This window comes from Rhinolophus sinicus, linkage group LG03 (genome assembly GCF_036562045.2).
Source record: "Rhinolophus sinicus isolate RSC01 linkage group LG03, ASM3656204v1, whole genome shotgun sequence".
NCBI classification, from domain to species: domain Eukaryota; kingdom Metazoa; phylum Chordata; class Mammalia; order Chiroptera; family Rhinolophidae; genus Rhinolophus; species Rhinolophus sinicus.
The window spans coordinates 169,007,995-169,080,083 of NC_133753.1; the positions used below are offsets into that span (position 1 = coordinate 169,007,995).

General features: G+C 36.3%; 1 protein-coding gene across 1 annotated transcript; it reads left to right on the top strand.

Annotated features, from left to right (window-relative positions):
- Positions 1-16,182: 16,182 nt before the first annotated feature.
- EMB (embigin) lies at positions 16,183-59,310 on the top strand. Its single transcript, XM_019736208.2, has 9 exons — positions 16,183-16,605; positions 29,474-29,563; positions 45,270-45,456; positions 45,693-45,781; positions 51,596-51,723; positions 53,874-54,150; positions 54,920-54,953; positions 57,946-58,000; positions 58,534-59,310. Exons 1-9 carry the CDS (start codon positions 16,263-16,265, stop codon positions 58,549-58,551), a joined length of 1,221 nt encoding a protein of 406 aa, XP_019591767.2. The 5' UTR covers positions 16,183-16,262; the 3' UTR covers positions 58,552-59,310.
- The last annotated feature ends 12,779 nt before the right edge of the window (positions 59,311-72,089 follow it).

The following is a 72,089-nucleotide window of genomic DNA, read 5'->3' on the forward strand; positions in this document are numbered from 1 at the left end:
GAGACTGGGTGGGAATGGTAGATTTTGACAGGAAGGATCTCCAAAGGGAAAAGAGATGACTCAAAATTATTAGTTAGTGCAAAAGCAATTGCAGTTTAAAAGGTTAAAAATAACTGCAAAAACCACAATTACTTTTGCACCAACCTAATAGAAGCTCATCTCTTTTAAGCGCTTTCTCACATTAAGAATCACCTACAATATTATTCCACATTATTCAATAACAAAATACTGGAAATTGGAGAAGCCTAAGAAAAACAACTACCCAGAATATAAAGTCATAAAAAATGTACAAGTCCATGCTGATTCGAGTACAATATAGAATCATTAAAAGAGGACATTATATATTCACAGCCCTGATTTTTAAACCAAATAAACTATGATTGATTATAATGTTAAAACTGTGCTTTGCTGCAATGGGTTTATTTTGAGACACCTTTATTTTCAGTGGTTTAAAATTATTTTCTAGTAAAATATCTTTAAAAATCAACCAGTATCAGTGCTCCACTAATGTGTAGTTTTGAAACAACAGTGTATTTTGTGTTTTTTAATATCTAGTTTGATTTGAAAAGATAGGGGTTGAAATAAGTTCAGGTTTCATCCAAGACTGAGCAAGTTGGAGTTTAGATAAAACAGCCACTGCTATTTGACAGGATTGTGTTACTGTTTTAGTACCACTAATCAGTGTATATACAAAAAAATTCTAATAATGTATACATTGTATACTTGTACATAGTTTCATATTTTAGAGTAATACACATTGAATTTTACTTTTTCAAAGACAATTTGGACTTTAGTAAAATATTTGACTTTTCTAACCACATTTCTTAGGGTACAGATTTATTAAACTGAAAATTTTATCAAGTATATTAATTTGAAATAATATATTTGAAGATAGATGGGGGAGAGAGAGAGAGACAGAAACTGAATTTTAAGGCATCTCCTGTGCTTCCATTTCCTGAGGGCACTACTGTTTTGTTATTTGAGAATTTCTTAATATTCTTTTTTTTTTAAAGATTTTATTGGGGAAGGGGAATAGAACTTTATTGGGGAACCGTGTGTACTTCCAGGACTTTTTTCCAAGTCAAGTTGTTGTCCTTTCAATCTTAGTTGTGGAGGGTGCAGCTCAGCTCCAGGTCCAGTTGCCATTTCTAGTTACAGGGGGCGCAGCCCACCATCCCTTGCGGGAGTCGAACCGGCAACCTTGTGGTCGAGAGCCCCCTGGCCCATGTGGGAATCGAACCGGCAGCCTTTAGAGTTAGGAGCATGGAGCGCTAACTGCCTGAGCCACCAGGCCGGCCCCTTAATATTCTTTCTGCAGATAAGTAGAATGGAGGAAAATACTTTCGACAAAGTATTTAACAGGTACTTAAGATGGTTAATTATAATTTAGACCAGTAGAATGTATTAAATAGATTAACTAGAAATAATACTAAAAGCTGATGTCAATGGTATGAAATTATTATAATGTAGTTTAATGTTGATGAAATTCCCAATCAGATGTGAGTATAGAGAAAAATATAATTTTATATTCCAAGTACATTTATATGCAATACAGAATGGAGACGTATATAGCTATCTGATGAATATTTGTAATATTGAAAAGTTAAATATTATGATTTTAGTTAAATAGTTTTGCATTTACTCTCCTTGAACTTGGTGTTAGGTATATAAGGCACACATCCTGCTAACAGGTAGTAATCAGTGTTGACATATATACACACATGTACATATTTTTAGTAAAGGTACATACATACATTATTCACACACACACACACAACTATACATATTTCGGACCAGACTCTATTTGGAACGTTGGGAAATTTAAATTTTAGAGAAAAATGTATCGATTTCTGTCAAATAAACAATAACTCCAATGGTAGAGATGCTAACCCAGTCAAGTACTAATTCTAACAGAAATGTATATAAAGTTAGTGGAATAGCTGAAATCGTGGAAGGAAGCAATTCAAGGAATTTGTTTAGTAACAGACTGGCAAGGGTCTATCTTCTCTTCTGCCTTTCTCTTTCTCTGTATATAGAAGATGTTGTCTATCTTCCCATCTATAAAGTCGAGTCGATTAGAGAAGTGAAACTGAAAGACAAATGTCTAGAATTTCAGTTCCCTGAGGAGTAATGAGTGATACTGATCTCAAACTACTCCACTTCAAAAGGTTTTGCTGAAATAGGAAACATAGGTCGCGTAAGGCCACTGATGGGTACAATGAGTTATTTGAAAATACTACAGAAATTGCAAAATACTGTGGCATTTAATATGAGATAGGGGCTAAAACAAACATTTGCTATATAGTTATAGAGCTATTTCTGACAATGTTTTAAAGTAAAAGTGCTCATTTAAGTTTTTCTTTATAGTTTCTAAAATTTTATTATATTGTATAATCCTTACGAAAAATAAAATATTCTGTATTGAAATGATACTGTTTTATGGATAACACATATAATAGTCATTAACAGAAGATAAAATTTAGCCCTGCCAACCAACCTATGAGGAACTTAGTCTTGCAAAATGCATTTATTTTCAATTTTGGAGAAAAAGTTGAAAAGTAAGTGTGTGTGTGTGTGTGTGTGTGTTTATCCACCTGTATATCCAGAATGTCTGTATTTTTTTTTAGTACTCATTCTCATGTATATGACATGAATGATTCATCAGCATATTATCATCTACCCATGAGTAATTTTTATTAATATGTTCCTTTAAGATCTTTTGAGTCATATATATTCAGGAAAATTAAATATTGACATATAATACATATTTATTGTATGCACATTATAATCTTTTAAAGATTTAATCTGTCAAGTAATCATTAACAAATGCTGAGTGAAACAACATGTAAACTATTAATACATATAAACTGTCAATATATGTAAGTTGTTAATCCTCATCTTATAGTGAAAAATGACAGAAGGAAAGATAGGGCAACCCTTAGTTCCTTTCCCTTTTAGTGCTTCCTTACTCATCACACTAAGCCAGCAGGTAGAGAGTGTTGGGAGAATGCACTGGTGTCAAGAAGCAAAACATAAACCGTTGAGTTACTTTTGTGCAGTATTTCCACTTATTTTGTAAGAACAAAATACATATGTATGTATAAGCTGTGAAATATGAATACAGTAATTTCAGGGATTCTGCATAAAAGTTAAATGCTCTTATATATTTGCATTTAAGCTGGTATTGCACATCATAAAGATGAATGGTAAAATCCTTTCTAATAATTACAATTTTTTTGTTTACTTAGAGCATTATATAGCAAATAAAAAAGACATGACTAGTTGAGAGAGAGAGACCATAGAAGAGAGGTAAAAGCGTTATAGTTTAGTACTTGTAATGGAACTTCTTCCCGCTTTTGGAACAAGGGGCTCTACAATTACATCCTGCACCAGATCCTGCAAATTGTGGAGCTATCTCTGCCTTATTTATTGAGGTCCTGGAGAGGATATCACAGAGGCAGAGAGGTTAGTGACCCTGTCTTCTAGGGGCTGTAGCGGATACTTTGACTACACTTTCTGCCTCCACCGTTGTGGTAACCCTCTCCAGATCCCTTCTGCCAGCTTCTGGGGCCAACTCACTCAGACTCACATCAGGCGCTGGCCTGCCCTTTTGACTTGCTTCGTCAGCAAAGGGGCCAGCCTCTCTAAAATGTTTTTCTCAAAGCATTGCCAAGACAACAGAGCTCTTTTCCTTGGCTATGGAGCCCTGCCCAGCTACAAACAGATGGAGAATGCAATTCATCCCCTCAAAGGTCTGGAAGGCGCTGAGATCCTGCAGCAGTTGCTCTGCACCTGGCTTCCCCACGGACCCCATGGTCTGAATGAACTTGCTGCTTACTTTTCAGGCTGTCTCTGAGTCAACGACTTTGCTGAAGGGTTCTATCCTTTTTATTTCTGGTCCATGTGGGAGCTTATTATAGAAGCCATGATGAACTGAGATTTATGGTGTTTAGAACTTAGCAAGGAAAACTGAGAAACTGTAACAGACTCTACTTTATTACCCAGATTTTAAAGACTAAGCCTAATCCATCTATATGTTACCCCCAATACATTTCATTTCACATTTTTTTCCCCAAGTGGCGACTTTATCTTTTGTACTGATTTACTGGTGCTCTTTTAATATTAAGGTTATTAACCCTTTGTAGATGATACACTGCACATATTTTCTCCTAATCTGTGTTTTTTAAAATGTTGTGGTGTCTTTCATCATGTATAAATTTTAGATTTTATGTAGTCAAAAATTACAGTCTTTTTTTATATTCTGAAATGTTATACATACCAAGCAAGGCCTTTTCTATCCCCAAAATAATTTTCAAATTTTGATATAGCTTTTCAACAATTTTGTAGTTTTATCTTTAACTCAACTTGGAATTTACTGTTTAATATGATGTGTAAAACAGAGCTATAAACTTATTTATAAAAATGAATAACATATTGACCTTAAATTTATTGGATTATCTTTCCCTTTCTCACTATATAAAAATATCATATTTGCTGTATATCAAATATGAAAGTGTCTTCTTTTGTCCATCTATTCTTCTTCATTAGATTATTTGTCTTTTCCTGTACTAATATCACACTATTTAAGTTATTATAGCTTCATATTATATTGTGATAGCTAATAGGACAAATTCTTCAGTTGTCTTAAAATTTTCTTTGGTTATTGTTCTGATTTACGCTTCATGGATACTTCTGAATCAACTATTTATGATCAGTTACTTTTAAAAGCAGAATTTAAACAGAAATGGCATTGAATTTGTAGATTAACTTGGGGAAATGTGGCACCTTTGCTATGCTGAGTCCTCCCCATTTTGTCATACCTCTCCATTGTATTGAGTCTTGGAAAATTTTAACTTTTCCTTCATGCATGTAGGTTTACACAATTTTAGCTGAATATATTCATCAGCACATCATTGTTTTGTTTTCATTTTTGTCTTTGTTAACAGCATTTTCAAATAAATGTTTGTAATTTGTTACCTCTGTAAATTAAAAAGGTAATAACATATATTATCTTATAATTGGCCACTTTACTAAATTATCTATTTAGTCTAATAGTTTTTCTGTTGACTTTCCATGATTTTCTATGTAGAAAAATCATACAAATTGCAACCATGTAATGAGGATTTTTGTTTCTTCTTTTCCAATATTTATTTCTCTTATTTGATTTTTTGTTTCATCACATTTATTAGAACTGCCATAAAATGACTATGGTATTTAATTTCAAACAGCAGAATAAACCAGACAGACTCTGGTTAATTTTGGTTAAAAAAAAAAAAAAGAGTTTTCAAGGGAACACTACAGAATCATATCTGGAAAACAGGTCAGAAAAGCAGCCAGAATCAAATGCAAAATAAATCCATCGGTGGACACACTAGGGCTGTTGCTACTGGACCGTGCAACCACAGCGGACCCTACCAGCCCAGACAGTCCTGGACACTGGGCATTTCCACTGGTACCACTGTCATCTTGTTCCTTGGGAAGCCAGAGTGGCTTCTCATCTGCCTTTGCTTCATTACAGTAATTTCTGACTCAAGGTTTTGTTTGAGTATCTCTGATTCTGATTGGTGAAGCCTGTGTCATGTGCACAGTCTACAGTGGCAAGCAAAGTTGGGAAAGGAATGTTTCTTGACAGTTTCCAGTTCCTCAATTAGTGGGAATTCTCTAAATCATAGAATTGGGGTTTAGATATCAGGCAGGAAAAATCATTACAAAAAAAAAAAAAAAAGTCATATTCATCAAGACATACTGAATAATGGCAATGAAAGTGTGATTTATTTTCTTTCTTACCTTAACTGAAATTCCTACAGTATTTTGCTGTTTAATTCACTTTTTGTTGCTGATAGATACCCATAATTATACAAGAGTTCTTTCTATTTCTAGTTTACTATAAGTTTACTTTTTTAATAAAAAAATTGATGTTGAATTTTTATCAAATACCTTTTGAGCATATATACATATACATATATATATATTTGTATATTTTCCACGAATATAAAATAGTAAATTACATGAGATTTCCTAATGTTGAATTATTCTTATATTTCAAAATATACCCCATTTGACCTTGCAGTATTACTGCTAAATCAATATTCAATATTTATATTATTAGGCCTAGGTAAGTATATTTATTTCACAGCTGATAATTTTAGTGTATGGATTATTTTTTATTTTCTCCTCCTTTTCTCTCTCTCTCTCTCTCTCTCTCTCTTTCTCATGTGTGTGTAACAATTGCTATTTCCCTTGACCATTTATCAATAGCCTAAGTACAATTTTCAACAAGGTCAATCATATCAAGTAATCTTAGATATTTCCATTATTTTCCTGGAAAAAGCTACCCCCTCCCCCCCAAAAAAAAAAAAAAATCCTCTTTTTTGTCTGAGCTGGTTGCACTCTGGGCCTGAAGCACAACTGCCATTCTAGGACTTTCGTTTTTCTTCAGGCTTTGGATTCCCTTTGCCTAACTTCTGGCTTGTATCTGCTTATGGCCCCCGTCTTCCTCTTATTTGATTGATTGCAGCGGCACGCGGATGAGAGCCCTCAACAGGTCACAGTCCAATCTGAGCTGACCATGCTGTATGCTGGTACCTGTTTAGCATCCTAGGATCTTCCTTTAACGTCAGTCTGTTGATTCCAGGTCTCACATTTCCCCCCTTTAATTTGATTTACTCTTGATTTTGAGGAGTACTTTCTTCATTATCTTGTTGAGCAAAACTATGCATTTTTTGAGACAGTGCATTCTTTAACATGTTTTTATTCATCCTCATATTTAATTGACATTTCAACAGGTCATAGAATTCTAGGTTGGAAACATTTTCCTTCAGAATTTTGGAGTCATTTTCTGCTAAGAGTGTCATAGCCATTCTATTTTCTGACCAGTTCCATATCCTTTCCTCCTTCTACGGCATCTGTAGAATTTTCTCTTTGTCCACAGGGTTCTGAAAATTGATGTGCCTCTGTAGGGGGTCTATTTTCATTCATTTGGGGACTTGGTATAATTATTCAGCCTGTATTATCTTCAGTTTTAGTTAATTTTTGAATTATTTCATTATTGATTGCCTTCCTCTGTTTTCTCTGTTCTATCTTTCTGCTATTTGCTTGTTGGGCCTCCTGGACTAATCATTTAATAGTATTATTTTTCTCTTCTTACAGCCATCTCTCTGTCCTTTTGCTCTACTTTCTCTGAGATATTTCTCAACTTTATTTTCTAACACTTCTTTCATATCTTCTATCGTGTTTTTAAATCTGATCTCCTTTTTCTTTCCTAAATGTTCCTTTTCATAATAGTTTGTTCAGTTTTTCATAGATGTGATATCATTTCTTAATCTGAGAATTTTTATGATAAATTTCTATTGAAATTTCTTCTCTTTGTATATTTTTTACTTATAAATTATGTGTCTTCTGTTTTGGTTTCCGTTTCCATGTTAAATATTTTCCTTGGATGCTTGGCTTATACTTGTTTAAGATTGTGGAGATTAAAAGTTTATTTTAATCACTCTGAGCATGTGTATGGGACTTTTGTGACTTTGAGCTTCATTTGACTATTAATTTGAATATGTTTTTGGAGACTCTTGGGCTGGTCATATATATAACTGAAAATATTATTTTAATATCCTATCTGGCGAGTAAAGGTAATAGCCCATTTGCAAAGAGCTCTCAGCATCCAGCATTTAGTATATGTATGGACAGGGATCTTCCTATTTCCTGTAAAGTATTTCCCATAAACTACCCAGGTGGCCAGCTATGCGGGGCCAGAACCAGCTTGTACAGTCACACCAAGCCCCGAGAAAGGCTCCACATTTGGTTTAATTCTCTACTGTAGTCATCTTAAAATCTGTAATTTTTGAACAATGGGCCTGTGTTTTGATTTTGCTCTGGGCCACACAAATTATGTACCCAGTCCTAGTACCCACACCCCCTTGGTCTGTGAATCCAAGACGACAGAATCTCAGTTTGCTCTCTCCACTTTTCTCTGAGAGTGGAAGAGGGGCATTTGACAACAACATACAATTCTAGTGGGGATCTAGGGATCTAACTTTCTAAGTTGGACTTCACACAATTCTCTAGCATTCTCTCTCTCTCTCTCTCTCTCTCTCTCTCTCTCTCTCTCTCTCTCTCTCAGAAAGTAGTTGTGCCTAAATCTAGCTTTCCATGGGCATTAAGGTCCCATGCTTGCAAGCTGGCAGCTGATTTTTCTCTACCATTCCTGCATGTGTCTGGCCACCCAAATCTAGACTGCTTCTTGATAAGCAGTCTTTTATTCCTCCATGAAAAAGGTTGCTCTTTATCAACAGTGGGGTAAGGTCCTTCCTCTGAATGTTAAATCTGCATTGTGTGTCCAGGGGAGCATTCTGGCTCTCGCATGCCTCTGTGATAGGGGGATGTACGGGGTGGGGGTGGGGAGGAACCTGTGCCTTTCTTTCTGGTGACCACACACCTTATAAGTTTCACCAGTAAAATCTGTTTCTTAACCCATTAGAGTGACTTGGTAGCATTCTTTCTGAGCTCCAGTGCACAACAAGGCACAGCTGCAAATGGATGCATTTTGCACAAAAGTGTCTCAAGAAAAACATATTACTTTTGTGAAATCTATACTAATAATGAAAACAACAAAATCACTACAACAGACATTCACATATTCTGTTTTATAGTTTGCAGTACTGCCAAAACTTTTATCTTTATCTTTATAACATTGGCAGATATGCTATTTCCCTATTTCATAGGAAAGGAAACTGAACCTTGGAGTGATTAAGTGATTATTCTCAAGTTCACAAAAAGATTAAGTGGCATTGTTGAAAAACAAAAGCCTTTTTTCTTTTTTTCTTTAAAGAATGGTTAATCTGACTACAGAACAAATAATTTTTGGTGATAACGTCACAAGACAAGAGGCATACTGGACAAAGTTATTACCTAAAACTAAATAGACAGTGACAAATGGTCTAAGCAGGTTTCATTTCTCCTGAGGCCTCTTTTCTTGGCCTGTAGGTGGCTGCCTTCTTTCTGTGTCCTCACATGGCCTTTCCTCTGTATGCCTGCATGCTTGGTGTCTATTTCTCTTCTTGTAAGGACTCCATATTGGATAGGTCTAAGATTAGTCAAATTAGATTTTTGGCCCACCCATATGACTGCATTTAACCTTAATTAGCTCTTTAAAGATAACATCTCAAATACAGTGACATTCTAAGGTGCTGGGGGGTTAGAGCTTCCCAACATACAAATTTTGGGGGAACACAATTCAGTCCACAACACCTTTGATCTATAAAAGGCACCCTATCCCCCCAGTATCAATTTACTTCTAGTGCCAAGTGACAATAGGGTATCAAGATTGGTCTCATACTTGTCATCTTTATGTTGGGATGACCAGAGAGTCAACTCAGTGCTGGGGGAGCCACACAGCAGAAAGTCTGTATGCTTTAAGCCATTTCTAGACTGGGTAGCTAGCAATGATCTGTCTCTGTACCAAGGGTCTACTACAAACACATAGGATCCAAAAAACATTTACAGCATGCCATCTGACATGAGGGAGAGTGTGATGCAAGAGAAATTGGAGTAGAAATGAATGGTCATATTAAGTAGTTCCAGTTAAAAGTAGCTTAATTTAGCAAATTTTACCAAAAAAACTCAGAAAATAAACATGTTACTAGCTCCTGTCTTGGGCTTCAGAATGCATGTGTACAAGTCAGGGGCCCAACTTCCCCTTCTAATGAGACCATCCTCTTTCTGGGATTAGATGGAATGTCTGCCATTTAAATGAATAGAAGCTGTATGAAGCTGGGGGCATCTACTCTCATTCAAAGAATAAGTATGAAGAAAGGCTGCCTGCCAATCACGGGGATGACTGGAGTGGATATGTGACATTGTCAGGACCTCTTGTCGTATCTTGAAAACCCTTCTAGATTTGGGAAAATTTTCTCATGATGAATCCTGCCTTCCCCCATTGAGGCCAGAACTCAAATGCTCAGCCCCTTGTGCAGCGAGCGCTCAAGCACGTGCCCTCGCTTTCGACACACCCAGGTGAATGAGTGATTCAGAGATGAGCAGCGTGGCACTCCCATTTATGCATAGCAGTGCTCCCATTTGGCTGGTGTAGGTGGCAGCAGGATTACAACAATGAGTTCTGATGCACACGCAGCATCAGGCATGGATGTGGGGCATTGTGTCCCGGGCAATTCACGTTTGATGGACGAAGCATCAGTGTTATCCATATCAGGCCAGTTTATCGTGTGCTTTCAGTGTTCCTGGAAGCTAATTCTTGAGTCTGTTTCTTCAACAATCCCAAATCCTGTATTACCTAATAATCTTTAAGAGATTTATTGTTGTTGTTGTTAAACTAGCTAGACTGGATTTTGCTGTTTACAACATTTGTATATCACATTTTAACATATAAAAAATGCTTACCCTGATTTAGAATTAAAAAAAATACAATTAAACTGTAAAAGGACGCCAATTTTTAACTGTCAGATTAACAAAGATCAAGAATTTGACTAGGTGGCATTAATAGGGAAACTGGTCTGCTCACTGCTGGTGAGAAAATAAACTAATACAACTTAAAAGGAAAGCAGTGGGGCAACATCTATCAAAGTTGAAAACACAAATAGCTTTTGATGAAGCAATATTATTTCCCAGATTATAGTCACCATGTATACTTTTTTCTGAACCACTAAAGAAACACACAATAATATTAAGTTTTGAATTGTTTGTAAATGGGAAATGGCCAAACAATATAAATGCAGTCAATTGAGACCTGGTAAATACCTGGTTGAACATCCACAGAAAGGAATAATATTTAGCTGTTTAAAGGGGAAAGCTCTATATGGAAGAAGGAGATATACTATAGAAGAAGAAAAGCTGGGTGTGGGACAATGCACACAGGATGCTGTCTTCTGTGTGGAAGGCACAGGTAACCAGAAACATTTTGCATAGATTTAGAATATCCCTGGAAGAAGGCAGCAATGGATAACCGTCATCCCTGGGAAGGGAGGGTGGGTGGGGGACACTCCAGGAGATGGTTACTTTTCAAAGAATATCCATTTGTAGCTTTTGAGTTTCATTCTTTCATTCTTCAACGGGGTTTCTGGGGCATATAGGACGCAAATGTAAACCAGGCACCGTTTCAGCATTTAGGAAACTAAACGATGGAAATAAAACAGATGATTATAGCATAATCCACAAAAAATTGAGATAAGAGTGTACACAAGATGTGTGGGAGCCTGAGAAGAAGTTCTTAAAGAGGGATAATCAGAGAATTTTCTGGAGAAAAGGGCACACAGAAATTCAAGTGAGGATTAGGCAGCAGAGCTATAGGCAATACTATTCCAAAAGTCAACAGAAAAAAAGGGCAGGGCAGGGCAGAGGAGGGGAGGGGAGAGAAAAGAGGTTGCCAAATTGGAGAGGGGTTGGTAGGTAGGTGAAAAAGGTGAAAGGATTAAGAAGTACAAATTAGTAATTACAAAATAATCATGGAGATGTAAAGTACAGCATAGGGAATTTAGTCAATAATACTGTAGTAACTACATATGATGCCAGGTGGGTACTAGACTTATCAGGGGGTCACTTTTTAAATTATATAAATGTCTAACCACTATGCTGTACACATGAAACTAATATAAAATAATTGAATTTCATTTGTAATTGAAAAATAAAAAAAAATAAAAAAAATAATGAGAGGTAAAGTCAATGATGCACACAGGACAGCTGACTTTGGGCGTATTTCAAGTACTTATCATGAATAGAGTTCGGGTGAGGGGAGATGTTGAAAGGTAGAGTTCAATAAGGGCCAGATCATAAAAAGTCTTAGATATTGCATATTATCCCCAAAGCAAAAGTGAGTTATTAAATTAGGACGTAGAAGGAGAATCTCATGTGGAGACAGTGTAAGGCTTTTATTTAAATTAAGGCAGGGTACAGAAAGTTCTGGAAGACAGGAATGCCGTCAGGTGCCATTTAACTGAAAATCCAAACAATAGTGCTGTAACTAATAGTTCTTGTTTTACACAGGTCTGGAGGTAGGCATCTCAGGGCTGGTGCAGCAGCTCAGTGATATCACCAAGAACCCAGGTTTCTTTTTTCTTTCCTCTGCAACTTTTGGAAAAGTTAGCTGGTCACCACTCAATTGCAGAGTTACCACTGCCAATCCTGGCATCAAGGCTGTATTCAAGGTTGAAAGAAGGTTTCAAAAGGATGTGGCAAAAAATCTTTCTCTGTTTAAGGATTTTGATCTCTTTGATGAGAGAAGGTCTCCATAGATTTGCTATTTTTATCTCATTAGCTATGCTTCCCCTTAGACATACCATTGCTAAGGGGAGTGAGATTATACTCATTGCTTCAGACCAATTATGATTTATCTCCTGGGATGAGGTGGAGGACTTACATCCCTGAGATCAACGGATCTCCCTATGTTGCTTAAATAATTTAATTAAAATATGTGCATGTATATGTACACACTATGTATGTATGCATATACATGTACATGCATGTAAATACACAAATACACATGCATACACACACATATATATATTTTTTCCCTTCCTTCCAGAGGAGAGAAAATGACTATCAGTTGGTCACAGGTTCCAATTTAGAAATGTTACAACCTTCTGAGTAGCTCTGGAACTTTTCATTTATTCTTTTTAGTATACAGAGGTGAGTAGAGTACTTTCTTCTTTTTCCTTCCATATCCACATCTTATCTTGTTCAAATATATAATTATTTTCTTGTAGTGTGACTAGAATCAAATCTGATGTGCCCCCCGTATTAGTTTTCTATTGCTACATAACAAATTCCCTACACAACAAACTTAGTTGTTTAACACACATTTATTATTTCACAGATTCCGTGGGTCAGAAGTCATGGGTACTCTATTCAGGTCTCACCAGGCTGCAGTCAAGGTGTTGGCTGGGGCAGCAATCTCCTGTAAGGTTTTGGAGCATTTTCCAAGCTTACTGGTTGTTGGTAGAATTCAATTCCTTGGGGTTGTAGGACTGACGTGCTCAGCTCCTGGAGGTCGTTCCTCTCAACAGGCAGGTAGTTCACAACGTGACTGTTTCTTCCGGATAAGCATGAAGGCATCTTTCTCACTAGGAATATTTCAGCCTGCTATAGTGTCATCTAATCAAGGCAGTGACTACTCCCTCATATTCACAAGCCTGCCCACGTGCAAGGGCAGCCAGGGCATGCAACCGGGGGGGCAGGAATCTTGGGGGCATTGCAGAATTTTAGCTACCATAACCTATGACTTGTGTTTGTATTTTTGGGTTTTTGTTTATTTTCTACTAATCATCAGTAGCAAATATTTGTCCTCATTTTTAGTACTTTACATATTACTGTTTGATATAATGCTTTTCTCCAATATTATTTAAGTAAAATATTACTTTTTCAATAAGCAGTAACCGACATCCACATTCTCATTCTCACTTTCACACCTTCCCAGGACCCTGTCACACACTTTTCACTCAATGACAGCTTATATTTTAAAAGAAAAAAAAAATTATAGCATTATTTTATAAACATGAGTTTATAAAAAAATAAATGTTTTTCCTATACTAATTTTCTAATAAGTAAAAACAGAGAACACTAAAAGTACTATTTTAAGACACTGTAGAAAATATAAAAATTATAGAATCATTTCCAGGTACTGAAAAGTTATAATGTAGCCAGGAAAGAAGATGGAATCACGTAACAAGTTGAATACCAATGAAATATTTAAATGGAAATTCAAGCCAAGAATGAAGGCCAAGTCACAAGTCTGTAAATTATTAATTGTCAAATTAATCCTAGGGACAGTATGAGTTCAGAGGAGAGTGTTTGGGTTATTTCTTGTGGTGACTCAAACTACCCCAACATTTAGTGGCTTCAAACAACAGTGTTATTATACCTCACAACTGAGTGGGCCAAGAGTTCAAGCAGGGCTCAGCCAGGCAATTCTTCTGCTCCAAGGAGCATCACCGGGGATCATTAAGAGGTACTTGGCTGGCCTTGTCTAAAGGCTCCAAGGAGCAGTAGGTGCTACAAATCTAGCACCTACTGCTCCTTGGCTGGCTGCTCTCTTTCCACATGGCATCTCATTGTTCTGGGTGCTCCATGTGGTTTGGGCTTCTCACAGAAATATGGTAGTCATATTTCTTTCCTGGCAGCTGTCTTGTAAGAGTGAGGAAAAGGAAGTGGGTGCTGTTGTGGTTTGGATTTGGAAACTCAGTGTTACTTCAGCAATATTCAATAGGTCACAGAGTCCACCCATCCTGAGGGGAGGAAACACAGGACTCTCCTTCCTCAACACACCTCATGATGAGGAGAATGTCAAAGCATTTGTGACCATATTTAATTCACCATGAAGGGAAAGTTCAGTTTGGAAAGGTCAGAAAAAGCCATACAGGGAAGTTTTATGTAAACTGGTTTGAAAGGATATGGAGCATTTGAAATGAGTGGGGATAAAGCTAAAAATATCAATATCTAAGTATAAATTGTATCGATGGGAAAAAGACTTTCAAGATGCTTAGCAAAACAAGAATTATATTTCTCAACTTGTTCTGCTCTAACAACAAAAGTGATAGAGGGAATTAGCCTCAACTTGGGCAAGTCATTTTTTCCAGTTCATACGCAGGCAAATTCAACTGGAAAGATAAATGAGGTCCTTTAAATGAGGTCAGCTTATTTGAAGAAAGATGAATTTGAGAGTCAAGATTATACAGGACTAAATGGGGGAGATCCGTTACAGTTCAGTTTGTTTTGAGAAGTGCGTCCCATTAAAACTCTCTGCAGGCATTGGCAAATGTTTGTAGTTTGTTCTGTGACAGGATGCAGGGCAGCAAACAGGTATGACTTAGCAACCAATGATTAGGCAATTTGGGTTTAGCAAGTTGGGCCAAGGTCCTGAGAGGGCCTGTAAAATGTTTAGTTCTTCAAGGTCTCATAAGGTAAAATGTTTAGTTCTTCAAGGTCTCATAAGGCTTTGTTCAGAAAGGCTTAATCACTATCACCATAATTTTCTGACTGAGAAGAGGAGGCTTTTCTTAGATTTGCAGTTATAGGTAAATAACTCTCTAGATTAATTACTATGTGTGCATGTGTGCACGTGTTTGTGTGTGTGTGTGTTTCTTGCAGTACATGCAGCCTATTTTGAACATAGTGCCTGCAACTTGGTACTTTATATTGGTTAATGAGTTGTATTACTCATAGTCTCTCAACACTGATTGAAAGAATCTACACTCTTTTCCACAGTTTTGCCCATGTAACGTTGAACCAGAAACAGTAGAGTATCTTAGTAACACATACCAAACAAAAATTAAATACTCCTGCCTGAACTAAGTGTACCTCTCGTGCAGCACTTCAATTTTTAAAATTTGTATGTAACATTTGTTTTCAACCCTCTTTTTCTGGACACAGATATATTTTGAATTTATGAATATCAAACCTGATGTCCAAAAAACAAAGAGAAAGAAAACAAAGCTCAGGATAAATACTCAGAAACAAAACAAACACCTTTTCAAGTGTTATAACTTCCTGGGGAATCATCAGATCTTACTCTTTTGTTATAATGGAGATTCTTTCTCCCTGCTCTGACAAAACAATAGCTTTTAGTTGTTTTATTTTATTTGGTCAAGAGCACTGAAAACTCCAAGCTACAGCCTCACTGGGTAAGGAATAGCATTGTAAACAGTCTTCAAGTTCGACTCAGGTCCACAGGTTTGTGCAGTTTACAAAGTAGTTGTATCTGGTAGTTTTTGTTTGTTGAGCTCTAGGGGTTCCTCAAAACCTGATAGGCCAAGAAACAGAAGGAAAAGAAAACACACACACTGTAGGGCCTTGGGACTCTGAAACCTTCATCTGGAGAGAACCGGTTAAGCCTTCAGAGGCTGGAGGGGAGGGTGTGTGCAATTGGTACTTGGTACACAGAGCAAAGAAAGATTAGACTAGGATGTAATGCAAACTTGTCTCCTTAATAACCCAGGGATGTCGGGGGAGGGGGTTGAGAAGAGTGTTCTCCTCTCATTTGTCCCATCAAAGTAAATAAGTGAACCCTGCTTCAAATAAACTGCAAAGGATAGTCTGCAGACATATAAACATTTTATATATATATAAATGTTTATATGTATAATATAGTTTCAACCCCTCCCCCAGGAGATCAATTAGACAGCAACTGCCCCGCATCTTTAGCAGGCTCGGTCTCAGACCTGCCAGAGTCCAGATGACAGAGGCTGGAGAGCATGCCGCTCGGATGTGGCCACAGTACATCCGGGCGCGCCTGCAGCGGACAGCGCGCTGCATAATTGATGGGAGGCCGGGCGCAGTTCTGGGTCGGCCTTGGATGCGGTGAGAGTGTCTCCAGGGAGCAGGGCAGGGCAGCCGGGCCCCTCCTACTTCGCCTTTTCTCGCGTGTCGCGTCCCTGGAACTGGCATCTGGCGCCGGGCCACCAGCGAGTATGCGCAGGGACTCCAGGCACCGACACTGGTTTGCCGAGGGACCCGCCTTGGTGAGAACAGCGGCGGACTCACCGACAACCATGCGCACCTTCCCTTGCCTGCGGGGACCCCCGGCGCGTCCGCCCCTGCCCCTGGTCCTCCTGTGCTTCCTGGCCGCAGCGCGCACGAGCTTGGCGGACGGCCATCCCCCAGGTGTGATGGGTGCAGGACGGAGGAAGGGACTGAGGGGCGGGAAGGAAGGGGCTCGGGAGGTGCGTCCCCGCTAGCGGAGGGCTGGCCCGCGCACCCAGGCGGGGGGTGTTGGGGAGAGGCGCGAGGATGCTGGCGGCCGCAGGTGGACCCGGGCGGCCGCCTCCTCCCATTGGCCACGCATCGGTTACCTAAGCTGGAAGAGGGGACTGGGAGGCTCTTGTTCCTCCGCAACGGCTCCTGAATTTGGAAACAACAGTGCCCGGGAGTTGGTAGTAGGGCAGTGTCAGGGTGTTCCTAAGGAGAGGATGGTAGTGTGGGTGCCGGCGGGCGCTGGCAGCGAGTGGCCTGGGCGAAAGGGGCGGTATTCTGAAAGCCATAGTCTCCGAGGCCGAGGCTCTTCGTTTGAATTGATAGTAAGACTTAAATATCACCTACTCTTCTTCCTGGCGGGTAGATTGGCTTTGAGAATGTGAAACAACAACTTAACAATAACCAAGCAACCAAACAAAGCCCACAACTCATTGGATTGCGTATCTTTTTTTACACCATGCTCTTTGACAATGAAGTTTTCCGTGGTGGTGGTTTTGTTAAAGACACTTTGAAAGTAGTATTTATGTGCAGAACATTATCAAAATCAACACCGAATTTGCCATTTTAGCTTCATGTGTTTATAATTTCTTTTTATGATGAAAGTATTCCATCTAATCTACTTTCTAATACGCATTCCTGCGTTATGAATTTCAGTGTTAGCAGCCAGGTAGGATAATACACCGCCTCACAAGTTGGTAAACATTGCCCATCAGTTAACCAAAATTGGGATATTGTTCTACACAATGCTTTCAACTTTTCACAAGAATTCATTTTTATGAGTTTATAGCATGTGGATTTTTAGCATGTGGATTTTTCATAATCTATAAAAGATGGAAAGATAATCAAAGGATATGATTATTTGTGTTTTTTTTTTAAAAATAAATGTCCTTTAAAAGGCCTCGTTCACAACTTGGACAAAACACTTTTGGGTTGCTTAAGTTTCTAAATTTCCTTGCCCCACGTCTCTTCTTTATTCGTACCACTTAAAAGAATTGTCCAGCACATTTTTCCCCTTCAAGCTATCCTTAATTCTTCTATCCCTGACTCACCACCCATCCTTCACCTCAAAATATTGCAGTTGTGTGGACCAATGCATTCTGGGTTAGCCCTAGAACGTTGATTCTCTATTTGGCTGTATGTTAGAATTACCAGGGAGTTTAAAAATACTACCTGGATCCTGCCTTCAAAAATTCTGATTCAGTTGGCCTGGGATTCAGCCTGGACATCAAGAGTTTTTTAATTGCCTTGTTATTTTAATCATGTGACCCTATGCAGGTTGAAAACCAGTACTTTAAAATGATATGGCCTAGAGAATGCACTGTTGGGTGGATATTTATTCTGTTGGCATCAGAGAGTCAGGTTCAATTTGACATTCAGAGTAGACTTCTAGAGAGAAAGTAGGAAACAAGTGAAAGTGGACTAAATTAACAAAGTTGTAATTAAATGGGATGGTGTATGTATGTATGGCAAATGTCTCTGTGTGTGTGTGTGTGTGTGTTGTGTATATATATATGTGTGTATATATATATATGTGTGTGTATATATATATATATATATATATATATAGTGTAAGTCCTGTCCTATTAGCTTCACTTAATATGGAATAATATGCCATATAAAAGGCATGAAGTTAGCATCCAATTTTAAGAGAGAATTAAAAATTGTCAGGCAACTTCATCTTGTTTTATAGATTCTATATTGATCTCTGTGAGACTCAGTTTTTTCTTTGCTAAAGGACATTGTGAAGTTTACTGCTATTTTTTATCTAGATGCTTCGAACTTAGATATAGATGTTCTACAAACCTAAGACTTTTGGCCAAATTTTCATAAAAATGGTTATAATTCTTCATATTTACTATATAATTATGTGCATTGCCTACACACTGCATTATGCAGTTTATAGCCCTATGGGTTAGCTCTTATTGGCCCTGACTTTGAGATGAGGAAATTGGAATTTAGGGAGGTTAAATGATCGCCCAAGTACACATAATTAATTAAGCAGTAGAGCAGGAAATTTAGCATTGTTCAATCCAACTCCTAAGCCTGTCTTCTTAAACACAATACTCAGTTGTCTCTGAGATAATTGGATGTCTATGAAAGTTTGGAACCACTGACAAAGAGCGCAGTTGTGAAGCTAAATGCTTGATTTGAGCTGAAGGACATGCTGACACAGTGTGAGTCCTGCAATACAGTGAGGCACAGGACTCACCTTAACTCTTTCAGGCTGTTTCAGTTAAATAAGAAAAGTAAAATATCTTTGTAAGGAGAAATATGACTTAAGTGGGAATATTCAAACATCTTTGTTTTTACTATTACGTGGAACAAATTGAGAGACTGGCTTGTGTTTATCTTTTGAAAAATGTTTGCAGGGGAGTCATTTGAAATGATCATTTTTAACTTCTAGAGTAACATGGCCTATATGCTCCCTTTATCAACCCCCATCCTTTCTATATGCCTCACCTCCCCCACCCTCAGAGCAACTGCCTAATAAGAAATATTTATTGGAATAAATATTATTTGAGCACCTAGATGTGCCTGATATTGTGTCAGTCTATATCTAAGTAGAACTTTAGCCGTTTTTAGCTTTCAATGTGTTTAATCTGTCTAAAGGAACAGGTTGAGAGAAGCCCATATTTAATAGGGTTGTATCTGATACATTAAAATATTGATCCTAAGTTTATCATATTTAAAATTACATTATGTAAACATTTTTAAAGATTTGGTTCAACTGTCTCTTCCTTTTCCTGGTCTTCTGTCCCCGCCTCTTGTCCCTTTTCTTTTCCTTCCCAGAATGAGGCCTATAGCCAGGAAGTGGGTATCCTCCTGTGTGGGAGCCAGAGGGGCCCAGATCAGGGAACTAGAAGCTGTGCCGGGTCAGGATGGTGTCCAGGAGGAGAGTAGCCCTGTTGCAGTGTTTGAGCCTGAGCACAGGAAGGTGGGCGCTCCTGCAGAGGACTGGCCTGGTGCTGGGCTTCAGGGCTCAGCAGAGTGACTAGGCCTTCTGTGCAGGGCCTGCCAGACATGTGGTGTCTAATGCTGATCAGGGGATGGAGGTAAAGCATGCAGGAGAGCAGACAGTGCAGGGTGTTGGAGCCTGAGTGAGCAAGACATCCTTGGGGTCAGGTGTGGCAGCGGCAATGGGAGATGAGTTATATATAGGGTGCTTGAGCAATTCAATAAAGCTAGTAAGGATAATAGCATACAGGTTTTTCAGTAGAAAAGAAGAAAATAAAGGCGGACAACTAGAATGAACTTTGTGGTATTAGATTGTAATTTGCAGCCTTAGTGTGAATTCATGACTTTAAATATCTATCTATTCCACTCTTATATTTACATCTGTATAAATAGATATATAGATATAAATGTGTATATGTGTAACTATATGTATGATGCATATGGCATATATTTATATACATATGTACTATACCCATTATATATACCTAATGGGTATAGTACTTATGTATATAAATATATGTATGTATATGTATATATAGTGTGATCAAACAATATGGTAAATGTTTAAATAAAACATTTATTGCAGTAAAAGACATATTGCCATTAATCCCCCTCAAAATACTCCCCTCGCTTTGGACACACTTATCCCATCATTCTTGCCACTTTCTGAAGCAGTTCTGGAAGTCCTCTTTCATGCGTTTCCTTACTTTATCCTCCATCATAACAATGCTCTCTGTCACACATTGCTTCTGGTTTTTACTATTTCTGTCAAATAAAAACATTACAGTGAGTATTCATCCACCGGATCTGGTACCATGTGACTTCTGGTTCTTCCCTAAAGTCAAAATGACCATGAAAGGTAAATGTTTTGAATCAATTCAGGACATCAAGGCAGCCACGACAGCACAACTAAAGACACTCGTGAAAGAGGACTTCCAGAACTGCTTCAGAAAGAGGCAAGAACGATGGGATAAGTGTGTTCAGAGCAAGGGGGAGTATTTTGAGGGGGATTAATGGCAATGCGTCTTTTACTGTAATAACTTGTTTAAAACACTTGCTGTATTTTGTGGTCACACCTTGTATGTATGTTGTGTGTGTGTGTATGAATATGCATGCATGTATTCTTAACTCTCTCCACGGAGATGGAGCAGTGATTTCCCAATAATGATAAGTATGCTTAGCACCCAAATCTTAATTCAAAACACTATTCTTTACTAATAATGACTAGGACTTGTTGGAAAAATGGCTGATTTTGGGCCTGGGATGGTGAAAGTATAAGATAAGCCGGGAATATCTTGTGTCAGAAAGTAATGAAGTACTCAAAGAATGATGGGTAATTTCAAAAGGATACAGGAGCCCAGAGTGAAAGGGCTCCCAGTAGACAAATCTGGGACAGAATAAATAATAATACTAATGGACTAGTATTCATTAGTATCCACTGAATAATATCCATTGGATAACATTGGTATTTATGAGTACATACTGTATAAATTAATTAAATGAATCAATTAAAAGTTTGATAAGGCACAGAATATTACATAGTTTTAAAGTAACTTCACACAAAATTTTTACTAATGAAAACAGAAAAAGAATAACTTTGTGGTGGAGAAGCCTGCCAGATAGCACTTTAATCAAATGATCCAAGTGAAAATTATCAGTAAAGACAGAAATAAAAATTGTATGCCATCTGATAGGATGCAATGAGAAGAACACAATCACCTCTGATATTCCTGCCAAAGATGTCTACTCTGAGTCTAAACATATTACAACATATCTCTCCTGGGACTTTCACAAGTATCAGTGTCATAAAAGTCAGGAGAAACTAAAGTTTTTCAGAGTGAAGGAGAAGAGAGGGATATGGCAGCTAATGGCAACATGGGATTCTGAGCTAGAACCTTTTGCTGAAAAAAGTACATTTCAACAAAAGGACTTTTGTCGAAACTCTGATGAAGTGTAGGATGAGATGGTGATGCATAAATGCTTAGTTCCCTATTGTAACGTCAGTATTGGGGTGATGTGGGGTTATGTCCTTTGTAGTAAATACACAGTAGTGTTTTAGAGGGAAATGAGTCATCAGGTCATTATCTTATTCTCAAATGGTTCAGGGGAAAATTCTTTATTCTGTACTTGAAACTTTTCTGTTAGTTCTAGATTGTTTGTAAAGAAACAAAAAGAATTTCAATGGAGAAAGTCTGAGTTAACATAGACATTGAACCACAAGGAATAGTTGAGAAATGGTCATGAGTGTATGTATAATAATTAGGTACCATTTTCGAAGGGAATATTTGTTCTCAAATAGTAACATTATGTATCAAGGTTGTTTGTCCTAACCTGTAATCTTTTGAAGTTACTTTTGTATAGCTGGCCTCCCATATTTCACAATAATACATGAACCATAGAAATAAACAACTTAGGACCTACACACATTGAAGGAAAAAAAAACAACCCTCACATTTTATTAAAAATAAACTCTCTGTTCCTAATGAGACATAGTCACTATTCATGCATAACAAAACATCTCAAATAATATATTATTAGTACAGAAATAATAGATGTTATCTTTAAAAATTGTGTTATTCTTTTAATTGAAAAATTATATTTTTCTAGCACTTTTAAAGTTATTGTGGTTATGTCGTCACTAATGTATCCCTACGCCCAAGACAGAATCTTTTTTTTTTACACTCTTATAATTACATAGTTCTGAGATCCTGACAGGGAATTGAGATGTAATATTTGATTGATCTTGAAGCCTAAAGTGCTTCTGTGATGTAGTCAAGAGCCTGGAGCTAGCTAATAGCTATAACTTGTTTCCTGGTTAGCGTTTCAAAACCCATCCAGTAACTGGTGCTTCTTCGTAAAAGGTCCGCGAGGTCGGCTCCTGGCAGAAGGGTGCGGTTAGCAGGGAAAGGATGCAAGAAATTTCCATGTTGTAAAATACCTGCACCTAAGCTATGGAAGAACAGGACCTCAGGGTGATGGGGCCATGGAAGATTATTAAAAATCACATTGAAGAATCAGAGTTGAGGATGTACCTGTTTTGAAATTAGGGTTTCTCAATCTTGGCATTATCGACATGTGGGGCTGGATAATTCTCTCTTGTTGGGGGCTGTCATGGGAAGATGCTTAGCAGCATCCCTGGCCTTTGCTTATGTAGTGGGTGAGTTGTGGCCCATAAAAAGCAACGGTCCAGTCCTCACCCTTGGTATCTGTGAGAGGGACGTTATTTGAGAGTAGGGTCTTTGTAGATGTAATCAAAATAAAATGAGGTCATGCTAAATTAGGATAGGCCCTTAACTCAATTACTGTGGTCTTCAGGAAAGAAAGGAGAAGGAGATTTGGATACAGAGACACACAGAGGAAAGATGACCCTGTAAAGACAGAGGTAGAAATTGGATGATGTAGTGGAGAGTCAAGGAACACCAAGGATTTCTGGCAACCAATAGAAGCTAGGAAGAGGCAAGGAAGATTCTTCCCTAGAGCCTTCAGAGGGAGCAAGGCCCTGAACCTTGATTTCAGGCTTTTAGCCTCCAGACGAGGAGAAAATAAACTTCGGTTGTTTTACATAAGCCACCATATGCATGGCAGCCCCAGGAAACCAATATAACCTTCTAGATACAAGTAATAATCTTCCCCAAGTTTGACAACTAAAATATCTCCAGGCATTGCCCCCTGAGGTGGAGGGTGGGGGGTGGGGCAAGAACACCCCCAGGTGAGAAGTGAATACAATTTAAATCTTACCAAAGAATAATTTACTGGGTGAAACAATTAAAAAACCTACTGTCTAGAAAGAGCAGAAATCCTAGACAAACTTTTGGGTTTTTATTTTTTAAGAGTTTTATTGGCATAGTTTTCACTGTTAAAATATCTTCATGACCCATGCAGAGGTAGTTTGAAACATGTTTCCATACTGTACTTCAACATATACTTTACTGCAAAAGTCACTTTTTTAAAAAAAGATCAATTTATTTATAGTCCTATATGACCAAGTTTTAAAAATATTTTTACAACGCTGAGTGAAAGCACACATTGCTTTTGCCATTAGGCTTTTTGATTGTTTATTTTTTTTAACTATTCTAAAAATGGCCTTCTTGTCCAATAGTTACCATGTTATGTAAAAAACAAAACAGATAAACACACACACACACACACACACACACACACGATTTCCCCGTCTGGACTGTTTTCTGTCCCTGACTTAATCTGACTTATAAATGTCCCCGTCAGGAATTTATTTTCTTGCCAGACCTTCTTTTCTCTTATTTTTTGGACACCTCTCTCCCGAGTATAGTGTCTGGGAATCAGGGTAGCCTTATTGCCCCTGTTCTTCTTTCTACTACTGCAGTTATCGATGGGACGGGAAAACTAATATTCCCAGAGCCCAGGAGGAGAACTCTAAATGTATTCTTTATAGGAAATAGTGATAATTCGATATTTTAATGCTTTAGTTCAGCCATATCACGACTTAAATGGCTTTTACAATTTGGGAAGATTATATATATAGTTGCTTCCATGAGGAAATATATTTTGATTTCCAAAACTATGTTTTATAAATAGTATCCATTCCTATGTTACAGTGTTCCTGTAATTGGGTTGCATATTTATGATGCTATATATCAGAATGCTAAAATTAAGATTTATTAAAATAATTTTAATTATGCATATTGATAGCAATTGATACGTTGTGTGAATGAAAGAGAGAATGATATCCGAATAATAGCTTTTTTCTTACACTTTTCTCTAAATGAGGTCTAGACTCTTCCAAGATTTTAAAATATTTAAAAATTTAGGGGCAGGGGAAATGGCAAGTTAGAGAAAATTTTTGATTCTTAAACAGAGGTATAGTTGGACTTATTTTCTGATTTAAATAAAAGCAAATCTTAAAATGCAATGCAATTTTCCAGTGTTACTCATCCTCTTTCTTTCCTACCCAATTTACTTCAATGAAATGGGGACCCAAAGTTAAATATGTGAAAATGTTACCTTAAGTAGAAATTACAGCATGTTCGTTTCATTTGAAAATATCAGTAGCATAAATAATAAGTCGCTCTAACAATGTCTATTTTTAAATGTAATATATGAAAATATTTAAGTAGATATTTCACATGAAATAATAATAGGTGACAATTAGGATGTTATTCAGTTCTTTGATACAACATCCTCGTGCCCTGTCTACCCTGCAGAGGGAGAAAAGCTAATCTTTTAAGCTCTGGAACAACTATGAGATGTTACTCCTCTATGCTGGCATTTATTCCACTACCTGTAAAAGAATACCACATGGAAAATTTTCAGCAATGATTAAGAAAGGGGCGAGTGTGATAATTTGAGGCTGTGTATTCTGGTCATTGCACCCTCACTCAGTATTATATCCCTTTTCTTACCCTCCCTTCTTTCTCCATGAAATGAAACCCCAAGCAACAAGTCAGTGGCAGAACTTGGATTAGGATACAAAACTCCTGCCTCTCCATTTTGTGTTTCTTTTTGTGATTCAGCCTAATCCTTTCAGGGAAGTATTTAAACCACATCTGCCTGAATTTCCTGCCAATTTCCTTTAAACACCAACATCAGCTGAATCAGCCTCCTGCCAGCCGTCCTACAGAAAGCAATAAGGTTTACAGTCTCACTTTTTTGATTAAAAAATATCTTGGCTAAAGAAAGAACTTCTCACTTTTACTATTCTAACACCTTCTCTAGACTGCCCTGCTTTGACACTCAGGATGTTTGTATATATTTGCCTCTTAAAGGGATTTTTCCGAAGGCAATGATCACAACAGATATATATATATATATATGTTCTTTTGCAGTCAGGCCTTGTTCAGTAGAATCTGGAGCCTGATCAAGATGAATGCTTTAAAGGGAATACGAAGTTAGGAAACGGGTCATAGCTGCTTTATGGATGTCTGATTGTATTTCTAATATATGAACTGGCAATTGGACGTGGTCACAACAGCAAGAATATTCTGGAACCACCTATACTTCCTACTCCTGAAGCTTGTTTTTTTTCCTCTTCCTCCTAGTCCTTCAACTTCCATAAGTTTAGATTTTGCCCAAGCCAAGTCTAGACCTCTGTTCTCTCCTTGTTCTAATGCAGGACCTGTGAGCCTTTCCAGATCCTGATAATGCATAATGGGAAAGTAACCCCAGCCTCAGAGCTCATCTCTTTGGCATTTTGTCCCGCTCTATTACAGAGTCCCTCAAAGATGCAGAGCAGGCTTCATACTCTAGCTCACACGCCAACTCGTATAAAATACACAGGCTAGTTAGAGTGCATACTATGAATGGGCGCTACTCTAAATTCTAATGACTCTCAATCACAGATTTTTGTGGGCCCAAACTGATACTATGATGATTCATGTAGCCCTCTAGGGACTGAGTTTACTCTGCTTCAAACTCCTCATCAGCATCAAGCAAGTGCCAGGTGATCTGTATATTACATGACTCTCTTATTGTTCTGGATAGGGTGAATATAATAATAATAATAATAATAATAATAATAATAATAAATGATGTCAGACCATCTCAGAAAGATTATGCGCTTGTTTCAAAGGTAAGAACCCTCAAGATTGCATTCTATGTTTCCGTAGGCTAGGCCAAGAAAGGAGAACTCCCTAGCAAGGAAGCAAAGCTGGCGAAGAACAGATGATAGAACAGCTCCCTCCCTACCTCCCTCCTTTCCTTCCTTCCTTTTTTCCTCTCCATTTGCACCCTCCTGGCTTCCTATCCACAAGTGAACAGCAGCTGCCTTGACTTCCTGAGATAGCTTCTTTTTAATAAAACCTCTGAGGGAACTATGCCCAAGAATGGGAAAAAAGAATTTTCATTAGGAGAAGAATGTTGATAAGAGCCTTTTGGCAGTGGTGTGTGAGTGTGTGTGTGTGTGTGTGTGTGTGTGTGTGTGTGTGTGTGTTTTAGAAGCAGAGAGAATGAATGAATATTAGATGTGGGTGGAACAGTTTTGTATTCCTTAATAACCTCGTAAGAAACTCAGGCATATTTTCCTACATACGGTCAGAGGGTACTATGAATTAGTTATTGAATTTGTTAAAGGATTATTTTATGGGAAAGTGCATTCATTCTACCTTCCAAAGCTGAATTAGAAGTGATCAAGCCTTGGGAACACAACTTCCTGGAGAATTAGATTCTGCTAGGTAGATTTCATTTATTAGGCAAAATTGTAAAAGCTATGTGTAAGCTAAAGCAACAAAAGCAATCACTACCTTTTGATAACATTTTTCATACAAAAAGAAGTGGAAATAACTGGAAATCTCATCTTGCACTAGTGTAGGGAAGATGTTGAGGAAAATTTGCCTTCATTGGTTGATGTGAGCTTTTGTCTGTTAGCTTTTGTCTGTTATTGCATGTGAGGTTATGGTTAGCTTAGGGTTAAAAGAATTCTGTGCTGTGATTAGGGGTTGAGTAAATTCCCCGTTTGGTCTCATTCTCCCGAGCAGAGGAGATATGAGATGATGTTGCTTTCTGTTAGATGAGGTTGCTGTTCTGTCTGTGCTGTGATTATGGGTTGAGTAAATTCCCCCATAATGTTGCTTTCTGTCTGTTTCCCCCGCATCAGCAGATGAAGTGAAGAAGTAGCTAGGTTATATCAGGACGTTATGACAGGTGTGTTGCCAGGCTTTGGAAGACCTTGTGCTGATGGTCCCAAGTAGGAATAGTAGATGTGGCTCGTCCGGATGAACTAGCCCTTCAGCCGGATAAACAATATTTTTATCATTGACTGCAGGACCTTCCTGGAACTGGCTATTCCCTGAGGGGGAGGCAGGAACAAGAAACTTGGCTTTAAGGTACATCTGAGAAAATATATAAGACAGACCTCAGTTGGCAGTGTAAAGTTCGTCATTTGGTCCTTTGTCATTGGTGATTCTTCATCATTTTAACATTTTGGAGACTTTCAGCAACATGCAACTTATAACACCGGGAGATGTCCTGACTTCCAGCCGTGGACGTGGTGAGGTCTGGCTGGTTCCCGACCTCTCCAGTGTTGTTCCCCATGGTTAGCCTTCTTGAGAACTTGTTAGCATTTTATAAGCTTGTATGCAGCTTGCAACATCAGAAGATGTCCTAACTTCCAGCAACAACAGCAAAGGCAACAGCAGCAACATTCTTGGGAACTAGCAAGCAGTGGTGTGGGAGCCGCCTGAGTTTCTCTCAGCTACAGACCTGGCAAGGTTTTGACTTATGACTTTTCCAGTGCTGTTCTCCCCTGGTTTTGTGAGATTTTGGCATCTACTGTAATAGTTACTATCCTATAAAGCTTATTACTGCTTTTGGATACTCCTTACTGATGTTATTTGTGTATTTAGCCAAGTGATTTTTGATCAATACCGTTTCCCCCCGAAAATAAGACCTAACCAGACAATCAGCTCTAATGTGTCTTTTGGAACAAAAATTAATATAAGACCTGGTCTTATTTTACTATAATATAAGATCGGGTCTTATATAATATAAGGCCAGGTATAGTATAATATAATGTAATATAATATAATGTAATTAATATAATATAATATAATATAATATAATATAAAATGTAAAATATAATACCGGGTCTTATATTAATTTTTGCTCCAAAAGACGCATTAGAGCTGACTGTCTGGCTAGGTCTTATCTTCAGGGAAACAATGGTAGTAAACATATATTGAGATCTCTTAAACTTAGGTGTATGTATACTCCTTTGACATGACATTGTTATCAATGTATATAGTTTAGTCTTAACCACCTTTACTTTCTGTCATTAGCACATTCTTTTAAGTACCTTGGTCTTTTTCTATTGCACAATGATAAATAAATTGACTAGATATTGCTAAATAAATTAATTAATCCCACTCTAGTGTGTGTTCTCCCCTTTTTTTTCTCCACTTGTCATTACAGCTAAGAATAGCTTTTTGAGTGGAATATAAAAAATGTGAAATAAGGCCAGGTTTAATTTAAATTGAATGAAGTTTAAGGAATTCAGCCAAACTGACAATAATCTTTTTTTTTTTTCTTCTCTCACTTGTTTGATAGAGTTGCGGTATTTTTTGTGGGAGATAAGGTTTGGGGCCCTAAAGTCAGAGAAATAGTAGCCAGTGTAACAAAATGAAGCTTTGAGGAGAGTGAGAAAGGTGGAAATGCAGACCTTGTTTCTTTGATAAAAGTTTTCAAACGAAGATATAAATGACAGAGGAAAATCAAAAGTCAGTTTGGGAGAGGACACACTGCACTGTCACCAGAGCTGGAAAAGGAGTAGCAGCCCCAAAATTCTTACTGTGCGTCCATTTTATCGTCTCTGTCTTCTAGTGTTCAGTGCTCTCTATTTTGTTCCCTTTTTATGCCCCTTATTATGGTGTCTCTGTCTCTCTTTATTCTCTCATCTTCTGTCTTCCTCTTTATGCCTTTCTTTTTTTCTACCACTGTTTAATTCCTTAATGTTTTCATTTGTGTTTTATAAAGAAACCACAAATTGTAGGATAAGAAAATAAGTTTTCTGCTCTGGACTCTGCCCCTGGCAACTCCTCTCCCAGTGTTTCTCTTAAATAAACTTTCTAATTTCTTTTAAAAAAAAGGATTTAAAAAGCCACTTAATGTAAATCAATAGGGACTTTTCAGTAGAAAAACAACATAGGAAAAATTGGAAATTGGGTCACAATTTTTGTTTTTTAGCCCAATATATTTCTGAATATCTGTGAAGCATATCAGACCTAGTTACTCAGATCTTCCTGAAAACATTACTTTTCATTAATAGCATACAATAACATTTTAGCTGTTGTAAACCAGCATTTAGAGTCATTGAATCTTGGTAAGAGTGTGTAATCACATGTTCTTTTTCTTACAGCTTTAACTTTTACAAGTCTACCTGCCCAAGAAGAAATGCTGGCAAAATATTCTAACATTTCCTTGGAGAGTCATAACATATCACTGACTGGTAAACATATCATATTGCAATTAATACTATGCCAACATAAGTTTTTATTTTTAATTAAGCCACTGCATTTTACCTCATGAAGTACTAATCCCTGCTCATGGTCTTGTGGGAGAAACACACCAGTCCCTTATGCAATTTTAGTATATGAGGTCTGACAATTAAGTTCGCGAACTCATCCTAGAAAAAGTGCTCCATACCTCATTGCTGAATATCACTATGGTCACCTTCGAAGTACTCCCCTTGGGAAGCTATGCACTGACGCCAGCACCTAATCCCCCCTTCAAAGCAATTTTGGAACTCTTTTTCTGGAATGGCCTTCAGAGCTGTCGTCATATTACCCTTGATGTCCTGAATGTCATCAAAATGTCTTCCTTTCAACATTTCCTTCATTTTCCGATAAAGAAAGAAGTCACTGGGGGCCAGATCAGGTGAGTAGGGAGGGTGTTCCAATCCAGTTATTTGTTTACTGGCTGAAAACTCCCTCACAGACAGTGCCGTGTATTGTCGTGACGCAAGAGCCATGAACTGTTGATGAAAAGTTCAGGTCGTCTAACTTTTTCATGTAGCCTTTTCAGCACTTCCAAATAGTAAACTTGGTGAACTGTTTGTCCAGTTGGTACAAATTCATAATGAATAATCTCTCTGATATAAAAAAAATGTTAGCAACATCATTTCAACAAGTTCACGAACATAATTATCAGACCTCATATGTATGTTATATATAGTACCTTATACTATATAATGTAGAACATGGAAGTATAATGCCATGAGGATGGTGTATTCTGTATGTATGGAGGAAGCAGCTAGTCTAGATATGGGAGGGCTAAAAAAGGCTCTCTAGAAAAGGGATACCTGGAGGGGAGGAGTGTTTATTTTGATTTGTAGATACTCTTATTTCTTTTTTTATCAGTTCTTACTGGTCATCCATTCAAATCACTCTGCATTGAAAGGACAATTCATGTATCTAGTGGAAGACACTTAGGCAGAGAAATTGAAGATGCTATCAATGCATCAATGACAGTGCTATAGAAACACAAGTAAAGAATTCTGAAATTCAGTTCTGCTGTCTCTCTTCACAGTTTTGGATTCCAGTGTTTCAAAAGTAAGCTCAGAGATCTTTAAATAAGGAAGAGTAGTTATCTGTTTTAGTAACCATAATTCAAGGCTTAATTAGCATTCAAAATATTTTAAACCTGTTTATTAAATCAATAACAAGTTTTATCCAATGATATGTCCAGTCTTTAAATGTCTTTTTGTCTGGTGAACTGCTTCTGTATTTGTGTGTAGTAGGAACAAAAGGTGTGCTTTTCCTTCCCCAACCTGATACCAATGAAATGTTTGCATTGAGCTTGTTGGTAGAACATTTTTATGACATTGTGCAACTCCAAATTGTCCCCAACTGTCCCCAGGCTAATAGTTGGAATTTATTCTTCCTTATAAAAATTAATTATAATGCTCCTGTGTTATTTTTTCTTTTGTTTTCTGCATGTTCTAGCTGTCGGTTTTCCCTGTTAGGATGCAATATGGAAGAAGGATTCGTGTGATAACACAAGTTGACAAATCCTTTGACCAGCCTGCTGTTGGCAGCAGCACACCCCTCATTTCCCCAGTCCAGTTGGAGCCTGGGGCGAAAAAAGGGTTAGAGCAAGACAGGCCTAGAGCAAGACACGGACTTTTTAGTTGATGTTAGGCTGGTTATTTATTATACTTACTTAGCCTGTTTGGAGAGTTTAACTCCTAACTATGCTTTTAGTCTATGACTGCTATTAAAGCCAGTATTTCTACTGTTATGAAGAGATCAAGTGTTCACAACTGTTCACTGCTTTCTTGTCTTTGCCTTGGCCTCATCCAACTTTAGTCAGGCTCTTCTCTTCCTCCCAAGCCCCTGAACTTCCGCTTGTCACAGGTCTGACCACTCAAGCTGTCTATTTCCATCCACTAGTTTGCCCGATTTCTTCTCAAAAGTTCCTGCCAGACTGCTTACCCTTCCCTATAAAAGGCCTATGTCTGTTTGATTTTGAGTTGCTTGCAGATCCAAAGTTTGGAATATCTTCTCTATTGTAATAAACTTTTTGAATGAAGTTTCTCCTATTTAAGGCTGGATTTGTTTTTAGTTGACGAAAGATTTGACATTAATTTTGAAATATTGGATTCCTGATCTGTCACCTAGATGGTTGCATTTTCATGTAGGTGGTTGTTCTGCTTCCCTTCTCATGAAAAAATTTGGTTTTAGGAACTGCCTTTACTAAAATATAGAAGTTAAATCTGAAGATGTATTTATGATTATTAGGAACCACAGGCTTTCATCTCATTGCTATCCCTAGGATTTTTAACCCAATTTATGAATGGAATGTTTTCTTGTCATATCATTGTTTATTTGGTTTGTGCCAATATTAATTATATCATCACTCAAGTTCATCTGTAAATGACGCTTACAACATTTCTGTGGTGTCACTTAATTTATTTTCTCTCTCTCTCGGGCCATTTTAGAAGTGGATCTCTCTTTTAGGATAAAACTTTTCTTGTCAAGAAATTCAAATGTAATGCATTAGTGGCAAATTTTGGACCAACATGACAACATTGTCCCAGTTCTTAGCATATACTTAACTTACCTAAAGATGCTTGAGACTGGGAAACACAGGATCCTGTGCCTGGGAGAATGAAATACATGACCTTTGAGTCATGAATTCCTGGTTGTTTATTATAGTTATGTTTTTAAAATGTTGCTGATTATTTACTGAATAGACACATGGTGTTGACGATGTACTATGTAGAGTCTTGTATGACAACGACTGGGATACGTTCTGAGAAATCCCTGGTTGGGAGATTTCATCATTGTATGAACATTATAGTGTGCACTGACACAAACTTAAGATGGTACCCTACTCCAAACCCAGGCTATGTGGCATACCACCATTGTACATGCAGTCTATCATTGACCGAAAACTCATTATGTGGTACGTGACTATGTCTTTCTAAATAAAAGTTAATTTAATCCTCATAACCACCCTGTGCAGTGGGTATTATTATTATTTTAATTTGTAGATGAGGGAAAAGAGGCACAAAAAGAGTTAAGAGAACCAATAAAGGTCACAGGTGGTAAGGAGTTCAGTTTTGAACCCAGGTAGTCTGGCACTGGGGGCCATGTTATTAACCCTTATGTTATGCAGCCTTTCTTAATGCCCAATTACTAATTTCTTTCAACATCATCATTAAAACAATTATACCTATTTTAAGGAAAGTTACATTAGTTTGAAACTATGTAAGTTTCAAAAAAACAATGAAAACAAAGCTATTTTAACCGCCTTATTTCTAAATAGGTTTGTGTTAGAAATTGCATTTGCTGAGAGAATGCATATATTGTGAAGGTATAATTGATTTAACTAAAATTATTTTTTCCTTTCTGATATCACTGAATTTTTAAACCTGATCTTTTGATAATGGACTATTTTTATATCACTGTACTAAGTTTCCCATTGTCAATATTTGGAATTCATTTTATGTGTTATAGCAGTAGAGTGTTTTGTTATTGTTACCTTTTTTTTTTTTTTGCACTTCCTCTGCGTATTATACTGTTTGGTATCTCGTTCAGTGTGTTATAATTTAACCAAAGAAATTAAAATCAAAACATCTGCTGGCAGTTTTCTTGACAACCCAGGCAGTGCCAGTGTAGGCTTTCCCCAATGGAACATTTTATTTATCATGTTGACATGTGAGCAGCTGGCCTGACATGGTCCTGGTGAGAGATAGAGGTAGATAAAGCAGTCACTAGATGTACAGATATGTAGACTAAGGTACAGAGTAAACTTTGGGAAGACAAGTCGGGATCAGGAAAGGTAGCCATGTTGCCTTGGAGCCAGCCAGGCCACAGGCCTGAGTGATGATCGCTCAGACTCCAGGGCTAGATGCCTGACCAATGAGATTGAGAAAAACAAAAAGCGAGAGTCCCCTACATTTGGCTGCTCAGATATTTTGCTGCAGAGAAGGTCCTAGAATGATTCAAACAGAGCGCAAATGTTTATGATGTTTTTCAGAAGCAGACTAAAAAATAAGTGCTAACACTCACAGAGAGTGAGAGAGAGAAAAGATAGAAGATGGATCCATTGTAGGAACACAAGTGGCAATAGTTGCAATGAACTTTTGTTTTACACCAAGGTTTCTCATTAGCAGGAATATTGAAATTTTGGGCTGGATAAATCTTTGTTCTGGGGGGATTGTTTGGGGGGATTGTAGGTGTTCAGCAGCATCCCTGGCCTCTACCCACTAGGTTTAAGTAGCACCCACAAAACTGTGACAACTAAACACATTTCCAGATATTGCCACATGTCCTCTGGGGGGCAAAAATAACCCCACTTGAGAACCACTGCTCTACAAATAAAAAAGAAGAGCTGTGTAACTGCCCCATCCCCTCAACATGGGAAGACAAATGATTTAATAATCACATGGTTGTTAACATTTAATGAAGACTCTCACCAAAAAGTTAGATGATGGTGCTGAGTAGGAGACATGGGACCTCCTAGCGTAAGTGGGACACGGAACCTGGTGGGTTATAATCCCATCTTTTTCCTCCCCTCCTACTGATGTTCAAACCTTTCCAATCTTTGATAGTTAAGTCAAAAGCTACATCTTCAATAAAGTACATATAGAGAAGTACTGTTTCTGTTCCTCTGATATGTATTTAGCATATTTTATTAATTTTGAGTTGCATAAGTAAAAATGAGTTCATTAAAAATACTGAAATATTATTTTATTTTCAGCAATACAGTAAATCAGAGAATCCTAAAATCCTTCTGCCTTACCTAGAAAATCTAAAATGCAGCAAATCTCTTTTAAATATATAGCTAAATATACAAAAAAGTAAAGACAATTTCCACTAACCAAAACTGGTAACCAACACATCAGGTCTGTGAACTGATGTCCTGTTAGGTTCCCTTGTGTTTGTTGCCAAGGCACTTGAGTTTCAAGACCAACAGAGGTAAGGACAAAGCCTTGAATGTAGGCAAGGAGGGGAGATGGAACCAGAAACTCCCAGAAAGCTGATCCTTCCTAGGCTATAAATACAGTGAAAGGTTTGACCTAGGGGTAAAAAATTAGCTGAACAGCTCAAGGCGATGAGAAGTTGGATGCTCAGTTTCAGCCTTCCTCTGCATCAAAAACAAAAACTCCAGAGTGTTCAATGACAAGGGCCTGCCCTGAAGGAGGTTTGGATCACAAATTCACATTACCTGCATTATACAGGAGCTTCCAAGCTGATAACAAAAATGACCATAGGAGGAGATGCGTCCGCAGGAAAGTAAATGAAAAAACATCTACGGAAGGATGCATTGTGCACCCTGGCAATGCAATCTCTACTGCGGACCGGCTTACAAGACAGACATACAGAAAGCAGTGAAGCCGCCCCCAACACTGAGAGTGAGCTAAGGAGCAGTAGGATTAGACAGTCTAGAGTTTCAGACTGCAGAAATACTAGATAGGGACATAAAAATGAAATAGTGAAACATGAGAAAAGAATATTCTCCTATTAAAAAAAAAAAGGATAAAACACGTTTGAAAAATAGCCAAATAGAACTTCTGGGGATAAAAACTAAACTTGTCAGAGGAAGTCAAAGCTCCTTGGACCACCCACCATTTCTGTCTCCGCGTGCTCTCTCTCTCGTCCAGCTCTCTCTTTTACTGTGTTCAATGTGTGTATGTATCCTTAGAAACTATATAGTACTACATAGTGTTGTTTTGTATTCTTTAATATGAGTGGTATCAACCCATATTGTTCTGAAAATTGTTTTTTGTTATCATCTGACGTTAGTTCTTGGAGCTCTAGCCAAATTACACAGAACTCGTATGTTTCCTTTACTTGTGTACACAGTATATCAGCTTACTTAGATAATTTTCTCTGCATGGACTCTAGTTTGTTTAATTTTTTTCTATTGTAAACCATGCAGCAATGAACACTTGTACATATCTCTCTCTGGGCATGATTGTGTATTTTCCTGGATAAATACCACAAAGTAAAATTGCTGAATTAGAAATTCTGTGCATAAAATAGATACTTGGAAATGCCCCTCCAAAGTATCTTATTAACAATTTAGCCCTTCCTCCCACCTGCATATTTGAGTATAATTTTTTCTAGATCTTGACCAGCACTTGATATTATTAAAATTTTTTCTCCTTGCCAGCATGAGTGTGAAAAGCTATATCATGGTTGGTTTAATTTGCATTTTGGAATTGGACATACTTATATATGTGTGCATGTGTGTTAATATCCTTTATCCATTTTCCTATTGGGTTTATATATTTTTAAATTGATATAAGTAAATTAGAGAGCTATAAATTTTGAACACTAATCTGTACTTTTTAGAGAAGTTGCAAATATTGTCTCCCACTTGTCTTTAAACTGTTTGGTGTTCTTTATTGTGAAGAAGTTTCATTTACTCTTTTTCTTCTATTATTTTCATAGTTCTTTACCTTTTAGTTTTTAACCCATTTGAAATACTATTATGTATTGTGTGTGATAGGGCACTAACTTTATTACTATTTTGAGATACATAGCTAACTAATGTCTCCACACCCTTTACTGAATGGTTCTCCTTTTTCCTACAGCTTTGAAATACTAACCTAATCATATTCCAGATTTTCATATGCTATTCTGTTTCTCTATTGTTTGAGTGTTTTTCAAACGTTTTATAATGCTAGCCAAAGAATTTATCCTGTAACCTGATGCACCACCCATGCATGCATGCACGCAAAATAAAATGTTCATCAAGCAACACCCACCCCTAATAGGTGTGTTAACACTCTGATAATTTCTCTTCTCTTCCAATACATTTAAAAAATCTGGTGGCAACTATTAAATTGACTTCCTGACTCACAAATAGTTTCTGACTTGAAATCTGAAAAATTTTGCCTGTTTTATTCTATTCGTTCCCTGGAGTTTTCTAGCATCATTAATATAAATATTAACTTTTTGAAACATTTGATATAGCTTTATATCTTTGTACTTTTTTAAAAAAATAGGTTTCCCTGTTTCCTGGACTTTTACTCTTTCATATAGATTTTTTTGGAATCAGGTTCCACAAAATTATTTTTTCCTTTTAAAAATATATTTTTAAAATTAAAATTGTACATACTTAAGGTGTAAATGCTTAACATGATTATATATATATATATATATATATATATATATATATATATATATATATATCAATGTTACTATAGAACCAAACTAATTAACATACTCTATTCACTCATAGTTATTTTTGTGTGTGATGAGTGCACCTGAAATCTACTCTCTGAGTATATTTCCAGTGTTCAACAGAATATTAGGCATGGTCTTCATGCTTGTACATTAGCGCTCTATTTTTCATCCTATAACTGAAACTTTGTACCTTTGACAAACATTGCCCCTTTCCTCCCACTCCCCCAGTCACTGGTAACCTACACTTCTACTCTCTGTTTCGCTGAGTTCAACTTTTTTTTTTTTTTCAGATTTCACATGTAAGTGAAATACAGTATTTGTCTTTCTCTGTCTGGCTTATTTCACTCAGCATAATGGCCTCCAGTTTCATCCATGTTACTGTAAAAAGCAGGATTTCCTTCTTTGTCATGGATGAGTAATATTCCTCTGTGTGTGTGTGTGTGTGTGTGTGACATCTTCTTTATTCATTCTTCTATTGATAGACACAGGTTGTCTCCATATCTTGGCTATTGTGACTATGCTGCAGTGAGCATGGAAGTGCTGACATCTCTTTGAGATTCTGATTTCATTCCCTTTAGGTAAGTACCCAGAAATGGGATTGCTGGATCATATGGAAGTTTTATTTTTCATTTTTTGAGGAATCTCTGTACTTCCATGATGGCTGTACCACTTTACATTCCCACCAACAGTGTTCAGGAATTCCCTTTTCTCCACATCCTCACCAACACTTGTTATCTTGTGTCTTTTTTATAACAGCCATTTTAACAGGTGGGAGGTGATATCTCACTGTGGTTTTGATTTGCATTTCCCTGATGATTAGTGACATTAAGCACCTTTTCACATTATCTGTTGTCCATTTGTATTTCTTCTTCAGAGAAATGTCTATTCAGGTCATTTGCCCATTTTTAAAAATTATTTGTTTTGTTGCTATTGAGTTGTCTGGATATTAACCCCTTATCAGATTATAGATTGCAAATATTTTCTCCCATTCCATAGGTTCTCTCTTCACGGTGTTGCTTCCTTTGCTGTGCGCAAACTTTTTAGTTTGAAGTAGTCCCACACTTGTTAATTTTTGTGTTTGTTGCCTGTGCTTTTTGGGTCATATCAAAAAAATAATTGCCCAGACCAATGTCAAGAAACTTTTCCCGTTTTCTTCTAATAGTTTTATGGTTAGGATGGAAACCAAGTTCTGGAATATACCGAAGATCTAAGGAGGACAGAGAGCAAGGAACCCTGAAATAGTCTGGTTAAGATATTGATACTAGCATTGTACTCTTAATATCAGTGCCTAGAATAAAAGCACATAGTAAATTTTTAGTAAAACGGAATGAATGTTTGAATGAAAGGCATGCAGTAGGTGTTTAGTAAATAAATGTTGAATGAATGGGTAAATAATAAATGATGTCCTATCATTGCTAGACATATGCCATTGCTATGGTGATTAATTTCTCAATACTGCCTAAAGCACTCCCTCCTACTTTAAAGTCCTGGGTGAGAGGATATGATTAGTCAAGTGGCCATGCTCTCAGTCTCAGATGGGGAAAGAGAAGGAATATCTGGCTTTTCGGTGTCCACAGTGAGTGAGGGGGCTTTGCCTCTCACCAAAATTTACAGAGGGGAAGGGTGTTCAGATTCTGGCTACCGAAAATATAAAAACCCACTGCTACAGTGTTGGATTAACTTTGTGTTAATTATTTGAAAGTAATAGTAACCTATTTGATTACTAAAACAGTTTTACCATTTGTTATAGTTTCTCGATAACTGATGTAAACAGTAGTTGCACTACTGTCCTGTTCTTTATGCTGTGGAAAAATGGGTTTAATCATTGCATTATTACTCAATCCTGTATCTATATTACATTGTTGAAGATGAGAAGAAATATGCCTTCCTTAAATTCAAATGGAACCATGTACCTTTTAAATTTTTTCTTTGCAATGATCTTAAAACAGTTTAGAAAGTAGAGAAATAACCATTATATCTGGTACTGATCGAAGTGGAGGGAAACAGTGACCATATGAACTTTGTCTAATAAAATTCAGCCAGCATCTTTTGCTGGCTAATTTTAGTACATTTTCCATAATTTTTCTGAATCTTTGATGAATTATGTTTGGTAAACCTGGCCTCATTTGTGTAGAAGCCATCCACATTTTCTAGTATTTCCCTTTATTTTTGAGGATGCCAGCATAAAATTCCCAAAAGTTTGAGAATAAGCTGTGCTTATATAATACCAGCCACATAGTCCATGGGTCTTGAGGGCTTCCAAAGACAGAACTTGGAGGCGGCGGGGGGAGTATATTTATATATATATAAAATAATTTCTTAATCATATACTTTTCTATTCAAGTTGTACTTAACATCCTTCTGAGTTTCTCTGCACGTTGGTAGTTTTACTTTTTAAGCTTATGGTATAGAATTCAGGAGCCACATACATTTTAGATTGTATCACATGAGTATTGCACTGATTAGATGGCTGATATAAATAACTTGTTGACAGATTCAGTGAAAAGAAATGATCATGATTCTTGCTTCAATATGAGATTTAATTTGGGAGGTGGTACCAAATGACAATAATCAAGGAGTGATGTTCCTGTGTTATTTTACAAAAATTAAATATAAAGTTTAAGATACTGTGTTTTATTCTTACTTAGAGGAGTTATTTTATAAAGTCAGTGCAACTCCATATGGTAAGAAACATCACATAAATGGAGCCACAGCATGTTACAAATGGGATTGATTGCTTCAATTTTTAAAAGGGTGTTGGCCCCACGTTAGAATGGCCTTCTGACTGTTTCTGTAAGCATTCTGGATGTTCCATCTATATTTTAGGATGTAATATGGGACCTCATTGACTTTCATGGTAAAATGAAGAAAATTATTAAATAAATTATTAAAATTATTTCCTGTCTCTTCTGCTTAGAGTCGTCCCATTTTACGAGCTCTGTATGTTGTAATGCACTTAACTCTTTTAAATAAAACTTTCTGCTTTTAAAGCATGTTTAGAAACACTGTCCTATGGAAGAAATTTTAATTGGCTTTTTCCATTTTTAAAACTTTTTTATAAAACAACAAATTAGACTTTTATTACACGTGATATGATTCCTAAATGGAACCATTAAGGTCTAACTATTGTCATTTCTCTGAAAATAACAAACTGCTTAAAAATTTAATTATAAAAATAAGAGAATATTTAGACATGTAAATTACTGTATGATTTTAAGAACAGTCTTTTAAAAATATAGTTCAGTAACTGAGCAAATATGTATAGTCTTGGAAATGTAGATGTCATGGATATTCTTGCAACACTCTGAAAAAGCAGAAATGCCCTGCAGTTGTGAAGTTTTGTGGAAGTTGAAACATTGTACACTGAGTTCAACTGACATACTAATTTGTTGGCTAACCATAAAATATTTTAAAGTTCTAGGTAAAACATTTACATATTTTGATGCTTGTGATTTCTTGATAGGAAAGAAAGCAAGCTGTAGAAACACCTGCAAAGTATTATAAGAAACAGTGAGATAACAATCAGGACTTGGAGAAGGCCCGTCACAAAGAAAGGCCCCATTGCAGTTCTAATAGAAGCATCTAGGTGCAAGTGTGAATGTTTAAAATATGTTGATCATACCATTCATCTATCATCACATTGCTATATTGCTGTATATACATTCATTTCATTTGCTGTATTATACATTCATTTCATCTTCTATTAATATTTTCTTTCATTTAAAATCTTGATTCAATAGTTTGAAAGTGATGAAGTTAATTCCATTGTCAGGAGAATTTCACATCTTTGAGCGTTGGTATATACTGTTGGTTATGAGAATCTGGGCTCAGCCTCACCTAAATTTGAGATTCACCTCTGTCATTATCTTGATATATGATCTGGCACAAGATAGTCAACCTCTCTGTCTCAGCTTCCTCATATGTGAAGTAGGAATGATAATAATGGTACTTACAGAACTGCTGTGAAGAATAAGTGATATAATCACTACATAACTATTAGCAATATATGTGATATCTTTTGTTACATTCGCTGGTGAGAAGAAATAAGTGGTAATTATTCAGCAATTAATATATTACTAAAACTTCCCTTATGATAGCTCATCTAACCCTTTCTACAGCCTCATGAATATGTATTGTCCCATTTTACAAATGAAAAGAATGAGGTGTCCAACATAAAGATACGTTGTTTTGCCCTGTGAATAGCCTCAGGTAAAGAACCTCAGCTATTGGGCTGCTCCCTTGTGAAATAGGGGTAATATTAATAATTCATATCTTCCTGCTATGTTAGGAGGCTTCAATGAGCTACATTAACCAAAAAGAGCATGGTGCCCTGGTATCACCTTCTGGAATGTAAATATGTCTATAATGCCTCCTGCTAAGAGTGATAGTGCTGCCACGTCTCCTTGCCAGTCCTCCCCCAAGTAAGATGGTTTGTCATCAGCTCTAGAAAGTGCCAGATAATCAAAACTAGAGTCAAAGTAGTCTTCTCTGGGTGCTCCAGCCTCCACAGCCTCCTACACGTCCACGGCCTGCAGTGAGGCCCGATTCTCCTCATTCTGGTAGAATAGACTCCGGCTGAGCAGAGACCAGCAATAATGAGTGACGATCAGACAGGACCTGGGGAAAAGACTCACAGAAGTCTCCAAAGACTTTGTCCTGAAACAGTGTTCGTGCAGAGCTTTGCAGGATGTCAAAGAGTTTCCTGGAGACTTTGGTGGATGGTCTATCTACCACATGTCTTAGACATTTTGAGCTCCTGAGACCCCTTTCTTCCCTGTAAGTTAAGATTTCCCTTTACATACCATCAAGGTGATAAATCGAACAGTTCAGCCTTCTAAGGATCCATGCAGTACCAACAAAGACAGGAACTATTATGAGCAGAGACTGCAGTAAAGCAGACCTCTCCATATGAGTGGAATTGTGTGGTTGTCCTTCTCTGGCTGGCTTATTTCCCTTGTAATGGTGTCCTCACAGTTCATCCATGTTGTTCCATGTTGCCAGACTTCCTTATTTTTTAAGGCTGAATGATGTTCCATTGTGTGTATGTTACCACATTTTTGCAGGCCATTCATCCATCAGTGGTCATTTGCATTGTTTCCACGTCTTCGCTATTGTCATATGAGGTATCTATAATAGTCAAACTCATAGAAGCAAAGAGTAGAATGGTGGTTACCAGGAACTGTAGGGGTGAGGTGGGGGAGGTGATGGAATGGGGAGATGTTAGTCAAAGGTACTAAGGCGCAATTGTGCAAGATGAATAAGTTCTAGAGATCTGTACAACATGTGTTCACTGATAAGAACACTGTATTGTACACTTAAAAATATGTCAAGATCATAGAACTCATGTTAAGTGTTCTTACCACAATTAAAAAAAAAAAAAAGAACAAAGATACTTTATTTCTAAATGAAAAGTATGTAATCAGGACAGCGAAATAACCTAACCTGAGTTTTGCTTTAGAAGGACAACTTTGGTGTTGTTGTAGAAAATATGAAGAGGAGGAAAAACTGTAGCCGAGAGAAGCTAGGAGGTCGTTGTCTGGTCCTGGTGAAAGATAGTGAAGGTGAGGGTGGAACAAGTTATCCTAGATCCTCTTAGGGTCCCTGCCTGGGTCTGAAAATTAAACTGATAAAGACAGATTAATAGGAGAAAAACAACAAATTTATTTAATATGTTTTACATAACACAGGATCCTTCATAAGGAAATGAAGACCCAAATAAACAGAGTCTTTTATGGTAGGTTTGATGAAGAGTGGACAGCTGTGGAGGCACATGATAGGTCAGAGAAGATGAGATTAGTGTAATAAACTGGGGGAAACTTAGCAAGGCCTGTTTGTTAGGATTCTACTCTGTGTCTCTTTGTCTTCTGAGATAAGGATGCTTCTTTCCTCCAAATATAGGGAAGCACCTCTCACCTGAGGGTTTTATGACCTGTTTCAGGGGAGAAGGATGAAGGGGGTCAGATGGACCTTTCTGCTTTTGCTGTTTTCTCAAATTCCTTCAGTTTAAAATATTCAGTATGCCAAGGTGACATATTTTGGGGGTAGTGTGACCTGAAACTGGGTGAATTGGTTTGACATTTCAGAGGTAAAATCAACAATTCTACTGCATGTGACTAGGGGAAGAGAAGTCTAATGCATCTCCCTTGGATATATTGAGTTTGAAGTACCTGTGGGATATCTAGGTTTAGATACTCAGTAGACATCTGGAGCTCTAGACCTGGGGATCAAGAAGGAAGGAAGTCTTGAATGGAGCCAAGAGGTTTACAAACAAAGGATATCAGAGATAACCACTGAATCCAACATGGGAGTGTGAAATTGGAAAGTAAAAGGGGGGGGGAGGGAGGGGGAGAGAGAGAGAGAGAGAGAGAGAGAGAGAGAGAGAGAGAGAGAGAGAGAGTCCAAAGAGACATCAACATTTACAGGTAGTTGGAAGAGTTAGTGTAGCTAACAAAATGTTAGACATGACACAGAAGCAAAGTAAAGGGTATTTCAAGGGGTAGATAGTCTGTGGCAATGTCTGGGAAAAGCACTTTCTGTAACATGGTAAGATACCAAAATATGCTATATTGAAATGAGAACGTGGGTGAAGACAGATACTGTGTAGAGAACTCCTTCATGAAATTGACTAAGGAAGTACATTTCTTTGACAGAGAGACAGCACTACCTTTTTAAGGGTACTCCCGAGCTAAAGGTAAAGTGAGGAAAATTGACAGAAAATAAACTCAGGACTAAATATAGTAAATCTTGAGACATTTTCTCCTATAACTAGTACCTAGTATAATTTCTGACATGTAGTAGATGCTCAGAAAATATACTGACATGTGTATATCCTTTTAGTTTTATTGACTCAATTTTTTCCCTATATAATTGTATCTTGCTATACGTAAGGTGTTTCTTTTTTCTTTTTGTGCATAAAATCAATTCAGCAATTTTGGAGTTACATGAACAGTTATTTCAAGCATGTGCTCACAAAGCACTTCACACTTAGCTGTACTTAACTGTCTGCAAACTTTGCACCTGGTCATTGCTTAAGGAAGCATTTTTGTAAAATTTTGAATGCAATCAAAAGTGGTATTATTTTATTTAAGTTCTGTTTTTTTTTTTTCCTTTGTACATTTTGGCTCTGCATTCTACTTTTCATGATACCATACTATTGTGCACAAGGTTGAGAAATGCGTTATACAATGAAGTCCTTCTTCCCAGAACAACTCTTTCCTTCCCCTTCAGAGTAACCATCGCTATGCTGATTTCTGTATAGTCACGTCTTTGCTTTTTGAAATTGTTTTATTACACTCAGGTGTGCATTCTAAATATTATAATTTGGTTTTAACTTTTTTTTAAAAGGCATGTTTTAAAAGTATCTTAATATTTTTAGGCTTATCTCTCTCCCTTTTCTAATTTATCTGTTGAAAAACCAGATCATTTATCTTACAGTTTTCTCATAATCTGGATTTTGCTGATTGCTTTCATGGGATATAGTTTCATATGTTTCCCCATCCTCTGTATTTCCTGTAAACTAGCAATTGGATCTAGAGACTTAGTAGTTTCAGGCACCCCTGCCCTTTACTGCCAGATTACTTCCTAGGTAGTGAGGTGTTCCTCCTCAAAAAACACATGATTCTGTTTCCGAGATGTTTGTAGCACTTGATGCAAAATGTCTAGATCCATGATTCATTAGAGGTTATAACATCATTGTACTACATTTCTTCACTTATTTGCTGAAATTCTATAAAAATTTTCCTTCTCTATTATTTGGTTACCAGTGGTACATTTAGTATAAGAAGAGCATGTACTTGCTTGATTTTTCTTTTTTTTTATGTACCACTGTTTGGAAAAAAAAATGTTGGGTCTATGCTTCCTTCATAAGTGGGATGTTTATATCTATATACTTATATATAGATATATCACCTCATGGCTTTACACTGATATTTCAATTTTAGTGAAAATTCAAAACTACAGGATGTTTATTTAAATTCTTCTTACATCTGTATCTTTACCCAAGTCCTTCAAGTTCTTAAGGAGTTAAGAAAACTGGGAATGACAGAATTAGTGTGTATCACACAAACCTACCATATACACAAAACATTCTTGTACTAACTACCAATAACATGATTACTGAAAGGAGTTAAAATAGTCATTCCATTCTCTCCCCATTAGCTTTTGTTTGTTTGTTTTTATAGTTGCCCTGTTTCTATACTGTCAGCGCATATGGCATTATTTCTATACTGCTCTCTTTCCCCTATATCCGTGTCAACTAGAGATTTTAAGAGACTAAAGTTAGGCTTTTGTGATTCTGTTAATGTTTTAATAAAACTTTTCTTTAGCTGTGTTTGTGAAAGAATAAAGGGAACCAAATCTATGTTGACAGAAAAATCACTCTTGAAAGGAATGTTACATTAAGAAACTGTCAGTAGAGTGCTATTGTTGATGATTTAAACTGTTTTTATATATTGGATTTCCCCTAAATGTAACTTTTACATCTTTTCCGTTGCTGTTTTCTTTTGTGGCTAATAGAACATTCTGATGTTCCAGTAGAAAAAAATATCACTTTACAAAGACCTTCTAATATAGAACTCACATGCCAGTTCACAACATCTGGGGATGTGCATTCAGTAAATGTGACTTGGAAAAAAGGTGATGAACAACTTGAGAATAATTATCTCATCAATGCAACAGGAAGCATCCTGTATACCCGGTACATGTGAGTATACCAAATTTTAACCTGTGTGGCTAGATGAAATTACTAGTGAAATTCTAAATATTTTTGCTGACGGCCATTCTTCCCTTTGCTGTCACATGAATGTTATGCTAATATTCTAATTTGCATATTTCAAGAATTTTTTTTTTCCATTTTAAAATTTTGATTAATGGCTAAGTCTTCATTTTCATTAATGAGTGTTTTGAGAACTACACCTATATTAATAACATTATCTTTAGGTTCACCATCATTAATAGTGAACAAATGGGAAGTTACTCTTGTTTCTTTCAAGAGGAAAAGGAACAAAGGGGCACATTTAATTTTAAAGGTCAGTACTAATAATTGGTAGACTAATAACTTCAGCATTATATTCTTAGAATTCTAAATCCCCCAAATTTAAAAGTGTTATCATAATACTAAACATAATGCAGTTGAAAGAAAATCATATGCTTCCAATTGAATCATAAGTGGCAACCTTGAAAATAATGCTTCCTAATGTCTTCCCCATGATAGAATTTGTATTTCCCAATCCATGCCCACTCTTGCCTTCCTTCCCTAGTTTAAAACACAGGTTTTAGTTTCAAAGACCAGGCACCCAGGTTATTTGTAGATCATAGCAACCTCTTTTATCTCTCTGTCTATCATCTATCATCTATCATCTGTCTCTCTCTCTCTCTCTGTAAACTCAGAGCTATCATAATAGTCCTCTAGGTGTCTGAGTTATTACACTCCTAGACTGTGAGAATATGCTTTGTGTTCTGTGTCAGTGGCTCCAGGATTTGGGATTTTAGGGATACATCAAATTTAAACATAATATGGAGAAACAAAGAGTTGCCTGCTTTTGATCTCATCAAGTAAGGACAAAACACCAGAATATAATCCATAGCTCTCCCTTGTGGAAACAAACTAATCAAAGTATTTTACTCATACCATCATTAAATCAAAACATTAAAGGTCTCACTCTCATAGTAAAGACTAATCATTCGAGTTGGATAATTATCTTCATGGAAAAACTCACATTCTGCGATAGATTACTGAACCACAAGGTTTGTAATGCTCTTTGAGAAATGAGGTCGGTTGCCATATGAACTATTTTGGGCTTTGCTTCACATCAGTTTCACAGGGTACATGAGAAATGGTGCTCTTCTTTTCCTGAAAATTGTGAACTCTGGCTAGCTGCTCTGACAAAATATGAATACTGCCCCAAAGTCCCATCAACAGCAGAATTGCCATGATTTAAGATTGTTAGCTCCTATATCTCTCCCATACTCCCTCTACACAGACTTGTTTCCTTCATGTGGTTTTACAAATGTTCTTCTTGGTAAATATAATAAATCCTTGTGTTTATGCAATTTGGTCTCTGAAAAGGCAGAAATTATTATCATTCTTTGATTATTTTGATCATGTACATTTTCTCTTAACCTTCTGTCCTCCATTTGCCTAATTTAACTTAGTGAAGTATACACCATATACAATTCCTTTCTTTATTGCTTTCCTTCCATTTCTTTTTTTTTTTCTTTTCCTTCTCTTGTCTTTTTCTCTTTCTTCCTCCAACCCTGCTTAACATTATTGTAACTTTTAAGTATGTATTATATTGGGAAGATATAATAAATTGGGCCCTTCCAGATCTTTTTTAGTAAAACAATTCTTTGTAATTCATCGAAATTGAATATTGTTTCGAGAAATAATTTTGTTTGATTACAGTTTAAAGATGTTTGGCATCTGCAGAACAACTCATATTATAGTTATATGATTAGATCTGTAGGGCTTATAGAATGGTATATATTTTTTTCAATATCCTTTTATACTTTTTCTCCATATAGGTTGCTTATGGTTTTTCCGAAAGAGAAGGATTATCTTTCCTTAGCAGCACTATAACTGAGTGTGGATGAAAAGCCAGTTTTATCCTCTATTTTAAATTGAGCAAAAAGAAAAAAAAAGTCTGCTATTGACTATATGAGTCAATTATAGTGCATGAGCCCGAGTTCTTAGAACAATTCATCAGCAAAGTTCCTGCTTTTGCCTTTGTGGAAGCTGGTTGATTTATTACTACAAGATTGTAAAAGGGCCTCCACATCACTGATTAATACGATGCAAAGAAACCTGCTGACTGTGTGTTTGGCTATTGATGCCAGTAACAGAGGAGATAGCAAAAGTCACACTGGAAGCTTGCGACTGAGCAATGTGTTGGTGAATACTTTTCATCCAAGAAAGACAAGTGATAGTCTACAGTATTTCTCGGTAGTGAGGTAGTTGCTAAAAACTACACTATTCATCAGTGTTAAAATAGCTTAGCAGAAATGTGGTTAGTAAAGCACAAGTAATAGGACATAGGACTTTTGGGAAATCATGGTGAGATTTTCGTAGTACCAAGTCTATAAAATCTGTTTGGCCCAGCCATCTGTCTTCATTGGGACGTATACCTAAGGAGTCAAAGTGTGGAAGTGCCACATAATAGAATCAGTTGGAACTTCAGCTTCAAACCCGGGTGTTGAAGTTAGCTGTCTTTGACCATATGGAAGAATCTTTTCTTTAATTTGAAAACACATAAATATTCTTGAACCAAAAATGACACAGGTTGATTTTTTTCTAGTCCCTGGATATGCAGACAGAAATCTCCAATCTTACCTACAAAGGACTTTCACTTTCATTGGGTAGATCCTAGGCCCCACTTTCCTAGACACTAGTCTGAATCAGCAATTTCACCATCTTCAAATATGGATTCTTCCAGTCCCAAGACTCTCATGTGTCCTGCTTTATCCAAAGTTCCAAAAGGTCAGCAGGACACATTATAATATTGTATCACTGTCCTCCTAGTCATAAATACTTCCAAACATAAGCAGCAGCCCAGAACCAATGATGACCTCTGGAGCAGTTCAAACAAATTGATCTTCCCTGAGCATAGTGCATTTTATAATTTATCAGCCATATAAAGCATAACAGAGCAGTGGTTCATGTCATCTTGGCCATTAATCTAGGAGATAGTAAAAAAAAACAACACCAAAAACAAAACAAAAAACAAGAAAACAGAAGAGATGAAAGGAAAATAGAATTGGGTTTTATTTCCCTGTGGCATCACTGTCACTGTCAGCTACCTGCAATCTATACCCTGATATTAACATTTAACTGAGATGGTTTAATAGCATAGATATGTGTTCCCCACCCAAACCTCAAAAAATAGCCATGATTTTCTTGAAAAGTCCCTTTCAGGGAGCAGTTATGCTTCTCATGCCTGTGCCTCCTAGAGGCTTACTGAGAAACAGTGTGTCTGTCTTCTGCCATGTTTTCCCACAAATGTTGCTTTTCATCCACTTTTGATTCTTAGTCTCTTTGAGTAAATTTCAAAATTTGGACATATTTCAACACATATTTTCCAGCTAACACATGACCTAATTTATTTCCAGAAAGAAGTATGCTGCGATTGAGAAGTAGGGTTGGTATCTGGGAGATCAGCAAAATGAGAAAGCAGAAACTGTGCCCTTGACTAGTGCCCAACACAACCAGTTTCAAAGTCTGCCTCCAAAGCAGTGTTTGTTTTATGGTGAGCCTAGCCTGGCTCTAGAAGTAACTGCATCACAGCTGCATTATTAAAGAGCAGTGCCAAGTATGTACATATTGTACCTCTCCAAGTGGTACGCCGGTGTGGCTCTGCTCCATCTGAGGTTTAGAAGGAACCTTGTGGTTTTGGAAAAGAATTCCTATTTTAGCCAAGCTCAGCTCTCTGCTGATTCTGCAGGTCTTTAATTGAGGCCTCTCCTAAAGTGTGGCTGATCTTTCCAAGTGGGCCTTTATCTTTCAGGTGCTTCTATGTTCTCATACTTAATATAATAATAAAACTATACCCAACATATACTTCACTTAATAATAAAACTATACCAGGTGTTGGGTGTATCAGAATGAAATGTGATTAGAAAGCGATACTGAGCTGGTCTTATTTCTTCTCTGTTTCACATGGACAGCTGGCCTAGTCGTTCTTGCATATGATGATAATCCGCCCAATAAAGCTGGCTAACGACCACTATGCAGAAAGACCATGTGCATTACAAATGGCTCAGTCAAAAAAAGCAGGATCATTACATAATCACAACAAAAGTTTGAACTTTGTGATGTTTACTCTGCACCAAGCATTTTATGTGTTATGTTCTTGTACTTAGTTCTTTACAGCAACACTGTAGGATGGGCATAACCTGCCTTTGTCCTCAGTATCAGTAACACTGAAGCTATAATTCTAATCCAAATATTTCTTGGACCCAAATCTTATCTTTGTTACATCATTGTCACACTGTGCTGTCTCTTTCAAACACCTATGACCTGGCCTTTGAAATGGACACATACTAACTACATGTTCCTTAATGTCCCTCAGCCTAATGGTGACCAATAGAAGGTGGGGTACAAATAGCCTCTCAAAAGGAGTGCTCAGAACACCTCTGGCAAAGTCAGCTCACCAGTTTCTTTGGCTGGATGACTTCAGTCAAGCTTGTCACATGTACTCATCTCTCTCTTCCCTCAGGAGCACCCTCGTGGTACCTTACCAGGTTTTCATAAACTATTAGTGGGGTGGTTATAAATTCTGCTTGGCAATTAACATCTTTGGTTGATGTAAAATTGTAGACCATTCAATTTTATCAAAACATGTTTCCTTGGTTATGAAAAGTGTGAGAACCATTGACTTACAGATTGCTCTGTCATTTTATGATCACTTGAAGCATTAATGCTTTCATGGGTGACATACTTTCCTCTTACTTGCATCTGTTTATTATTAGCAGTGCCTCATTCAACACTCTGTTGCTCTGAAGTCCTGATGACGGACAGGGTGATATGTGTAATTATATGTAAGCCTACTTTAAACAATAAGGAGAAAAGAAGACTTCCCACGCTCTTCATTGTAATAATCACCTAAGGACAGAACCCATAAAGAAATATTCTCCAACTCTATTTTTTCCTCTTCTCTGGTAGTTATACAATTATTCTAGTTATTTACCAATTCTAGTTATTACCAATTATTTCCCCCTTCCTCATCTTTAAATTCATATGTTCAGCAAATGCCTAATTATCTTTGGGTGGTAGAAAGCCAAGAACATTTAGAAAATGCATTTAATCTAGAAACCTAGTTTTAGTAATAAAAATGGATCTTTTCATTTCCCAATCTGACCCTCCCAAAAATAAAATCTGAAAATAGGATAAGTGAATATCAAATAATGTCTATAAAATTTGTCAACACAGTATTAAAAATTATTTCATACATCCTCTCTGTTGGGAAATAAAACAACAAAAAAATACAAAACCAAAAACCTGCTAAAGTTAGTAAAAGAAACAAAATCAACAAAAGTAATCTTTGCTGATCAGTCTGTATCTTGAATGTAAAAGTAACTACATATGTCCTTTGAGGTCAATCAGAAGAAACTGATTTCACCATGGAAGCTTTTGATTGGCTTTTTATTACTTTGCTTATGTTCTTTATGTTTTAATTTATTGACCAAATTATTCACATCCCTAAAACTTAATTTTTCTAAATTCAGTGCTCATTTTAATTTTGTTACTAATGGTACCTACTTCAAACTTTCTAAATAAATTTATTGTAATGATTATTAATATGACTTTTTACAAAACCACATGAAGTTTTTTTTTATCTCATTTTCTTTCCTGCTCTGTTTTCCTCCTCTTAATTTTTGTATATTCCTTTCTCATGTTCCTACCTTCTCCAACTCTTTGATGGCTTTTCATAAATCTGTATCGACTAAAGAATTTATATCCTTAAAATATGTCTCCTCACTCAAATGCCATCTAAGGGCAAAAGTTTGGGAAAAAGAGTTCTAAAGTAACTTACTAGGTGGGAAGAAATAGTCCTAAAATGTAAATTATCTTATCTAAAGTATGTAACAATTTATTACAATCCTTGTAATTGCTATTATATTAGGCTCAATAACAGAACATCATTTATCTATTTCTACATTACAATTATATTGAGCTATGTACTACTATTATTGTTACTGCTATGCATCCTACTATAAATTGTATAGAACTAAATTAAAACTACTTAAAATCATGTTAATGAGAAACTGAAAGAAAATATTATCAACTTGAATACATCCCCCCCATTCAAACTCCTTCATTAATATACATTTCTCTAAATTTTTCTTAGTCCCTGAACTTCATGGAAAAAACAAACCATTGATCACTTATGTGGGGGATTCAACTGTCTTGATATGTAAATGTGAAGAGTGTTTTCCTTTAAATTGGACCTGGTACAGTAGTAATGAGAGTGTACAGGTAAGATTGTATTTGATTTGAAGAAAACAAAATTCATAAATAATAAGATTATAACAGACTCACAATTCCTAGCACTATTTGTACTTCTGTTATTTTGTTCTTTAGTATGTCTTCATGAAGAAAGAACAGTAATAAATGAAGTTGTCATTTGATGATTTTAGCATATTATACATCTGAAGATACTCTTAATGTTTCATTAGCTGGTACTTCATTTTTTTAGATTTAGCAATTTATTTAAATTCTTTGAAAAGAAGTTACAATTCATTTTTAGTGGGGAAGTTTAGAAATAACCCCAACAAAAAAAAGACTATTCTTTTCCTATAATTGCATGAAAGTAACTGGAAAAAAAGGGAGTCTTCTTTTTTTGCTTCTGTCTCTGGAAACATTTTGATAGAATGCAATACAATGGCACCATTTGAGAGAAGAGTGAAAATTTGATAATTTAAACTGAGGTCTTATGTTCTTTTAGTAAGTGTCATTGGCCTCTTTTGGCCTTCCAGAGACTTAAGGAACGCCAAATACTTAACATTCTTATTAAGGATTTAATAACTATTTAAAGAGCTGATATTGAGAAAAACATGAGTATTCAAGAAATCATTTCTGGCTCTCTGTCCTCCTCCCAAACAGCCTCTAATAGCAGGGAAATTTAGGAAATTGCCCTTTAGGGTAACCTTTCCATTGCCCTGGTGCTAATCATCTTTGTAGTTAAAGTCCCGTAAAGGCAAGCTGTAATTCTAGAAGGAACAGAGATGAGACAGTGTAGATCTTACAATGAAATATTAAATTACTTCTTAGACAAAATTGATGCTATCATAGACTGTTGAAAGAAATAGACGAAGGACTTAAAAGGGAGAGTGACTGATTCTGTGATTGTTTTCAAAGAAGTAGCTCAAAATCATTTAGGAGTAGACTTAAACCATTAATATTTCTGCTTATCTTCTTACTGATTAGGAAAGGCGATAATGTTATATATGTAAATATTCTTTAACACACATTAATTTGGAGAAATATATCAACTGTAGCATTTGAAATAATTTATTTATGCATATGTGAGACTAGAGAAAAAAATAGCCTAAATCTAATTTATAGTAAACTTTTTAGAATGTAGTCTATGCTTCTCTCCATTTGCTACCAATTTTCTCTTACTTTCGCCCTAAGCATGGGTAATATTAAGATGTGAGAAAAGGGCAGGGAAGGGGGTGCAGGTCAAAACTTTAGGTCAAGTGTTTTTTCAAACTGTAGACCAACCATCTGCATGAGAATCACCGGGGATGCCTACTAACCGTGCGGGACTTCAATTGATCAGCTCTTGAGTTAGAAAGGCTACATTTGTAATAGGCATTCTTCTTTATCAGATAGCCTCTGAGAATATCTGTATGCAGATTGGCATTTATTGAGCATCGCAGTTGAGTGATAGAGCAGTGAAGGCAAAAAGTGGCCTGAGAATAAAATTTAATTTAAATGGATTAAATAAATAAGCGACCCAATAGCTTAGTATGGTTCCTGAGAACCACACTCAATGAATCTCAGAAGCCCGCTTGCCGAGAGAGAGAAATTCAGATATGAGAAGACAGAAGGTGGGCAGACGACCACGTACATGAGGCTCACTGGGGATTTCTGCCGTTCCTTTGACATCAGCTTCAAAGGCCTGAAGATTTCATCTTCAGTTCCAGTCAAAGAAACTTGCAATGTCAGGCTTTAGTGATCTTCCTTTATAGGAATGATCAGATTTAATAGTGTCATTAATTTAATAGTTGATTTAATGTAGGCCTGTGCTTGTGAACAAGGAAGTTCTTGAACAGCTAATAAGGAATTATGAAACACAGATGGCTGGTTTTTTGTTTTTTTTTGGATGTTTAATTCTCATATAATATTTATCCACAATTACCTACATGCTATAGTTTCAAACATTCAGTGTAAAGTACTGAAAGCAAAGTACACTTTTCCTCTGTTTGCTACCTCTGGGAGATCAAACTCTTACAAGACTTGAGCTCTGTTATGTATAAGCCTTCACAAATTTTAAGATGCTTTTCCTGGTAAGCAGTTTTCTCGGCACTATCTTTTTTATAGCTTTCACTCAAAACTGTAGCTCCTTTATGACATGTATCTTTTATGCACTATGACAGGATTTTCATGTCTCCTTATATAAGGTTCCTCTCGATGTTCAAATGAAGGATAAGTACGTGATCAGTGGAAAACACGCTAATGAAACAAGGCTGAAGATAATGCATCTTTCAGAGGAAGATCAGGGCTCTTACTGGTGCCATGCGATATTCCAGTTAGGCGAGAGTGAAGATCACGTTGAACTGGTTGTGCTGAGCTATTTGGTGCCTCTCAAACCATTTCTTGCAATTGCTGCTGAGGTTGTTCTTTTAGTGACTATTATTCTGCTTTGTGAAATGTACTTCCAGAAGAAGAAGCACACAGGTATCATTTATTTTTTTAGATAACATTCTCATGTGATGATTCTACATTACAGGGACTTTAGAGTTGTGGGGGAAAATCTAGTCTTTGCTATTTGGAGTGGTATTTATGTTAATTTCAATGGTTACAGTGAGCTATGAGTTTGTATTGATGGTCTTTCTATTGCAACTTACTAAACTAGATCTCCCCTCCCCCCTTCTTCTGTGTTACTGGTACGGATACACCAATTAATATATGCTTTGTATTAGAATATTGGAAAATTCTGTTACAGCTTAATATAAAAGATTTTAAAGACAAACAGTTATTATTTCACTCTGATAACTCATTTAAAAAATATTTTATAAAACATTCTGGAGTTCTCGTAAAAGAGACATTGTCCTGTCAGTTTCCTGTTTTTATATTAATAGCTTGTACCTGATGGATTATGGGTTAAGAAACCAATGGTTCCCTTAAGAAAACTTATCTTAAATTCTGTATTCTCTTCTCACTTTGGTTACTTATAACTTAAGTAATTTTGTAACCAATAAGTCAATCCTGTTTTTGAAAATTCCAGGCACTAGACTATGCTTGATTGAAATTGTAGGTAAGGTCTGGAGAGCAGGAAAAAATGTGATGGAGGGTGCAGCTGTCTAATGTAGCACGTCTCTCTTTCATTTAAAAAAGGGGAAACAACACAGTGAATTCTGAACTCGGGGAAAATTGAACTGAACATATGTGCTCTGTAAGAATCATAAACCAATCTTAATATTTATATTCTTCTTTTGTTACACAGATGATGGGAAAGAGTTTGAACAAATTGAACAGCTGTAAGTATTAGTTTTTACAAATTAATTTTCATTTGAGTAAAATACAGATAAAAATAAAATAGAATAAAATGTTTACAGTTAGGGAAAACAATCACAAGAGTATATTATGCGTGTTATTTTCTGTACATGTCCATGTTGTGGTGAAAGCATCTGGAGTTTGCCTGCCTGCGTGGGAGTCTCCCACCATCACGTACTACTTTCACTTCTCTGTGCTTCAGTTTTCTCAAAAAATGGGATAGTACGTATGACATAAGGCTTTTGGATTAAATGATATTACATATGGAAAAATGCATAGCATGGGCTTTGATGCACAGAAAGTGTTCAGTAACCATAAGGAAGTATAATTTGTGTAAAGCACTGATTCTCAATCCTGGCTATGTTTTTGATCACTTAGGATGCTCCTTAAAAATACAGTTACTCAGACCTTACTGGATCTCTGGGTTAGAACCTCTGGGACTAGTGCGTGGGCATCTGTATTTCTTCAAAATGTCTATCACTGATTCTGATTCTGTGTTATGTTGAAAATCACTGGCCCAGAATTCGTTTTAGTCATTATTTTTGAAAGCACATAAATTGTGTCACTAGTTCTCTTATAGCTCCCTCCTCACCTTTGTTTAGAGTTGAGCATGAGGAGGGCTGGGAAGGAAATTACCGGGGATGTAATTTATTTTGGTGAAGCTGGGAGATGCTAGTTCTTTCAAACCAGAAAACTGAGTGTGGAGTCCAGTGGTGGAGGTGGCCAAGACTGGGATTAACATCTGAGTAACATTTACTTTATAACCGGAAGTTTGTACTTACTCCCCTTCATTGTTTTCATCCACCCTTCTGGGCAACCATCTGTTTGTTCTCTGTATCTATGAATCTGTTTCTGTTTTGTTTGTTCATTTGTTTTGTTTCATTTTTTGTGTTGTTGTTTTTTTTTTTTAGATTCCCATATAAATGAAATAATTTGGTATTTGTCTTTCTCCGTCTGACTTACTTTATTTAACATAATACCCATAAATAAGCCATGGGATGTAATGTGTAGCGTAGGGAAAATAGTCAGCAATATAACTTTGTATGATGACAGATGGTTACTAGACCATGGTTACTAGACTTATTGTGATTACATTGTAAGGTATACAAATGTTGAATCACTATGTTGTACACCTGAGACTAATATAATATTCTATGTCAGTGATACTTCAAAAAAACAAGTATCTGAATAACAGAGCCAAGGGTTGGGGACCAGGAATGTGAGGACAGATGAAAGCAGCCAGGAGAAACCTAGGAAATTGGAGGCCTGAGCAAAACTGCTCCAATGAAACATGGCAATTAAGTTGATCTTTATCCGCCAACAGGAGTTGTGAAGTGTGAATGCTATAGCCACGGTTAGAACAGGACTGGGGTGCACAGGTGTCATTTAGATGTTTGTAGACATTATTCAAAATAATTAGTTTACTCAAGTCACATATGGCATGTAAAATAAATCAACACGATAAGACCTTCCACAGGAGTTCCATAACCCCAGACAGGAAAAACACAGCGCTGTCTCAGAGTCACAGACTATCACAGTTGCACCTCTTTCTGGACAGCTTGGACACCTTATTTATATTGATTTGAATTTTTTATCTGTCTGGTTCCCATGTATGGAGTCCCCATAAAATACATGACAGTCATTCCAATAGTTGAAACAATGACAACCTTGCCTGATTCTCCTATTCTCCCAGCTCCACCTCCCCAGTGTTTCTAACCATTTTCTTGCTGTCACATTTGGTTGGGGGTTGGTCTGATCTCAACCCTGGCTTGTTAAAAACACACTCTGAAAGGATGGTGCCAGAACAATATGGAGCAGACTATCAATTCTTAATAATTTAATTCTCATTTATGTAGCTTACCTTATTTAAAAAATATATTTTTAAAATATTTTTTTCTAGAATACCTTAGGAACAATGTCAAACAGATTCAATCTCTAGTATAATGAATTACCTTTTTTTATTTTTGGAAAATTTGGATATTGTACATCATTTTCTCCATCCTATACTACTCTGCAGAGATCACTGAGAGTGTTTCAGTTTTCTCATCTTTAGTTATTCATCAATATTTTTAGATTTCATAGAAGTATCCAGGGCACTTGGATGCATTTACACAAACCTTTTACCAATGCTACTTTAGATTTGTTAGTTAGGAGATGAATTTTTCTTGACAGAGAATAAATGCTATTTATTAATACAGTTTATATATAATGTTTATATATATGTGTGTTTAGATATCAGCAATTCACAGTTTCTTGGTGAAAATGATTCTTAAAAATAGTATTAAATGTATAACATCAAAACAAGCTACTTACTTCAAATTGTTCAACACGAAGCTCACTCATTATCTCATCCACTCAAATATTTAATCCATAAAATCTCACCTACCTGCTCTCCTCCCCCAAATTTTGACTTAACTGATAGTTGAATAGGTGGTTGAATTTATCCTCTGGGGATAATAGCTTAATGGCCTTAAGCTGCCCCTAACCTAGAAGGTCGTTAGTTATGCACCTGTTACCTACTTTAGTCACTCTTGTCTTAAGAATCTGAAGGCCAGCTTTGTATTTTTGCGTTGATGCATATTAGGTAGATAAAAAACATGTTTAGCCTCTAATTCAATGTAATAACATGTCAAATTACAGCACTTGTTATCTCGCATATTGGCTGAGCTCCTGATTGGCTATTGTCTTGCATGTGTCAAAACAACACACAAGTACAGCCATAGACCCAAACCCCCACACGTGCTTAGGGAGAAGCTACTCTCCCTCTGCATTAAATAAATAGGTCTTTGTCATTGTCATCTGCGGTAATAGTTCCTCTCCAAGCAATGGCGTGTGCGCGCGCGCACACTTAGGAAGAGTGAATTCTGCCTATGTTGCCCTTTCACATTAACCTGAGAGCCGTGATGTAGATGGTATACTGACTTAATTTTATGCAATGTAAACATCTAGTGATTTTCCTTTTTATTTTCCATATAGGAAATCAGACGACAGCAATGGTATAGAAAACAATGCCTCCAGGCACAGAAAAAATGTAAGTTACTTCCAAATGTTATTCCAGATAAACAGTGAAGTCCAACACACATAGGCTGTCTATTAATCCAGCTACTTTTTTTGTTTCATAAAAGACCTAGTTCATCACTATGTACTTGAATATGCTTGTTTACAATATTACAGGAGAAAACATAAAACAGGTAGCAACCAATCTACAAGTAAATCCATTGCACTGCCTATGTATTTTTTCCTTTTGTCACCACGGGTTAGTTTCTTTTATAACTTTTCAAGTGGTCTTACTATTCCCCTCTCTCAATTTTTCTGGATTCTCCTATTTTATTCTCATATATTCCCACATATTTGGTCCATATTGGCTTATTTTCTTTACTGATTAGAATCAACATTTTCATAGTTCATCGGCATATTTTTCCTGAGTATTTAGAATAAGATTGGTTTTAGCAGTAGTTTGGATCATGCCTACTCAGCAATTTTTGCTTTGCTAAATTGATCATAAGTCATTACAGAATAACCAGGAGACACTAATTATGTTTCACTATGTTTCATTTAACTCAGGAATCTGCGGGTCAATGAATGAGAAACATCATGTCAAGAGTCATGGGAAGATGTACAAAGAGTTTCTATTTCTGCTCTGTTATGCTTCCTATTAAGAACATCTGAGTTTTTATTTTTAGAAGAATAAAAAGTTGATGCAACATGCTCAGCAGTAGCTTTGTAAATAATATATGAGATCTTCAGATCTAAAGATGTATTTTCATTTTGTAATTACTTTACACGAAAGCAAGGTAAACTGCATTAACTATGTTCTGTGGGCAATAACCCAGGATAATTAATTTCATCCTGGTCCTCAAGAGGCACACAGAACAGACACCAGCAAAACCAGTTAATAGTTCATAGAGCTAATGTCTCTCAAGACCTGTTTAAAACCAAAGAATTCAAAGAATTCAAAGGAAGCCTTTGCCATTTGTCTTTAAAAGTTTTTTTTCCCAATCATATTTACTATATATAGAAATATGTGTAATAATTTTCGTGTGAAGTTCATTCTTCTGTCATCTTGAAAAAAATGTGTGGCTTTACTAGGAAATGAACACTTGCTTTCTGCCTTTGATATCGATGGTCACGCTCTACAATCTCTACAAGAAAAACAGTTTTCCGTTTTCCTGTAAAAGTACTGGCTTAAGGAAATAAAACCATGCAACTTGCCCCATAGTTCCATCACCACAAAAGCAAATTTCCCAATCTTTATTCCACTCATCTCCACTGCTTTCCCATATAGCAGGCTAAAGTGATTCTTAGTCTTTTATGTAGAGCATTTAAAAAAAAAAAAAAAAAGCCATGGGTTTTGGATTTCTTGTTGTATCTAGTAATGATGTAGGTGCAGGTCCATGCAGTCGTAATACAGCACTGCTACAAGGATGCTTCTGTGGTTCATGGTTTCCTGGTATCGTTGACTTACTACCTGGTTTCCCAGTGTCCATAACAGGCTCAATATCTAAAACTGCATTATTCGTGCTTTAAGATACTAATTGTTTTGTCTGAAATCCAGAGGTACTACAGTACTTCTTCTATGTTGTTGCAAATACCTTAGATTTGCCTTCAAAAATAGAATAGTTTCTATTCCATATATAACTGAAATGTTATAAAGTCACGCTTACCAAATCAGATGAAATCTGAACAGACATGCAAAGCTGTCAGTGGCTTTGAATGGGGCATTAAAATTATACTGCAGAATACTGGATCGGGTTGTAGAGGGTGATATGAAACTGCTGGGTGTCCTGGTGGTGGTCCCTGCTGTGGTGGTACGTGCAATGCCCCACTGCTCACAGTGCATCAGGGTTCAGAAAGATCAGAAGCAAAGAAGGAAGTTTGGGGTGGTGGCAAGGAACCCACACATTTTTGGTGACTAGGGCATTAAAATTTGGAGAAGAGTTCAATTTTAAAAAGAATGTTTTATAGAAATTTAAACTATGTGCTGACCGAGAATATTATGATAAAATTCTGGTAGTGAAATTTATAATTTATGTGGCATCCTAAATAGTGTTAAAATATTACTAATGTATGAATAATATACATAAAGTAGTAACTTGGAAGCTGCTCATTAGTTTGTTGTAGCATTATTTTGTGTAAAGCATGTTAACTATACACACAGGTTTTGTTGAACTAGAATACATCCCTTAAGTAATGGCAGACTTCACTTTATTCTTGGTCTCAGAGCCATAAGCCATGCATTTGTTTTGGTTTAATTCATTATTAATTTGAGAAAATTAATTTGGGTGATACCTATCTGATGACAGAGAACCAATCAGTTCACTTAATTCTTCTGAACAATTTCAATTCAGTGCATTAGACCTGTTATTTGACTAAGTCAAATTCAAAACTATGTTTGTGGCTGGGTATATACAAAACCAAAACAAATTTGTAGCTCATATGCAGTATGCATCCTTCCATTTTCCTACTACTATTTAGGCTAAAATACGTTTCAAGCAAGAACAATTGCTGCCCCAAGGTAAAGTAATCTGAAATATTTATATAGTAAATTTAATTTTTAAATGGCAGTGCTTGCAATTTTTCCTAGCAAAGACAATTTATTTCAGTAACTTTAGGCAGAAAAACGTACTCAGAAAATTAAAGTTGATTTTTGGCTTTTTAGAGTCTCTCTGGAGGACTGCTGGAAAATTACTTTACCACTGTTAGATTGAAAATGAAATGCTTCCATTAACTAACCTCATGGAGATGATAAATTGATTAATTTATAATGAACAGTTGTAAACTGACTAAAAATGTTACGCGAGCAGAACAGCTGAAATAGGAAAACGACTGCACATTTGTATTACTGGATGCCTTGGGAAATTCTATTAATCTTTCCAGCTAACAGGGTTTTGTAGCATATTAAGTAGATTTAATGATATCATAAATTTCCCAGACACTGTCATATTAATTTATATTATATCAATGTAAATATTCTGCCTTTGTAGTCTCTCTTTTCTCAGTATCTAGTTACTCAGGCCAAAACTTAGAACTTGTGATATTTTCTTCTCCTCTATTAACTAATATGTATTAGTCATGAATCTCTCTTCCTTTAACCTTCTTAATAGCTCCTTAATCCACCCATTACACACACCCCCCACCTCACCCTATGCAGCTGCCACAGCAAAGATCTTGATTTTCCTACCTTAGTCTCGTCTTCTATTGATCCATTTTTTGCTTTGCTGCCCAAATCATCTTTCTAAAACACAAATTGCACTATGTAACTTATGTGGCAGCTTCATGTCTAACCTCTGCAGGTTCCCCTTTGCCATTTCTTAATATTGCAGTTTTCTAAATTGCTAATCTTTCTCTACGAATAATGTCTTGACTTACCTTTGGTGTATAGAGATTCAGTGTAGAATGCTGCCCCCACACACCTCCCCATTGATGAATTCAAGTTTAGCTTTTAAGACTTTAATCTGATGTTACTTCCTGGCAGATCCCTCATACCCAGTGGAGTGTGTACCATCTTATGTCCTCAGATAACCACACATTTCTTTGTAGTTACTACCTTGTATTGTAAATATGCATTTATTTGCATCCTCTCTGGATTTTGCTTTTTATTTGTGTCCTGTACTTACAACAGGGTACATTAGAGTTGTCATGAAATGTGTGTTGGATGGATAAATGTATAAGTAAAAATCAATCACATTTCATAAATTTGTTCTTACTTTTAAAAGAACAATCTAAATTATGACATCAAAATTTAAACAAAATATTTTGACAGAGATAAGCAAGCTTTTATAACTTTAATTTTTGGTTCTATTACTTTGAAAAACACATAGTAATAAAATAAGTCCTGTCAGATTTTAATGATATGTTAATATCTAATGAGCAAAGAAAGTTCTGATTCCTAAACTATGACCCATGGTATGTTGCTTTCAACCTAATTAAATTACCGTTGTCTGTTTTTTTATGGACAGTAAAAATGTTAACCTTAATTGTATCCTTTCTTTTAGTAAAATAATGTATAGACTTTAATTAAATATAAAGAATTTGAGCACTGTGTTCCTTTGCATGGTACTGTGGCAAGTGTTGACATTTGTGTCCACTCCATTAAATTTCTCATTCCTCTTCCCATCAATGCCTTGTAGTACCTTAGAATATCTCAGAATCCAATTCAACATTTTATCTTAAAAGAACCAATTTTTTTTAGAAAGCTTTAATTGTTTAGTTTTGATCACTGAAAGTTTGTCATTAATCATATTCATCAAAAGAAAAAAATGTGAGTTCTGTTCCCTTATTCCCTGGGTCTTCATCTTTGAGCCATTTAAACAGATTTATGCAAAATAACTTACTGAATATCAATTACACTTTATAGAAAATGAATCTTTTTTAATTGAACAAAGCTGTGCAATGAATTAGGGACTTACTTCCTATTAGCATTGTTAATCTTAGGTGGGAGCAAACTCAAGTATGTATTCCAGTATTAATTAAAAGGCACAGTGACCTAACTATACCATGCTCTGAACTAATATTTACTGAATAAGTGAAAAATTGATAAATGACTCAATTATTTTGGAATCCTAAATTATACGTATTTCTGCAATCTCTACTTTGATTTTGATTAACTGTGAATTTATCCTACTCTAGTATAGATAAGAAAAGTGGAACTCTCTGTGTACATTTCTCTCGTGATATTTAGGAATATATTTGCACTGTATCTAGGTCAGTTCTATGCCCTGTTTGTCCATTGAGTTCTTATGGAGGATATATGATATTAAACAATAATAACTGACATTCCTTGCGTGCTTGGCATGTGACAGACACTGTGCTAAATGCTTTGAAATGTGTTGTCTCATTTAATCCCCACATCGTCTTCCATCATAGGAACTATTATCATCTACTTTTATATAGATGAGGAAACTGAAGCTTAGGGAAATTAAGTGTTTGGAGCTGGGATTGAAATCCAAGGAGTCCTCAAGAGTCTAGGTTTAACAACCATGTTGAGGAGTTTTGCTCATTACTCATGTGCTTCTTAGAAAATGAGGCTATTGTCTGTCAACTATCTTTTTTTTTTTTTAAATGTCACTCATTTAGATTGTCAGTCAAATAACAAGTTCCATAATCTTATTCTTAAGGCTTATAGGATTTGTGTTTACTTGTGTCCCTGCAGGGGTGCTGGGAATCAGTACACTTTTGTGTGTTTTGGGAGTCTTTTTTCACCACCCCCCCCCAATATTACTTCTCAATAGCTAATGTTACCATAAAATTTATCACCCAAATGCTGAGACTAAAAGAAGGTGCTATTTATAATTTTACTGGGGCAACAGACTGGTAATGGAGTGTATTAGGGTTTCCAGGTGGGAATTCCTGCCCGTTCTCAGGAAATATTTCGCTTTTCCTTTCCTAAATCCCGAGATATAAACTGTTTTCTGTTCTCCACGATGAATCGTTTCCACAAAGTGATGGCCAATACTACCAACCACCTGGGTTCAAAGAGCTGATTTTCCCAATTTCCCGACCAACTTTTCTTGGGATTTGGGAACTGGAAAGCAGAAAAAATTCCTGAAAATGGGTGGAAATTCCTGCCTGGAAACCCTAGATTGTATGGTCACATTTTGAGCTTGTAGGGAAGAGCTAAGTATTTTATGGATGTTCTAGCCTAGGCACAGCAGTAATACCAGCAGCAAGTTTGAATGATAAACATAAATTCACTTTCAGGGAAAGAACTATTTTTAGCAAATGACAGGTCAGTCTCACTAGAGAGAAGTGCCTATAATGAGATAATTTAGTGACTTTAAAAATGTATTACTTTCCAAAAATAATTTAAACTTTATTAGCATTCAAAAGTATGACTCACAAGTTGTAAGAGAAGCTGGCAAAGAAAGTCATGTTTCTGATGGTCTGTGAAATGAAATGGACAATTCTTTGGACTTGTTTATTTTCACAATGAATGTGTCTTAATAATAATATCTGTGTGATTCTCAATGAATCAGGGATGCCTGATTATATCTTTACAATAAAATTTGCTTATGAAATTAGTGATTCCTCAAGAATAATGTTGCCAAAATGACTTTCAATCACATGATTAACCTGTGACATCTATATTTCTTACTCTCTCATTTCCCAAATGGTAAAGTGCTAAGGAAACTAGTGTATTGGTTAAAATCTATATGTTACTTTGGCGTGTTATCTATTATCTTTAAGAATTTTGTTCATAAAAAGTGATTTTGTTATTTAATTTGTAATTCACTTCAGAAAATAATTTAGGACAAATTCATATTTTTCTAAGGTTTACTTGATAAATGAAAATATGAGACTTATTCCATATGCAATTAACTATAATGCTATTTAGTGCTACAAAAATATAAAATATATTTATATTAACTGCTTATCTCTTAAGATAGAAATATGATCATGAACTTCACTATTTTTTAAAATAAAAAATCATGGCTCTATTGTGGCATGTTTCCTAATTGTAATTTCCTTTTTTTAGCATATGTGTCTAAATTCTCATTAATGCCTTTCTGTATTATGAAAATAGCATAGAAAATGTCTATATTGGAATGTTTTTTAAAAAAATTTTGTTGCATATAATTGAAAGAGTGTATCTAATATGTATCTAATTTTACTCTGAATTAAAAAATTAACTGAGTATTAGAAAATATATTTTCAATTTAAAATTAGTAATAATGGTTTAAAAGTGAATTTAAAGGACTAGATAATCGAAAATATGGATTTTTTTTCCTCTGGTTATACTCACAGGAAATTCAAATTTTGTTAATTCACCTTCTGAAGTCCAACAAAAAAGTATGCCTAGAACTGGGACTCTGTATTTTGACACATCACACAGGAAGTTAGAAAAGAATTTTCAAAACATACCAAATATATTTAGGAAATTTAAAAGACAACTATGGCCTTGATATAAATGTACATTTAAAATTAATTTAATGTATAGAACATATTTACTTGTTGTCCTGAATCAATTTTTTAAAAAATTGCAGTCTCATTTTAAATTGATTCAGCAAAAATGGTTTCAAAATTTGTATTCTATGACAATGTCTACTGCTAAAAAAGGGAACCAACATTCCAAATAGGGCATTTTAATGATTCCAGCAGTCAAGGAAAAAAGAAAAAAATATTCAGAGGATAATAGCATATTTTACTATGCTTTATACTTGATTGTTACCTTAATTGAAATAATTAAATATACATGTTACAGTGATTAACAGTTAATAAAGAAGGGTTTGTGTTGTAAAGCATGTGAAGCCAATATAAAAGGAGTATTTTAATTGGGCAGTGACAAGATTAAAAAACAATGGTTAGGGAAATCTACTTCTGAAAAGATGGAATAGACATATTTTCCCCTAGTCCTCCTCCTAAGTACAACTAACAACCTTGGGCCTTATTAAGCAAACAGTAAACACCAAAAGGTGAACAGAAGAATGCAGACCAACTAGGGACTTTGGAACATGAAATAATAAACACCAGTTGGACTCCTGATTTTTCTTTTTGCCTCATATGTCCCAGACTAGATGCTAGAGAAGCCAATAGCCTAGGAATACCACAAGGTACAGATACAGAAAGCTCCCCCAGAAGCCTGCTGTCTTTACCAAAGAACCAGGACAAGAGATACCTAGCAAGACAGAAAAACATTTAGACAATAACTATTGTACTTCTGCCAAACACCACTATTGCGGCTCCACCCCCACAACCAGCAACGAAGGCTGAGTGGGGAGCTGAGACTTTCAACCCATCTGGTGGTAACGAGCAACCTTCCCACTGCTGGTGGAGCCTGAACTCCCACTGCTGCCCTGGAGGAGCAAGGTACCCCTCTGGAGTGTTAATAGGAGCAAAATAAAGAACCTGTATGTCCAACTCCACCTGACAGTAACAAGGTGAAGTACCTCTTTTCCTACCAAAGTGTCTCATAATACCTAAAATATCTAGGTTGCAGGAAAAACTCAAACTCACTTGTCATACCACAAATCATGAATTCTCTCCCTGAATTTTGACAAAATTCAATACCCAATCATGACAAAAACTCAGAAAACTAGGAATATGGGAGAATATCCCCAATTTGATGAACTTCTACAAAAATCCTGTAACTAATATGTTTAATGGTGAAAGTCAAAGGCTTTCTTCTTAAGTAATTGTGAACAATGCAAAGGTGTCCTTTCCAACATATTACAGGAAATTCTATGAAGCTCGAGAAGATAAGAAAAGGAAAAAAAAGACTTACAAATTGGAAAGGAAGATAAAATCTGTACCTAGTTGCAGATGACATGAGGTCTACATAAAAAAAAAAAAAAAAAAAATCCTAAATAATATACCAAAAACTCCTAGAACTGATAAATGAGTTCAGTAATGTCTCTAGATCCAAGTAAAACATACAAAAATTAGTTGCATTTATATATAAAGCAATGACCACATGGAAACTGAAAATGAGAATACATTACCATATATAATTTCTCAAAACAAAAAAATCAAACACATAGGTATAAATCTAACAACACATGCACAAGACCCCTATGCTGAAAACTACAAAACACTGATGAAAGAAATCAAAGATCTAAATGAATAGATAGCTTGTGTGTGTGGATTGGAAGATTCAACAAAGTAAAGATGTCAGTGCTCCCCAAAGTGATATACAGATTTAATGCAATTATTATAAAATCCCAGCAAGAATTTTTCTAAAGATGAAAGTGAGATTATTCTAAAATATATTTGGAAAGGAAAAAGAAATACAACAAACAATTTATAAAAATCAGAGTAAAGTTGGAGAAATTGCTTCATTTCCTTTCAAGATATGTTATATAGCTACCTAATCCAGACTAGTGGTACTGGCAGAAGGATAGCTACATGGAACAATGGAACAGCAAATAACTCAGAAATAGCCCCACACAAGTATTGCCAACGAGTCTTTTCAACAAATGTTGCTGGAAGAATTGGATATCTAAAAAGATGAACTTCATCTAAAACCTCACACATTTCATAAAAATTATCTCAAAATAAATCATAGATTTAATTATAAAGCTTCAAACTATAAATCTTTCACACCCATGTTCATAGCAGCACTATTTACAATAGCCAAGAGGTGGAAGCAACCCAAATGTCCATTAACAGAGGAATGGATAAACAAAATGTGGTATACTCATACAATGGAATATTATTCAGCTTTAAAAAAAAAGAAATCCTGTCACATGCTACAAGATGAGCCTTGAGGACATTATGCAGAGTGAAATAAGCAAGTCACAAAAAGACAAACACTGTTATGATTATACTTCTGTGAGTTATGTAAAATAGTCAAATACTGAAAAACAAAACAAAAAACAAAGTAGAATGGTGGTTAACCAGGGGCTGGGAACGAGCAGGGAAAAAGAAGTTGTTTAGTGAATATAGAGTTTCAGTCCTGCAAGATGAAAAAGTTGTGGAAATTTGTTTTACAACAATGTGAAGAATTTAACACTTGTGAACTATATACTTAAAAATGGTTACAATGGTAAATTTTATGAATGTGTTTATTTCAGCCACGATAAAAAAGTGATAGAAGGAAAAAAATTAACTTATAAATCTTTTGGACGGAAATCAAGAGAATACCTTTGGGACCTAGCTAGGGCTTGGTCCACAGGCATGACAGCAAAAGAATAATCCATAAAATAAAAATAAAAAAACTAATAAATTATACTTCATTAAAATTAAAGATTTTTAATCTGCAAAAGACACTCTTAAGAGGATGAAGATAAATTCCACACTAGGAGAAAATATTTGCAAACCAGGTATCTAATAAAGGGCTTGCATCTAGAACATATAAAGTATCTCAAAACTCAGCAGTAACAGCAAAACAAATATTTCAACTAGAAAATGAGTAGAACTATGACATCATAAAACGGCAGCATGAGGTGAGCCTCTTGAAATCTCCCATGGAATTTACAACAAATTGAACAACTATAACTCCACAAAGGACTCCCTGCACAGCAGACAAGCAAAACTAAGAGGTGTACTACTGAAATCATCTAAAGGTGGGCAAATTGCACAAGTGCAGGTGGAGGGAAGGAAGAAGTGCGGAGATGGGGTCCCGAGGTGCAGGTCACAGACCTAGCTCGGTGCTCTGAGCTCGCTGCATTCCGGAACTACTGCAGCTGTGGGAGAGGGAAGAACTCAGACTGCTAGGGCTCCACTTATGGCCCACAGGGCTGAGGAGACAGTATATAACATGGCTGAACCCAACGCTCATGGCAGAGACCTTGGAGCAAAGACTGAGGGAAGAAGGCTCAAAACAGTGGTTTAACCCCTCACTGCCGAGCAGAGAACGGGAGCCTTAGGCACTGAGACTAGCTGCCCTCTCCCTACCCTCCCAGAGCTTGCCCTGCCCCCATCTGCCCAGTGCTAGAAGCGGAACAGTAGCAGTGTCAGATCAAAAGAACAGAATATTTGCAGTTCTGAGAACTGCAGTCTGCAAACACAGACTCGCAGCCCAAATAGTTCCGGCAAAGGGGAAGGAGCTGTGGAAACAGGACCGGCTGTGGTGGTGGTCACAGCCATTGCTCTGGGCCACCTCTCACAACCCACCCTGCCCCTATCCCCAACTATCTGGGCGGATCCCTGCAGGAGTAAACAGAACTCCTGAAACACATGGCTCTGAATCTGGTGCAGGAAGAGCTTTGGAACTTCAAAAGTTCTCCGCATCCCCACACGGACAGGGCACCCTATGACCCAGGTGAACTGTTCACAGAGGAGAAGCCCGCCCTTCAGGGAATCCTCCCATTGTGTGAGAAGCTGGAATAGTGCAGAGAAAGGATAACACTACAGTGTGAGAGAGAAAAAAAGGCTGCAGTCAGAGAGAAAATAAAATGTTCTACCAACATGTACTGGAAAACAAAAGAAAAACCTCTTCCTATCAACCTGTTGCACAGCCCACTCCTGTAGATGTCTAGGAAGAGAAACAATAAATCATTAATTGCCATGAATAACCAAGGCAACAAGACAGCTCAGAAAGAAACTGAAATGTCTCCAGAAAATGAACTTAAAGATATGGAAATATGTGACATAAATGACAGAGAATTCAAGATTGCAGTTCTGAAAAAGCTCAAGGAGATGCAAGAAAACACAGAAAGGCTGTTTAATGAACTCAGAAACACAATCAAAGAACAACATGAACATTTTACCAAAGAGACTGAAATTTTAAAGAAGAACCAAATAGAATTTCTGGAGAGTAAGAACTCAATAGAAGAAATTAAGAATGAAATAACCAGCTTAGGTAGTAGAGTTGACCAGATGGAGGAAAGAATCAGTGACATCGAAGATAGAAACTTGGAAATGACACGGATGGAAGAAGAAAGAGACTTGAGACATAAAAGAAATGAAAGAAATGTACAAGAACTTTCTGACTCCATCAGAAAGAGCAATATAAGAACAATGGGCATACTGGAAGGAGAAGAAAGAGAGTAGGGAACAGAGTATATTCAAACCAACAGTCTATGAGAACTTCCCAAACTTGTGGAAAGAACTGGATCCTCAAATCCAAGAAGCAAATAGAACACCTAATTATCTCAACCCCAACAGGGCTTCTCCAAGGCACATTGTATTGAAGCTGTCTAAAATCAACAACAAAGAAAGAATCCTCAAGGCAGCCAGGGAAAAGGAAAGCCCGTTAGAGTATCATCAGATTTTTCAGCAGAAACTCTACAAGCCAGGAGGGAGTAGAACCAAATATTCAAACTATTGAAAGAGAGAAATTATGAGCCAAGAATAATATACCCAGCAAAGATATCCTTTAGATATGAAGGAGGAATAAAGACCTTTCCAGACATGCAGAAGTTGAGGGAATTTTCTAATACACAACCTACACTACAAGAAATACTACAGAAGGCTATTCAACCACCATCAACAGGGACAATTTGTGGCAACCAAAACATAAAAAAGGGGAGAGTAAAGGCCTGAAGCAGAATATGGGAATGGAGAAAGTAAGCATGCTGAAGAAAATGGAATACTCTAAATATTAAACTTTCTTTTACATAAACTTAATGGTAACTACTAAAAAAAAAAAAATCCAGAACTGAAATATATACTGTAATAAAAGAAGAAACAGAGGGAAACATCATAGAATACCACCACACAGAAATAATAGACAACAACAAAAAGGCAAAGAAACAATGGAGACACAGTCTTACCAGAAAACTAAAGATAGAATGACAGGAAATCCTCACATATCAATAATCACCCTAAATGTAAATGGACTGAACTCACCAATAAAAAGACACAGAGTAGCAGATTGGATCAAAAAACTAAACCCAACCATATGCTGTCTCCAAGAGACACATCTCAGCTACAAGGACAAGCATAGACTCAAAGTGAAAGGGTGGAAATTGACACTCCAAGCAAATGGTATCCAGAGAAAATCAGGTGTAGCCATAATGATATCAGATGAAACAGACTTCAGGGTAAAAAAGATAACAAGAGACAAAGATGGACATTTCATAATGGTAAAGGGACTATACAACAAGAAGACATAACAGTCATCAATATTTATGCCCCCAATCAGGGAGCACTGAAATATACCAAGCAACTACTAACAGAACTAAAGGGAGAAATTGACCAAAACACAATTATACTAGGGGACCTAAATACAAAATTGACAAACCCTTGGCTAGACTCACTAAGATAAAAAGAGAGAAGACACTAATTAACAAAATCAGAAATGAAAAAGGGGAAGTTATCACAGACACCACAGAAATACAAAGGATCATCCAAGAATACTATGAAGGACTATATGCCACCAAATTCAATAACCTAGAAGAAATGGACAAGTTCTTAGAAACATATAGCCTTCCTAGGCTGAACCATGAAGAACTGGAAAATCTAAACAGACCGATCACCAGTAACGAAATTGAATCAGTCATCCAAAACCTTCCCAAAAGCAAAAGTCCGGGACCAGATGGCTTCACTAGTGAATTCTACCAAACCTTCAAAGAGGATCTAATACCAATCCTGCTCAAACTCTTCCAAAAATTGAAGAAGAGACAGTACTCCCTAACTCATTTTATGAGGCCAACATTACCCTGATACCAAAACCTGGTAAGGACAACACAATAAAAGAAAACTACAGACCAATATCTCTGATGAATACAGATGCAAAAATCCTAAACAAAATTCTAGCAAATCTAATACAACAATGCATTAAAAAGATTATTCACCACGACCAAGTGGGGTTCATCCCAGGGGCACAAAGATGGTTCAACATACACAAATCCATCAATGTGATACATCACATAAACAAAATAAATGACAAAAATCATATGATTATATCAATTGATGCAGAAAAAACATTTGACAAGATACAATATCCATTTATGATTAAAACACTTAATAAAATAGGTATAGAAGGAAAATACCTTAACAAAATAAAGGCTATATATGACAAGCCCTCAGCTAATCTCATAATTAACGGTGAAAAACTGAAGCCCTTTGCTCTACGTTCAGGAACACGACAGGGCTGTCCCTTATCACCTCTACTTTTCAACCTAGTGTTGGAAGTCCTTGCCAGAGCAATCAGGCAAGAGAAAGAAAGAAAAGGCATCCAAATTGAGAGTGAAAAAGTTAAATTGTCACTCTTTGCAGATGATGTGATGCTATATATAGAAAACTCTAAAGACTCCACCAAAAAGCTATTAGAAACAATCAAAGAATATAGTAAAGTTGCTGGCTACAAAATCAACGTACAAAAGTCCATTGCATTCCTTTATGGTAACAATGAAATCTCAGAAAAAGAAATAAAAATAATAATAATTCCTTTTGCAATTGCAGCAAAAATAATAAAATACCTATGAATAAACTTACCCAAGGATGTGAAAGACCTATATGCTGAAAACTATAAGACATTTTTAAAAGAAGTTGGAGAAGACACAAAGAAATGGAAAGACATTCCGTGCTCATGGATTGGGAGAATCAAATAGTTAAAATGGCCATATTACCCAGAGCAATATACAGATTTTATGCAATCCCCATCAAAATCCCAATGGCATTTTTTAAAGAAATAGAAAAAAAAATCATCCGATTTGTTTGGAACCACAAAAGACCCTGAATAGCCAGAGCAATCTTAAGAAAAAAGAACAATGCTGGAGGTATCATACTGCCTGACT

Coding starts and splice junctions, on each gene's coding strand:
- EMB (XM_019736208.2), top strand. CDS start 16,263: ATGGGAGGCCGGGCGCAGTTCTGGGTCGGCCTTGGATGCGGTGAGAGT. Junction 16,606..29,473: donor GGCGGACGGCCATCCCCCAG/GTGTGATGGGTG, acceptor TTTTTCTTACAG/CTTTAACTTTTACAAGTCTA. Junction 29,564..45,269: donor TCATAACATATCACTGACTG/GTAAACATATCA, acceptor TGTGGCTAATAG/AACATTCTGATGTTCCAGTA.